This window comes from Ips typographus, unplaced genomic scaffold (assembly GCF_016097725.1).
Source record: "Ips typographus isolate SLU unplaced genomic scaffold, UJ_Ityp_2.0 IpsContig94, whole genome shotgun sequence".
Classification (NCBI taxonomy): Eukaryota; Metazoa; Arthropoda; class Insecta; order Coleoptera; family Curculionidae; genus Ips; species Ips typographus.
Genome location: NW_028098584.1, coordinates 188970 through 261058, shown reverse-complemented (window position 1 = coordinate 261058; position 72089 = coordinate 188970). Strand labels below are relative to the sequence as shown.

Genomic DNA, 72089 nt, shown 5'->3' with positions numbered 1-72089 from the left:
ATTTAAATCCTCACTATGACTTGTATATTGAATTCCCAAATTGATGGTTGAAACTAAATAACGCAAAATTCTTTTCATATTTCCTACGTCACGTTCTGAGGGTTTATCTAATTTCCTACTACAATATCCTACCGCATAAGATATGTCTGGCCTAGTTTTGTTTGAAACATATAGTAATGTACCTACTAATTCTCTGTAAGGAAAAACTTTGTTCAAACAAGTATCATCAGTGCTTGGATTATAAATCATAGGAGTACTAACTGGTTTCATGTTTTCCAAACCAAAATCATCCAAGATTTCTGATATGTACTTACTTTGAGAAAGTTTAATAGAATCTTTGCCTTTGCAAATCTCAATACCTAAAAAGGAAGTTGGATTTTTACAGGACACTATCTCAAAATTAGTTGTTAATTTCTGAATCAAAATATTAATCTGTTCCTCATCATTTAGTAAAATTAGACCATCATCTACGTAAATCGCTAGAAATAAGGTGGAGGATTCATTTTTGAATATACATTGTTCACTTTTAAGATGTATCAAACCAATTGATTTTAAAACAGAAGTAAAATGTTCATTCCACCTCATTGGACTTTGTTTAAGCCCATACAATGCTTTTTTTAACAAACAGATTTTATTTTCACAATTTACTTTCGAATAACCCTCTGGAATTTCCATAAAAATTTCATCTTTTAATTCGCTATACAAAAAGGCCGTTTTGACATCGAATTTCCTAATTATTAAACTATTTTTAGCAGCTAAAGCAATCAAAATTCTTAACGGAGCTGTACTTATGACTGGACTAAACGTTTCCGTATAATCTATTCCCTGTTCTTGCTCAAATCCCCTAATTACTAGTCTAGCTTTATATTTATTATTTTCTTTAATTCGAAAAACCCATTTACTACTTAAAATCTTCTTACTTTTAGCCGCCTCTCTGTCCACATACATCCAAGTTTGATTTTTCTCTAATGACTCCTTCTCTTCATTTATTGCTTCAACCCATTTGTGCTTTTCAACCCCATTTATAGCTTCGCTGTATGACAGCATTACGTACTCATTTAATCGTTGAGGCTTCTTGATGATTCTTCCACTTCTTGTTTGAACATTATTTTCGATTTCTTCTTGGACATCAGAAACTTCTTCATTAGGTACATTTTCATTGCAGATTTCATCCATGACATTTTCAGGTAAATTTACATCTGAAGCAGGTTCCAAATGTTCAATCTCTTCATTTAGGTTATCTTCCAGAAACACGGTTTTTTTAGTTGTGTTAAATTCTGGTCTAACCACTGGTTCTTTAAAGATAACATCTCTGGAAGTTACGATTTTTCTATTTTTATTGTCCCACAGGCGATAACTTCCTAAAGAGTATCCAACAAAAATGTACTCATCACAACGGTAATCAAGCTTCTTCGTTGGTCCCAGTCTTTTCGCATAAGCTATGCATCCAAAGATTTGTAAATTTGTTAAATCAGGTTTTTTTCCATTCCACATTTCAATAGGAGTTTTATCCATAGTACTTGAAGGACTTCTATTTAACAAATAAGTTGCAGTGTATACAGCTTCACCCCAGAAAGCCTTGTCCAAGTTTGCCTCAAATATAAGAGCTCTAGCCTTTTCCATTATGGTTCGATTTAGCCTCTCAGATCGACCATTTTGCTGAGGAGAGTAGGACACTGTATAGTCTACAACTATACCTCTAGCTTTGCACCAATCCATGAAGTTTCGATTTTTATATTCTCCTCCATTATCGCACCGTATTTTTGATACTTTTAAATTTTGACAAGCTTCCACTTCGTGTATGTAGTTTTTAAGATTTTCAGCTGATTCACTCTTATGTCTCATTAGATAAACTTGAGTGTAATGAGTGAAATCATCCATTATTGTCAAGAAATACCTATTGCCATCCCAGGTTTCTGGTTCAATTGGACCACACACATCACTATGTATCAGTTCTAATGGTCTTGTGGCTCTGGTCCTAGTGCTGTTAAAGGGTTTACGAGTTTGCTTAGACTGTAAGCAAACTACACAATCCTTTATTTTTTGGTCACATTCTACAGTATTTAAAATCATGCCCTTTGAAAAATCTTGTAGTTTTTTCATACTGCTAGCACTAAGATGGCCTAATTTTTTATGCCACAAAACATTTTGATCCCTTCTTTCTGTTATTAAACATTTTTCTTCAGTTGACAACTTAATACAATAAAGTCCACTATTGTCCTTTTGACCTTGCAACACTGGTAGTTTATTTTTAGAAACGACCACTTTGTTTCTTGTAAATATTACCTCACCACCATTTTCAGTAATTTTATTGACCGATAATAAGTTTTTGCTTAACTCCGGAACATACAGCACATTTTCAAGAACACATTGATCTGTTTCAATGAATCCTTTACCCTCTGAAGTTATAGATGAATTCTTCTTGGCTACTAAAACATCTGAACAATCTGCTTGTAATGAAGTGAACAGATTTTTATTGCTTGTCATATGCGATGAAGCTCCAGAGTCAATGAAGAAAGTTGCTGTATTTGATTTTAAATCCATATCTTCACATAGAAAAGCTATTTTGCTATGAGTTTCCTGTCGACCTTGATCTTGGCTCTGTCTGTTTCGGAAGATTGCTTTCTACATGATTTGTTTTTTTACATATTCTACATGACCTTTTGTCACAATAACGAGCAATATGTCCCTCCTTGCCACATTTAAAACATTTTCCTCCAAATCTTGTTTTATTCTTATTTACTTGTTGTTGTAGCTGAGCTTTAAAAACCATACCTTCGGGTTCGCATTGTTTCTTCTGTCTTTCTTCTTCTCCAATTAGTCTGTTTGAGAGATTTTGAAGGGTTTTATCACCTTGTGAAGTGGATTCCCAAGACGTAGCAAAATTTCTAAACTGATCAGGTAATGTTGCAAGTATTTTAGATGCCAACATACTGTCTGGGATATCTTGTCCAAGTACTCTTAGCCTACATGCCAAGTTTTCAATTTTGCTAATGTGCATTAAAATGTCAGTTCCTTTGCTGTACGAAAAATTAAAAAATTGTTGCATCAAATAACATTTTTCGTCTTCTGTTTGTTTCTCATATATGTTTTTAAGCTTGTCGTACATTTCTTTAGAACTTTTACAATTAAAAATATGCATTAGTTGCTTCTTATCTATGGTTGTTATTATTACATTCTGAGCTCGGGCGTCTTTCCTTTCAAAATCTGCTTTTTCCTTATCATCTGCCAGATCTTCCATTTTCTTTTTCCTGACACAATTTCCCATAATCCATGTGCCTTAAACAGGATTGTGACTTGAAATTTCCAAATTTGATATGTTTCACTATTTGTTAATCTCTCAATCTGAGAAACGTCTTCCTCCGTCATTTTAGTTTTTAATTTTATGCCTTTATGACCACGACCAAACACCAGGTCCAAATTTTATTTTTACTGAAGACCTCTGTAACACTATCTTCAAAATCACTTCCGCAGCATAACGAACTCTGGGCCCATAACCTGTTGGGTTGTAATTAGCAACAGAGTAATAACTTTGAACGTTTTATTTAAGATAAGAAAATTAAATTAGACAGCCCGAAAAAATTTCGCAACACCAACTTCAAAAACTAACTTGTACCATATTACAAAAAGGTAATTTTACCTTTTTACAAACTAAACATAATTTTTAACTCGTCTTATTTAAGATTAGTTATAACAAATTCTAACAAATAAAACAAAAAAGTAAATAGATATCGTTTTAACTATTTTTTATCAAATTTATACAAAATGGGAAATTAAATATTATTTGGTTTTGAAAATAATATCGGGCAAATGACGCCCGTCATTGTCAATACACTGAGTTAATCGATTTACAAAGTTCTGATATACTTTTTCTAACATAGCGACGGGTATGCCAGCTATTGTTCGACGAATATTTTCCTTTAATTGGGGTATGGTCCTTGGACGATCAGTGTAGACAATGCTTTTCAGATAGCCCCATAAAAAGAAGTCACAGGGGGTTAAATCAGGCGAGCGTGCTGGCCACGTCAGATCGCCTCTTAAGGAGATCAGACGGCCTGGGAAGTTTTCTCGTAAAACACGCATTGCATTCCGCGCTGTGTGTGCTGTAGCTCCATCTTGCTGAAACCATATTCTAATGTCAATTTCTCCCAGAGTAGGCAGAAAAAAGTTCTCTATCATATTGACATATCGCTCAGAATTCACAGTAACCGCACGCTCGTTCTCCTCAAAGAAATAAGGACCAATGATCCTTTCTCGCGACAAGGCGCACCACACAGAAACACGTTCACTATGAAGAGGTTTCTCGTGAAGTTCTCTCGGATTCTTATTATTCCAATAGCGCATATTTTGTTTATTCACGCACCCAGACAAATGAAAATGTGCCTCATTACTGAAGAACACAAGTGCATCGGAAGGTAAGTTTTCATTCAACGCTTCACAAGCATTTCGTCGAGCAAGAAAATCTCGTACGAAAAGTTTTTGCACTACAGCCAATTTGTATGGATGAAAATGGAGGTCATCATGCAGAATTCGCCTTACCGAACGATCCGAAAGTCGAAGAGCAGCTGCATGCTTATTTGCCGAGCGCCGAGGAGATCGTAAAACTGACTGTCTTACTGCCTCGATGTTCTGTGGTGTTCTTACCGGCCTTGGTAACCCTATTCTTTTTTTCTGAACATTGCCAGTTCTCCTGAAGGTGCTGACCCACGAAATAATCGATTCTCGTCCAGGAACGACACCTCGGGGGGGAATATTGAAGTGTGCCCGAAATGCACGCTGCGCGGCGATGATCGAGTGACCGTTGGAGAAGTAGGCCTCTACGACAAACGCACGTTGCTCCTTCGGCCAATGCATTTTCGCTACTGAAGCTAATATCAAAAAAACTTCCCAACCGACACCTGCTTGTAAGCCTATCCCCACCCATGTCTTACACCCACTCCCTCCATGGCGCCCTGTTCAAATCAGCAAGTTTGGTTGCCGTACCCTGTATTAACTTTTGGAAGTTTTTTATCAATAACATTAATACAATCAGTTAAAAAATTTAAAATACTTGTTTCATCATTATTATATTGAAAATACAGAAGTTCATTTAAAACTTGTACTGAATCTTCAATAGATTAATAATAATCATCTGTATTACCATGAAAAGCTGCATACAATGGAGTTTTGTTACTTATCCACTCATAAATATCATTTATACTTTTTTCAACCAACTCAGAATTAAATAAATCCATAGCAACTTGTATTGAAGCGTGAACATTTGCAGTACCCGCTTACCCAGGAACAAACCGGAGGATGTGGACAAGGTCAGTGTGGAAGATCCACCAGAATAAACCACCGTTATATTTTGTTCCCATTGTTGCTTTAAGCATTGCTGCAGATTCGGTTCTAGTGACGTTTGGCAAAATGTCGTGAAGTAGTCGTGCTCCTTTAAGAGATCTACGAACTTCGGAAATGAAATTGTGTATTCGTTGAATTTGTTGCTCCCCGCTAGTTTGATTTGCTTCTTTATTTTCTGGAGTGGTAGTAAAAAGTTCTTTAATGAGCGTTTGCCAGCTAAGTTGTTTTCGTTCTGCATGATTACTTGCGTTAATTCTAACCATTGTAATATCAGGTAAAAAGGAAGTTGCTCCACTTGAATGGGCCAAAGAAGTTCCAGCAAATTCAGAAGACAGGAAATCTCGCATGGTGCCATCATTGAATTGGTTAGTTGAGGTGGTGAAAGGTCTTCGCAATCGCTATAAAATATTTAATCTTCACGTGCGCTCCATAACTTTACAATTTCTCGACGCTTACTAATTTCTCCCCAATAACATATTAAAGAATTATCATTATTGCACGTATCTACAGCACAAATATCGCAATTTAAGTGGCCTTTAGTATGTTCGTGAACCAACATTAAACTTACATCTTTAACATTGTATGCCACTTTTTCCCAAAACGTATTACTTAATGTACGGTAACACTTTGCACAAAGAATCATTATAGTTCCATTTGATTCTATCATAGCTGAATAGTAATAATTGCAAAATGATAACATGGTATGGTGTTGTGTTGGACGATTCCACAACCACCAATTTTCTTGTGCTTCAGTAATTTTTCCAGTTCCATTTTGTTAAAAAAGAGTTAAAAAAGAACGTCCAGTTCTTAAAATTGCTTTGTTACACTTCAACCACTTCAAAGGGCATTGGTTTAACTCTAGCTGATTTGAATAATTCAATCCAATCTTCCGGTACTTCAGCTCGGCTCTTTTGATTAATCAAACCAAAGTCTTTGTCGCACTCCAAATAGGAATGCCCTCTTATTGGAAAAGTAAGTTTTATCGATTGTAGCCTTTTTTCAACGTGGACTATATAGTGAAGAAGTCGGAACACAGTATAGTTCTTATTTTGCCCCCCACACGAGTCGCAAAATATTTCTAAATGTTGAACTTCTTCGTTGAGATAGTTGAATACAAAGTGATGAAGCAAGGAACTGACCGAATCACTTCCCTTATTTCCAACAGTTTCTGGAAATGTATAAAATATTGCTTGAGAAGTCGAAAGTAGTAGCCATGTTTTCATCTGATTTTCTGGCTCACTAATATACCAAACCATGTATAAATAAATAAATAAAAAATGCCTTTATTTCAACAACAATAAGTTAACAGAAATGTGTTGAAATACGTCAAATGGTTGCGTCAAAACGTCAAAACTGACACAAAGAGCATTACAGTACAATTATTACTTAAAATAAACTTAGATAGATGCAGAATAATGAAAACAAATACATATAAAATTAACACAAGACAGACAGCATAAGCGTGCACTGCTAGACCGAAAGTACCTCTTTCATTTTTATTATTATTTTTTATTTTCTAAATTATTTTCCATCAGAGTCCAGAAACTCCTGCAGTGAATACGGTTCAACATCACATAGGTACTTCTTTAAAGAGTTTTTGAAAGCCTGAATCGAGTTAATCTCCTTTATCCTTGCAGGCAGTTTATTGTATATGCTTATCATTGAGTACATGCAGTTGGTTTCAGTCAATGTTAATCGATGTTTAGGACAATTGTACAAGCGGTATTTATTGCGAGTACCATGTTCATGTGTGATGGCTGATAAAGAAAAACATCTAGGATGTTTCTTGAGGAACATTAGGCACTCGAGCACATATATGGCTGGAACAGTCAAAAACCCGTTCTGTCGAAAAACCCCCCTACATGATTGTTTAAATGCCAGATTTAAAATTATTCTCAACGCTTTCTTTTGGATAACAAAAGGTTGCTCCAAGTTGCTGGCATTACCCCAAAACACAATTCCATATCGAAGCATCGAAATGAAATTGCCATAGTCGGGTATCGATCCCGGTACCTCTCGCACTGGTTTTTCCTGATCATTTCAGCAACAGCTAGAGCTGCCGACACATTAGACGCTGCGGACTGTTCAATCATCCAAGTAACTGGACCGGCGTCAACTCCCTTAAAGATAGTATAGTAAGTTGACAACACTTTGTACACGTAATCGGCTGTGAGATTTGTAGTCGGAAACATCTTAGCATAAGCGGTTATGATCTCAGAATTGATGTGAAGGTTAAGATTTGCAGCCTGGAATTCCGTCGCAAGCTGGTCAATTCGTCTGTCTAGGTATCTTTCAGTCACATTCCCACTCTTGGTGATGTTAAGTAAGCTTACAATTAAGTAAGCAGTCATCCTAACAAAAATGTCTTCAACCTCAATCTCTCCGAGGATATGATAAAATTGAGTCACATTGTCTTCATCAAGTCTAGCCCACACATTGGAAACTTCATTCTCAGGCACAATGTTAATCTCTAGGTCCTGTGCAATAATAACTGGGACATCATTGATCTCTCTCATACTCCTGAAAATCTCCTTAGTATTGTCATCTACAAGGAGATCTATAGAAGCACAATTGGCGCCCATTTCTAATGCACGAAATTTCTGGGGATGGACTTCTGGAGCAAGTGGAATATCAAAGAAGTGATCATTTTCCACATGCAATCTTTGCCTGCATTCACCTTCTGTCATGGAGTAAGCTGCGTTTTGTTCTTGGCGTAAATTAACAATCATGTAGTTAAAGTATGCCTGAATTCGATTCCTAGAGGGCGGATGGCGGCGTAAAATGGTCATCACCTTCTGCATTGCTACTTCCTGGTCAAGCAACGTGGTTTGCTCGGATGCCATCCATAATGCAGTCAGTTGACCTGCTTGAGCAGCGTTGACGCTGGCCACTGTGAGGTTTTGATTGGCTCTCTGTCTGGTGACTATTTCCTCTGCTATCTTGACAGCAGTTTTTTTTTTATTTATTTTTTATTTTTTTTTTTAGCTTAAATTTTATACAAACTTTTACTAAATAGAAATGCTAAAAGCACCCATTTTGCTTTGAATATTGTAATCCACAAAATTCGTATACTGGGAATGTTACATTTTTTAATTCGACTTGGTCAGCTGTGTCTCTATTTTGGTGTGAAGTTTTATGAGTTGATTTAAACATCGCAACGTTTCTTCGATAATCAATATTATCGATTTCATTTATGTTACTTGTCTGTAAATTAGGATGTAACATTTTCGATTGAACAGGAAAATCGGACTGAAACTTATTAGCAGTTTTTGATTTGCGTTTTTCTGAAATGCATAACATTGAATCCTTTGTCGTATTTGTATTGATTGATTCATTAACGTCGAATTTACCTATAACAGAATGCTTTAAAATAGGAACTGTTCTAAATCCCTTATTGACAATTTTAATGTATAAATTGTGTCCATTTTGCAAAAATGGTGTGCCTACACACAGATTTCTTGGACATAAATAACTGTCTCTTTTAATAAAAATGCATTTCGTTAAATCAGGTACATTATTCGCTGTTTTCAATCTTAACGTTATTTGCGTATTTGGTTTTACAATATACTTTCGAGCAACTTTTAATTTTATTACAGGTTTTACTGTGTTTTTGACGTCAGAAATTTCTACACCCATTAGATACTCTTTCTGAACTTGGTTTTTAGATGTAACATCTAAATCAGGTCGATTGAGATTAACTGTTACTTTATCGTTGTTGTTGGTTGAAAAACTCAAAATATTGTTATTGTAATCAATCATTGCGTTAAAATTCGATAAAAAATTATGTCCCAAAATTAGAGGTTTAGAAAGATTTTTCACTACTAATGCTTCAATATCCAACTTTATGTTGTTAATTTTTAGAGTTACTTTCGAAGTACCAACTGGGTTAAAAGTATAACCTCCTACCGAAGTGTAATTGGATTTTCTCTGATGATAAAGACATGTTAGTTATAAGATTTAAATCAATTAAATTTGGTTCACATCCTGTGTCTAAATTACATCAAACAATTGTCTTCGTTATTTATTGAAGCTTTGATTGACAATAAATTGCTATTTTACTGTTTGTCGAGTTTAGAGCAACTTCATCAACACTTAACATTGAGTTTTCACATTTACTAGGATTCTGATGTGTAGAAACATTCTTATTTTGTCCAAAATTGTAAAACTTGTTGCTACCTCGATTAAAAGTTTTACATTTTGATGAATAATTATTTCTGGTATTACTATTTCTTATACCCTCGATTTTGATCAAGCCTAGAATAATTTTGCTTTTCTTGTGACACATTTTGATAGTAGAAATCATTTTTCTTTAACTTGGTCCGAACCAATTTGTGAATCAATTTCCGTTATTTCCACAATTGGTGTTGGTGATAAACCACTAACCACTTTCATACCTAAAATTTTAGGCCATATTTCAGCGGTATAAACTCCGCCAAACTGTCTTTAATGGGTGTCGTCATCCGACTAGGCAAAAACACCACGCTGTCAGACAACTCGGCCCGAACCACATCACCAAATTTTGAATTGACCACTTTTAGGTTGTGCAAGGGATACAATTGGTTTAATTCAAGTTGTTGAAACTTTAGTAGAGGGTTTTCAACCAAACTGCCGGATTCGTTAATTTTGGTTAGGTTCATGATTGTTTTGTTTAAGGTAGATAGGTACGTTTGTGCGTAGACTAATGTTTTCAACTCTTGTTGACTGGTTTTATATGCATTTGGGGGAGGGGGGTGGTCTACCACATTTCCGCCTCGCTTACCACATTTCCAATGCATGTGATAAAGGAATAAAATATATGAAGTCATTCCTATGCAAATGTTTATATTATTAATTTACTTGACTCGCGTGAAAGCCAAGATTTTACATATGAACTGCATTACCCACGCATGAACTGCATCACCCACGCAAGTGATTATGCATTGTGATGAGGTTACAGTAAAAATTCTATTTTAGTTTAGACAGAGAAAAAAAAAATGACGGTGTTTGAAATGGATCAGGTGTCGAGTAAAACCGTTTTGGATGCAGAAAATTGCTGTTGTTTTAAAGAATTGTTATTGCTAATACCACCCCTTCCGTTTGAAGAGCTGTTACTCGCGCCACACGAAAACGAGGAGGAGGAGGCGAAGGGGCAGGTGGACTTTCTCAATTCCCTACGATGTTCTGAAATAATGGATTTTTATTTTTGTGAGCATTGTAATCATGTAGTTAGATTACATGAAATAGGCGTGCTTTGTGGGGGCTGTAATAAACCTGCTAATTATGTACTTTATACAATGTTTTTTTTTATTTATTTACAACCTTTGTTATATGAGTAAGTAGTATTTTAAGTTGTTCATACAAGAACAAATTTGGACAGGGAATGTCAAAGATGCTTAAACTTAATTGATCAGATTTTTTAAAGCATTTGAAAATTCATCATATTCAAAATAGCGCTGATTTTGGAAAAAATACAACAACCCATTGGTATAACGGAAAGCTCCATTTATAGCTGGAGGAATTCCGTTAAAGTCTTTCGAAATATACCCATAGTTTTCTACAGTGAAGGAACATTCATTGATTATACAGTAATAATTATCGCTAAAAAAAATATATGGTTTTCCCGCTATAGGTGTTGATTGCCCCAATCAAATCGTTTTCAAAGGGAATCTGTAGATCTGATAAATAAAGTTTTCTACTTAGCTTAAAATTTTTATCGTTTATAACATAGATTTCCTTATTTACAATTAAAACTAATTCATTATTAGGTCTTTGATAAGCAGCCGTAATTTTTTCTATTTTAGGTAAAAAAGGAAATACAGAGTAGATAGAAATACTCTTTTTAGACATTTTCTTAAACTGTAAATCCATAATCCATATTTGATCTGAATGTAGGATATATAAGTTGTAATGCCTTATTAAGAAAAACAAATCACTTGGATTTACATCACTACTGGTGTGTGCATGGTACTAGTCAGAGTAGGTTTATAGACGGTGCGAGATGGCTCAATAGTAGTAGTAGTAGTAGTAGTAGTAGTAGTAGTAGTTTTAAATCCATATAAACTTTGAATAGCCAAAATATCGTCCGAGTGTAAGCGTGAATTATCGTTGTAGTATGCATACATGATGGCTTTGGGAACAGCTGAATGTCCTAGTCCGAGCGCATGACCAATCTCATGCGTTAAAACATCTATGAAGCTGTGCTCATTTGAAGGTGCTTTATCTGTACCTAGATACCATTTTTCTGAAGAATCTAAGTGAATCTCGAGACAAGTACTTCCATTGCGTCCATTTGGTCCAAACGCATGGCCTAATACACCACCTACCCCATCAAAATTATAAGGGCAGTTTTTCTTTAAGCATCTAACCTGGTTAGAATGGTTATAGCTAACAAATGAAATTATCAAATCCGGGTCTCTAATGTCTCTTATAAATTCTAAATTAGTAACATTGCTCCACACACTAAAAGCTTGCGAGGCTAGTTGCACTAGTTTTGCATGTGGTAACGGAGTGGTAGGGTGAGCAATATGCCAAACTAATTTCTGTTTACCCCATTTTCCCTGAAGTGAAAATGCATTGTCACTCACACCACATCTAGCTTTTTTCATAAATTCTAATGTTTGATCATCAAGAATTCCATTTACATTTAAGCTGTAGTACTCTTGAAATGCCATTAAGGCATCCGTTAGATCTGTTTGAGCGTTTTCATTTGCACTTGAAATATTAAGATAACCATATTTAGTTAAATAATCTGTAGCACTAAAATTAGCATCACAACAACAACTGCTAACTAAAACCAAAAACACAATTAAGCACTTCATTACTGCAAGGAAGTTGGGAGTAATATGATTAAGAAAGTGATATACAATTAATTTTAAACTGGTTTATTTGTCATAGGTTAGGGTTCCAGTGAAATACTTCAATCACGTTTTCATGGTTTTTTATTGTTTTGCAAATCTTGTATAAGCTGTTTTTTGTTATTAGCTAAACACTCCCTTATACAATATGTTTCTACATGAGAATTAATATTACAAAACACGCGTACAAGAGCTTCAATTTTATCTACAGAAACATGATGAACAGTTATATAGTCGTGAAATACATTTACAAAATTATAATAATATTTGGCAAAATCCAATATTTTTAACTCACTAATTTTAGTGTCTATAAAAAAACCAATCAATAATGCACAAATCGCATACATTACTTTCCGTTAAGTACAATGTGGCGTCCTGATTGGTTAACGCAAGAACTTTAGTGTTATCATTCATTAGGTGTGTCGTAATTAAGCCGTTGCAGGATGAAACTTGCATGCTGACGTCATTGTTATTCTTAAAGTAATTGTTTTGAAACCACTGAAGATTGATAATGAGGTGTTTCCACTCACTTTCGGTAAAACAAAATGTACCGTTTGCCACTGGAATCCTTATAGTTGGTTGAAAATCCATTGACATATTAAGACCAATACAACTGTCAAATCCGCTACTGGGGCATGCAAAAGTGGTGTTCAGCAGATAACACTGTTGTTCTGGTTGACTGCCCCCCATTAAATGCAATGTTTTTATGCGTAGCTTTCTCATACATATTTAAAAGCTCAGTAACATCCTGATCTAATACTTCACTACACATGTTGCTTTAATGAAAATTGAAGCACTACTAATTTTAGAGTGATAAGCTGTGTGTGTGTTATTTTATTAGTTTAACGCATGTGCATTATGATTTATTACTAATATACAACTATTGTCATAGGAGGCAGTCATTTTTTCAATTTTGTTGGGTTCTCAAAGATGCTTAAACTTAATTGATCAGATTTTTAAGCATTTGAAAATTATAATTTATTACTAATATCTATCCAACTATTGTGAGATTTGTCGAAACCAAGCCACTTTACAAACACCTTTTGACCCTTCTTTCGCAATATTTTTTCAAACCAAGAACACCTCCGGTTGTTGGGTTTTTTGTAATTCTTGACGGTAAAAAGCCCCTTTTATGGGTCTACCCTGCTGATCTTCCAATAAATAGCTTACAGGATTTGTAAGTTTAATCTGACTAATTTTAAAGAGTTCAGTAGTCCAATTAGGTAAAAATCCTTTCTCAAAAACATGTTTTGCTTTGCTAATACGTACTAAGTCGCCCACCTTAAATTTGTTTGTTAAATCAACCATTTTAATATTATTATATGCTGTAGACAACAATTTTTTTTAATTTTTCTTATTAACATCAACGGGCTTCATTTTTGTAGTTGAGTGTATGGTTTCATTGTAGTTTTTAACAATGTCTGCTAATATACCAATCCATTTGTGACTTCCGTTTAAACTAAAAAATTTATAAAGAGTTTCCTTAAGCGTTCTGATACAGCGTTCCGCTATAGCGGCCTTGGTGTGACTGAAGGTACTATAATGATTAATATTCCATTTTTGCATGAGATTTTGAAACCTGTGGTTATAGAATTCTTTTCCATGATCCGTATGAAGATTTTTCGGTCCAGTCTTAGCACGTTGTAGTATCTTAGCAAATGCGGCAGTTACTTCTTCACCCGATTTTGTCTTCAAAGGTTCAGTCCAAACGTACTTTGAGAAACAATCAATGACAACAAGGAAATATTTGAATTGTTTATTTTCTCTAACATGCATATCCATTTGAGCAAGGTCAGCTTGCCACAGATCATTCAAACCCTTAATAATAGTACGTCGTCTAGGAAACTTTTTTCGAATGGGTTTATGTAACTCGTTAATAAGCTGAATTTTTTCTTTAGACATCACCGGGGGATATCTGGGAGAACTACACAGGTTTCATTTCTATAGCACCAGAGCTTGTACTGTTTTTGAAGATCTTTTAAGATAGTTTCCTGTTGCTTAAGTAGATCATGCGCCTTATCAACATCATTTTTTATATCTCTTATTATTATATTCTTATCTATATAAATTGCAATTAAATTATTTACATATTCCTTACTCATTTTACTTTTGTATCTTTTATATTTGACAATAAATTATTTACATATTCCTTAGTAGTTGCATCATTTTCGTCTATAGGTGGTTTTAAATTACAAATTCTCAAATTTTCTGCATCAATATCTCCTTCAGGTGTATGGGGTAACACTGATTTGGAGTAACTTGTTGCAGCTTGTTTTCTGGAGTGACGTCCGAACTTATCAAGACTCATTTTCATACTGAGACCTAATAAATAATATTTGCTTCTTTAAGTTCCTCAATTATTGATGCGATTTCATTATCATGGGAAGTATTGCCGGCCCCTTTCGATGCATATAACAGTCGTAATCGGTCAACTAGTTCATTGACATCATTCCACCATACATAGTCAACTGGATTTGTATTATAAATCATTTTCACTTCACCACCTTTTTTCTGAGGTGTGGGAGCAGGTAATAGATAATTACGAACAAGATTCTTATATTTAGCAGATGAACTCCCCTTTATTTTCCCAGCAGGTAGAAAGTCTGTTCTGTATAAATTAGTCAGATTTACAATTTTTTTATAATTCTCATGGTCGCTGGTTGCAAAATCACTTGGATCTTTGTAAAACAACAAATTGTAAAGCCCCCTAGTTCCTTTAAATCGTGTACCGTTTATTATTATATCACCATTATCTTTAAAACTGAGATCTGACTTTCCTAAAGTCCATTTATCGGCAGCTTTATTAAATGCAGGTCCAAATGTTATATCTATTTTTGGCGATGCCTTGAGGTATTCTGTGATGTACGTTTGTGCAATCTTAGAGTAGTCAGAATCAGAAGATTCATAATAGTCATCACTTGTGTCATCACTATTCTGCTCTATTTTGGTTTCATTATTTATATCCTCATCGTCCCCCTCAACCTCCTCCTCCTCCTCCTCCTCCGCCTCAAACAATTTCTTAGGTTTTAGTTCTTGATGAGGTTGAACTAGTTGTTGTTGTTGTTGTTGTTGCGTTAGAATTAAAGCAAGTGGTTTTGTAACTGGTTTGAACAATTCGTTCAACGTTTTGTCCTCTTCAGATCGGCCTAGCTTAAGAGATTGATATTTTTTCCGAACATTTTGACTCAATTCGGCAATTCTTCTTTTACGCTCTGCATCTGCTTTACTAAGGAGTTTCATAACGGAAATAAAGTATACAAACAGTTACAACACTTTATATACTTGTCAAAACCCTTACGGTACCGCCCACTATCTAAATCAAAATCTTTAGCAATAATTAAAACTCCAAACTTATCATTCCAGCATTCAGAACACAATTTTTTAAAAACATCATAAGTCATGTCTGGTGACACGTGTTCATCAAAAGCATGTCTCAAATTCACATCATCTTGTTTAAACAAAACTATTATATTGCAATTATCTCTGATTAATTGTTTGGGTATTTTTCGAATACGTTTGACAAATGTAAACAACATCAATGTCATTATGTCGACCCATTGAAAAATATGAACGTATTTTATCCTGTTTTTCACATGCAATATCATCAAATATAAATATGGAATTCTTTTTAGCATTTTGATAGACAATTAGCTCATCATTATCTGTAAAGGGAAAATACCCCACACCTTTAACATTTTTAACACTTCCTCCAATAGCGCATATTTAGGTTGAAAAAGAGATTTTGAATACACATACACATTTTCAAATCGTAATCCATTCACATTAAACAATAACGATAAAAACAGATTTGTCTTTCCACAACCACTTCGCCCACAAATTATGGCGCGAAAACAGTTTGGCAATAATTTGCTATGTTTTACATCTTCAGTTGTTTTAAAGTCTAAATTCTCTATTGGAAGATCTATGTCTTGCAGCACTACCTCCATTTTCATAGAGAAAAATGGTTCTTGTGTTAGGTGAACAACCTATTTATATAGCTGTTTTACAGATGGTAACTTCAGTAGTATGTTAATAATCCAAGAGCACACAGGTGCTGGTATTGTCAACTCCCTAATTAACAAATTACCCTTTGAACTACATCTACCTTCCTATCAGTGGTGTGGACCCGGAACTCGTGTGAAAGAACGCTTAGCTAGAGGAGACACTGGAATTAATCCTTTAGATAGTGCCTGCAAAGAGCACGATCTTGCATACAGCAAAAATAAATCGTTACAAGACCGACATAAAGCTGATGCAATATTAGAAAATCAAGCTTGGGACCGTGTTAAGGCGAAAAATTCAAGTTTTGGTGAAAAAAGTGCTGCGTGGCTAATTACAAACAGTATGAAAGTAAAAAGAAAATTGGGAATGGGCATGAAAAAGAAAGCAAAGAAAACCCTATCATTCAACACCATTTTAAGACCTACTGCCAAGTCGTTGACTGAACTACTTAAAAATAAGAATGATTTGTTAAATGGTAAGAATGGTAAATTGTTAAGGAAATCATCGTTACATGCGCTTCGTGCAGCGCGTGTTGCTATAAAGAAAGCTGGAGGTAAAAGAAAAATTCGAATTCCCCGAAGCATCCCTTTTGATGATAAAAAATTGGGGGGAATATTACCACTTTTACCAATTCTCTCGGCGTTAGGAGCGCTTGGAGCACTGGCTGGGGGTGCATCAACTGTCGCCAAGAATGTCATAGATATTACAAATGCAAAAAATAAACTAACAGGAGATAAAAAGAAAACTGAGGAAATTGGAGTGAAAGGCTCGGGACTTTATCTGAAAAAAACGCAACGGGGATTTGGGTTATATTTAAAAAAAAAAAAAACTTCCAATAGCCCTTCCCAAACATGCCTTGAGCAATTATGAAATTTTAAATTATATAAAACAATTGCAAATACCTCATTTTAGAGGGGTCTTTATGCGAGATACGCTTCCCAAAACTATTAAATACAGGGAATGTGGTATAGTCAACTTGGACTCTTCAGTTCATAAAGGTACTCACTGGGTGGCATACAAAAAACATGGCAACACTGTAAATTATTTTGATAGTTTCGGCCAATTAAAACCACCACAAGAACTAGTTCGTTACTTTGGTTCTAATGTTAAAATATTATACAATAAGGATCGTTATCAGAAATTCAACACATATAATTGCGGCCATCTTTGTATTGAATTTTTATATAATGTAATTGAATAAAATTTTATGTTTTTTAGTAACATTTGTCTATAAAATACCCCACAATCCCACTACTGTCAGTCAGTATGTCCTTAATCTTCACTTTAAAAGGACGTCAATCAACTTTATCTATAGACCTCCCCATACCCATCAATTTGAACCCAAGTTTCCAATATAGTCTTGCTTTAATTGGATTTCATTCGTATAATACAATACCCAACATCGAAACAAACAACAGTATATTTCATTATATAGATAATACCGAATCCGCAAAATCTATCAACATTTCTCCCGGAGCTTATGAAATAACCGATATATACAATTATTTAAAAAGCTTCTTTCAACAAGGGTCAAACAATATAGTTAAAGAAGGAGAGCCAACGTTTTTCTTGCGACCAAATAATAATACCTTAAAGTGTGAAATATTTCACCCCACTTTCGACATAGACTTTAGGCCTGAGAGTTCATTAGCCGGACTTTTGGGTTTTTCACATCGGCTGTTAAAAGCTGGTGAAGTACATAAATCCGATCTACCTGTAAACATTGTAAAAGTACGAACCATTCATATTGATAGTAACATAACACAAGGAGCTTACTACAACGATCGACCTTCACACACCATCTACGAATTTCCGATAAACAGCGACCCCGGATTTGCAATTGACGAAGTGCCGCGAAATTTAATATATTTACCGATCGATCGTACTGATATCAGTAACATTACTCTACAAGTTCTTGATCAGAATTCTAATTTAGTAAATTTTCGTGGCGAAGAAATTATTATTCGATTGGAATTAAAAAAATGGTCTTAGTGATCACACCCTATAAAAATCAAGTGCATGGTACACCGTCAGTTCCCTTGCGGCACAGCAGGAGTAAAAACCTAAGCGGAACGTTATCTACCGTCAACAGTTTATTCTTATCTTCAATCGGCTATGTTGCCAAGCCAAATTTTAGACCTCTACCAACTGCCTACAAGCGACAATTCCATTAATCACATCGAATTTCGAACATATTTACCATACATAAAATCCTTTCAAAACAATGATATTATTGAGATAACTGTAAACCGCAATGATGCTTGGGTTCTATTATGCGATGCAGCTTTGTCTATTAAAGGAAAACTATCAAAAATAGCGGGAACGGGTGATGTGAAATTAGTGAATAATGCAGCAGGATTTTTCTTTGATTCCATGACCTATGAACTAAACGGTGTTGAAGTTGAACATGTTAAAAATCCCGGAATTGTCAGCCTAATTCGTGGCTATCTGTGTTACAATACAAGTGATAAAAATCATTTAAAAACAGCCAGCTGGAGTTACCCAGAGAATGTGTCAGTAAATACGGATGGTACTTTTTACATGAGGATACCCTTAAAACACTTTTTTGGCATTTTCCAAGATTATCAAGTAATTATGAGTGGAAGACACACTTTTAGATTCGTTCGTTCACGAACTGACACTAATTGTGTTCTCGTATCCAAGGATGATACAACATTCACCTTAACTATTAATAATATTGAATTAAAAGTCAAACATGTGGCACCCAATGATCAAACTAAACTTGAGCTGCTAAAATCATTACGTAACGATAAACCCATTCTAATTCCATTCCGAAAATGGGAACTACATGAATTACCTAGCCTTAATGCAGGTTCTACAAAAGAGATTTGGAGTGTGAAAACAACTACAGATGTAGATTGCCCTCGTTACATCATCGTTGGATTTCAAACAAACAGAATTAATCAAGCTTTGAAGGACATAACTCAGTTTGATAATTTGAATATATCTGATATCAGACTATTTCTCAACGGTGAATATTATCCTTATGAGCGATTGAATTTAAATTTTACCAATAATGATTATGCTGACGCCCACTACAACTATGTACAATTTGCATCGAGTTTCTTTAATTCAGCGGAAAGGAGGGAAACACTTTTGGATTATGATGCTTTTAAAACCCACAGTATTTTTGTTATTGACTGTTCTCGGCGTGATGATAGCCTAAAATCATCTGCTATTGATGTTAAAATAGAAATTGAAACAAGAGTGGGTATACCCGCAGCTACTAAAGCTTATTGTGTAATAATTCAGGATTGTATTATGGAGCAATTACCACTTAGTGAAATTGTTCGCAAAGTAAATTAAATAAACAAGTTTTATTTTTTTGTTTTTCAAGTGGGGGTACTAATAAAAACAATGTTGCTGCTGCTGCTGCTGCTGCTGCTGTAAGAGAGTTTTTGTGTGGAAAAATAAAGAACCAAAAAGTATAAAAAACACATTTTATTCTTCTTCTTCTTCTCGTGCTCCCCATAATTTTACCATTTCTAAACGTTTTTGTATTTTGTTGCCCCAAACACATGAAAAATTGAAATTATAGGCGCTTGTTTTACAACACACATCACAATTCATATGAAAATAGTTATGCTCATGCACTAGCAAAAAAGACACACCCTTGTAGTGATAAGCCACTTTCTTGTAAAACTCATCGTCAAAATCTTCATGGCATTCGGGGCAAATATTCATAATTAAATTTATAGATCTTATCTCGAGAACATAATGGAAATTGCAAAAAACTATTGAATCATGGTGCTGTACAGCACGATTCCACAACCACCAATCCTTGTCTCGTTGATTCACATCTCCAGTAATGCTGTGGATGCGCTTGTCAACCTGGGCCTCATAAAAATCATTCACTTCCCTTATTCGTAATCTCACGTCAATATTCGGATTGTACGTACAGCAGCTATAGGTATCACTTACGACATCTTCACCATCATTATTTTGGTTTTCTTCTTCTTCAATCACTTCGTCGGGCCGGATTTGTGGTGGTGTAACAATGTTGCACAACTCGATGAGGGTTTCAGCACAATCACTAATGGCAGGTGACTTAGGCATTGTTCTTTGTTGTATCTTAGCTGCTGCAAACTGACTTGGAAGAAAAGATCTGTTTATTTTTACTACTGCGTTCGCTGCTTTTATATGCAGTTGTGACCAAAGAAAGGGGAGATAGGACATTACCAAAAACATATTTTTGTCACTTTTGAATATATTTTTGTGGTCAGATTTATGAAAAATAAGCGAAAAACAACAATTATGTATTGATAGTAGGCCCGATAGGACATTAACAAACCCCATATTTGTTGTTTTTAAATATATTTTGTGGGTAGATACATGAAAAATAAGCGTACATCAACAACAATTATGTGTCAATGGTGGGAAAAGTGCAGCACCAAATATGGGCTGATAGGACATTAACAAAAAGCATAATTTGTTGTTTTTGAATATATTTGCAATCAAATACCTAATTACTTGAAAAATAAGCGTAAAAATTACTACGTAGTGACCCTGGTCAGACCATGTATGAAATTAAAAATCACTTTTTGATCATTTTTCAGTAGGTGTCCGACTGTTGACCTAAAAAGTTGAGCTCTCTCTGAAAAAAATGAAAGTGTTTGCTGTTGATATTCAAGGTTTTACCTTAAACGGGGTGCAAGGTTCAGAATTTATTGCTAAAGAAGTTACCATTTCAATGGGTCAAGTATTATTGATATGTCATTGGATTGGTCCGCACCGCCAACTCAACCGAGTTACCCAAAATGCATGGAGCATTTAGCAGATAAACCATATGTTTGTAGTTTTCGCAATTGTATTGAAATACATGATTGGGTGTCTAATACACTTCCGCAATAAAAAAAAACATTAAGTACTTAGTATTTTTTTATTTTCCACTAGTGGTTGTTTTGGGTTCGGGTTAGGGGTTGGGGTTGGGGTGTAGGGGTTGGGGTTAGGGGTTGGGGGTTGGGGGTTAGGGGTTGGGGGTTAGGGGTTGGGGGTTAGGGGTTGGGGTTGGGGTGGGGGTGACCTTCACCGAACCTGTTTTGACAAGTGACACGCAGGCACCGGGACGCGCCCACCAAAATGGTGACAGGTGACGTATGACAAGTGACAGGGGGGCCCCACGTGTGACGTATGACAAGTGACAGGGGGCCCCACGTCACGAGGGGGCCCCCACGGGGCTACGGGGCTACGGGGGCAACACGCTACGCCTCGCGCCTTCACCATTTCATCAAAATGGTCCAGTATCCCCATTGCTCTACTACTCACCTGACATTAGATCGTCCACATAGAAGTCCTGTAAGCTGATTTTTGATGCTGTTGGATACGACATTTTCTCGTCTTCCGCTAACCTTTGAATTGTTTTTACAGCCAAGTATGGTGCTGCAGCCGTTCCATACGTTACGGTCAATAACTTGAATTCTTGAATTGGGTCGTTTGTCGAGAATCTCCATAAGATTCTGTGATAGTCCTGATCTTCTTCGGAAATTCGAATTTGTCTATACATCTTCTCTATGTCGGCTGTAAATCCTATTCTGTGACTTCTCCAACGTAATAAAATATCTATAAGGTCATCTTGAATTTTAGGACCTACGTGCATGATGTCATTTAAACTTTTTCCATTTGTCGTTTTTGATGATGCGTCAAACACTACTCTCAACTTTGTAGTCGTACTGGTTTCTTTGATAACTGGTTGATGAGGTATGTAATATTTTCCTTGGATTTGGTTACTCCACTGCACCTGTTTCATGTGACCTAGCTTAATGTATTCACTCATAAATTTTTTATATTCCAAATTCAACTTGTAATCATTAGATAATCGTTTCTCCAAGGACAGTAAACGTGCCAACGCTCTTGGCCTTGACTCACCTAATTGCGATGACTCAATTTCGTTTTTAAACGGAATTTGAACAGTGTACGTACCGCTCGAATTACGCAATGTTGTTTTATCGTAAAATGCCTCGCATGCATTTTCATCGCTTGTTAATTGTCGTTTTTCCGAAATTTCCTCTAATTCCAACCGTGATAATTCTTTCTCTTCAGACTGTGTTATCATGCTTACTACTGCAATGTTGGTTTGTTTTAAGGATTGATGAATGCTTCCCCAAATGATCCTGCCTAACTCTGTATTTTGCGCTACAAGGCCGTCGTTTGACTTGTCCATTCCTTCTAACAAAATTTCGTGAAATTCTTGGGCTCCAAGAATCACATCAATTGGACCCGGCTTTCCGAAGCCTGGGTCAGCAAGAATTTTATTTTGCCATAATTCGGTGTTTACTTCAATTGGGTGTTCTGGCATATCTTTTGCTAATTTTTGTAAAATCAGCAGTTCAGTATTTAACGTAAATTTGCTAGTAATGCGTGGTTTGCATTGTACAGATATTTTGTATTTGCAGCTCTCATTGGTTGATCCCCCTATACCAGAAATTTCGGCATGAATTTTCTGTTTGGGTAATTGTAGTAAATTGGCAGCTTCCATAGTGATAAACGATGCTTGCGAAGCTGAATCGATCAAGGCTCTCAAATTTTCGTTTTTTTCCATCTGAATCTTGAATTCTAATGATTGCTGTCGCTAATAATGTTTTACCTCCTTCATGCGCGACATGTGTTCCTACCCTGTTTGATTGATTGAAATATGGTTTTGATTTCTGCTCGTTTGGCGTTTTCGTTTTGTTGTGGTTGTTTTCTTTGTGGATGAGCGTATGATGATTTTGAAAACAAATTCTGCATTTTTGAAATGACAGGCATTTTGTAGTTAAATCGTGGTTTAAGCAATTTAAACATAACCGTTTTTCTTTAGCAGCATTAAACCGTTGATAAGCTGTTAATGCTTTGAATTTTAAACATTGATAAATGGTATGGTTAGATAAATTGCAGTACTTACAGCTTTGACTTTGCTGTTTTCTCTGATGTGGTTGATAACTGCCCATGCTGCTATTGTTTTCGCGTCCGTCATGTCGATCGGTAGATATGGATTCGATGGCTCGAAACCGCTTAAGGATGAAGTTCAACATCTCGTCGAGTTCTCGCACTTGTAGTGGATTGATCAAACTAGCTTCAAATAGCTCTTGTGTTCTCTTATCGATTTTCCGCAGTAGAACGCAACCGATGATCGGGTCCCATTGAGATGTATTCATGTTCAGAGCTTCAATGGCTTTCAAGCATTCTTTTGTTGTGTTGTAAATTTCTTTTAGCTGCTCTGATGATTCTTGTTTGCTGTCAGGTAAATCCAGTATTTTGTTAATAAGCTTGTTGGTGATTAGGCGTTCGTTACTGTATCTCTCTTTGAGATGACCCCATGCAATATGGTAGTTCGCTGAACTGATTTGAAAATGTTGAATTGCTCTGCCAGCTTCCCCTGTGACATGAGCTTTTAGATAGTTCATTTTTTCGATTTCGCTGAGTGCCTCGTTGTTATGGATCACATTCTTGAACATGTCTTCAAATGGCGTCCACTCTTCGTAGTTTCCAGTAAATATTGGTATCTTTATTTGAGGTAGGCTGATGTTATTGGTTCTATTCACTGACGTTTGTGGTTGTTGGTTTTCTACCTCGCTTTTCAGAGGTGATGATTTGCTGTTAGATTGTCCTTGAATTTTGGCAATCAAGGTACGAAGTTGCTTGAATTTGTTTTCCTCAAAATATTTTGAGACTTTATCAACGTCCAATTTTGAAATTTCCTAGTGTAAGGATGTTACGATGTTCCAGTCTTTCAAAATTGTTGAAAAAAGTCCACTTTTTACCTCGGGATCAAATGTTGCAGTGAATTCTTCAACCAGTTCATCCAAATCGCTCATTCGCAAGGTTTGTTCCTGCGTGAGTTGATTTAGAGTGGCACTTTTTTTCTGCTTATCTTGTTGCTTTCATTCTTGTTTTCTCTCTTCGTCTAGTAGTTTTTCCTTGCAGTTGTTTAACTCTTGTAGAGCATCGTTATAAATGGTTCTGATTTGTTCAAAGTAATTGCTAGCAAAGTACGTAGCGTGTTGCGTTTCTAATGTTGTCAGCTCTTTGAGCTGGGTGTCATTTACTTTAACTTCGTTCCATAGCTTCTGAACTTGAGTTCTCCTTTCTTCAACGTATTGTCACGAATGGAAAATCCGTTAATTGAAAAGATGGACTGATTAACTTAAAAAACATAAAAGTATTCCAGGATTGCGAAATATTAAGCGCACGAGGCAAGGTCGCACCGTGATGCACCGAGTGTGTCATGCACCGAGTGCACCGTATCGGTGATGTGTCACCACCACCTGCTTTACAGAAATGTGAAAAACAAGCGACAATAACAAACTGCGTCAGCCGATCAATCGGGTATAAAATACGCCGATTTTAGCAGTATAGAAAAAGTGTGAACCGATCAACGGTAGTGCGACCAGCTGACCCGAGAAGTCGAAATGTCGACTCTCCTCGGGAAAAGATCAAGTTAATTAGTCCGTTCTCCAAAGTTGTTCAAACGCGAAGTGACCAAGCCAGCCGCCAGAAATGCTAAGTCCTTAGCTTGTGACTATGTAAGTACATATTGTAGAATTGTCAATTTTTAGTATTTATAACCGTATTGTGCGGACACGTTTGTGTATATCATATTTAATAGATTTAAGTGTTATATGAGAAAAACTCAGTGTTTGATTCCATCCCTAAAACTGAGATCCCGGCACGACGTTTATTGTCGTGAGTCAGTTTAATTGGTGAACCCAGAAGGGCTCATAGATTAAACGTGACATTTGGTGGAGGTGCCGGTCTGTTTTGAGATGGATGAAAAACAATAGTTGAGTTGTTTATTTTTATTTTTTGGGGTATGATACCGATTGAGGAAAATAATGTGTGGACTATAAAAGAAGTTTTAGGTATTATTATCTTTTGGCTAGGGATAGTAACGTTGATTTATTCAGTGATTTTTTGGGGATTACCTTTGCTATTAAAGCGCTTATTTGACAAAATTTTGGTTTAATATGGGTGGTACATCTTCAAAAGAGGAAGAAATTATTATTTCCCAAGCAGGGAACAGTGGAGGTGTATCAAATAATTCAGAAAAAGATAATTCATGGTCGGCAAAGGAAATTTTAATTATTATTTTTCTGTGCATGGGGGTATTAATGCTTGTGTATTTTAGCGTCAAAAAAATTATTAGTTTGATGAACAAGCAAATTCGCAAAGAAATTGCTAGGAATAATCAAATTGTTTAAAAAAAAAATCGTTTAAATTTTGACCGAAAACTTGGAAAATCGAAATAATTAAAAATACTGCCAAACATTTCGTATTAGATTTTACATGAGTGAACCAAGTGACAAATCACGAGTACGAACTCGCAGTAGAGCTCAAAGTGTATCAGACAAAGAAAAATTTGTTTTGCAACAAGCACTAGCTCAAGGAAAAAACCCCGAAAAAGTCTTAAAGGAGTTGAGAGAATTTAAACCCGCGCATCATAGCTCAACTGTCGGTTCCTCTGCTTCTGCAGGTGCCCCAGAAGTTGACAAAACAACTTCTATTGTCAGTTTAACAAGTAGTGAGGACGAGAGCCCTTTCGAAAGAACTGTCGTAAGTGCTCAAATTGAAACCCCGCGAATTCAAACAACCAAAGCTTCGACTTCCCGAGTTCAGAAAGCTAAAGATTCCAAAGCAAGATCACGATCCCCAGAACAGTTTTTTAAGCCAAGAGCCTCATTGAGTAGGACTCCGCCTAAATCGCGAGAATCAGAAGAGTTCTGGCAAGAAAGTCCCTTAGAAGTGGTAGTGCCAGAGCCTACCTTATTCTATCTAGTTCAAGAGAGAAACAGTGTAATACGTCCTAACAATACTGCAGCAATGGCTAACATGACTTTGCAGGTAGCTTTGGCTGAGCCAAAAACTCCAGCTACACCAAAGTTTACATGCCCACCTACATTTAACCCATCGATTGACTCTCCTATTATTTTTGTAAATAAATATGAAAAAGCAGCGATTGCAAACAGCTGGTCGGAAAACCACAAAATTTCCTACTTAGCAAATTTCTTGGAAGGCCCGGCTCAGACTTGGTTTGATGGTTATATTAACGAACCGGCAAACCAGGCAAAAACATGGACAAATATAAAAACGGACTTTTTAAAAGAATTTTCTGGTGAACAGCCACTAAGAAAGTTAAAGTTTCGACTAAATACACGAAAACATCAAGACAATGAGGATGTTAAAAAATATTATTTTGATTTACTTGCGTTGGCAACAGAAATTGACCCGACAATGTCTTTTGACACGTTTAGGGACCATTTTAAAAATGGTTTACACCCATCCTACTATGAAATGTATTACTTGCTGAGTTCAAGTAATCAAAATTTTAATGACTTAAAACAGCTAGTGTTAAAGCTAAGTGACATTAAAGAGAGAACCCTGGTGAATCAGATGACACGTGATACGGCGGCACTGCTTTCCGTGTCCGATGCGTTGAATAACGAGAATCAAATGATCAGGAGCGGACCGGGAAATACAACAAATTTTCCACGCAGAGATGGCAATCAAAATAGAAATCGAGTCTATTATAATAGTAATAGCACAGGGAGAAATTTCGTGGATAACAGGAATGTCGCCAGTAACGGTCCGAACAGGAATTTTGTCAATTATCGTGGAAATTTTACAAGAAATATGCCACCAAGGAACAATACCGTTAATAGTGGTTCAAATAATGGCGGTCAACGGCCATATTACCAAAATCGGAATGTGCAATGGAATAGAAATAATGAGTAAAAATTATGGTCCAAATTATGGAAACAGAGCACCTTACCGAAATCAAGGTAATAGCTATTTACCTAGTACAAGAACACACGATGGACGCATTAGATGCATTAATTGCAAAAGAATAGGGCATGCATCATGCAACTGGAATGCAAACAGTTCCAGAAATAATCCAGATAACCGTCGAAATGATCGGGTATATCAAAACCCAAACGAAAGAGGACAATTTCGTCAATAGGAAGCCCTAACGAGATTGTCCACCTGTCATCAAAGGGCGTCAAAGGAGGGTTATTGTATGTGCATTTAAAAGTAAATAATCAAGAAAATGTAAATGTCGTTCTAGACACTGGAGCGTGTAAAAATATTGTGGATTTAAATTATATTAATAACATGTATCCTTTGGAAAATGATGTTGAATTAATTACTGCAGGCAGTTACCCTCTTACACCTATTGGAAATTCACAAGTGACGATTGAAGTTAATAATAAAGAGATACGCGTTGAAGCATTAGTGGTAAAAAATTTGTCTAAAGCTCTAATTTTGGGACATAACTTTTTGAAGACGACAAAGTCAGTCATTGACTATAATAACAATAAAGTGACATTGCAGCATGGTTCGGACAAATTGATCATAAATTTTGGGGATTATGATTCAGCTGAAGAATGCGATCCACAGCAAGATTTGTTCGTAAACATAGCAAACGAGCCAACAGTAAATTCCCTGAAAATTACCGTCGCCGGCGATTACGTGTTGAAACCTGGGAATGATATAGTTACCCGATTGAACTTGAACCTACAACCATCTGACTTAGCGGAATATTGTTTTATTGAGAAAGATAGTTTTTTACGACCGAGAGGTCTTATTTGCGTAGGATTACCGTTTTTGCAGAATGGACATTTTTATATTAAGCTTAAAAATGTCGGTCATCGTAGACTTTTTGTAATAAAGAATTCCACGATTGGTAATCTCGAGAAAACGATTAAAACGGACATGACAAAAATTCCAGTTTGTTTTATTAATGAAACCGAAAATGATGAAGAAATAATTACAATGAATGACCATAATCTAAGTAATATAGCAAACTTAGGATTACAGAATAAATTGCGAACCCTACTTGCGGAGTATAGAGACGTTTTTTCAAAAACACCAAAATATATGGGGAGAACGGATGTAATTGAACACGAAATTGACGTAGGAAATGTTAAACCTATAAAACAAAAACCTTACAGAGTAGCACAAAAAGAAAGAGAAATAATAGATACGCAAATAAGGGAAATGGAACAGTACGATATAATAAGACGAAGTAACTCGCCCTGGGCAAGTCCCGTCGTATTAGTAAAGAAAAAGTCTGGAGAGACGCGGTTTTGTGTTGATTATCGCAAGTTAAACAATGTAACAGTGAAAAATTCGTGGTCAGGAATTAATATTGAGGATATTTTGACTTACTTAGGAAACGCCCAGTATTTCTCATCGTTAGACATGTATTCAGGTTATTGGCAGGTCAAAGTAAAAGAAGAAAGTAAGCCACTTACTGCCTTTACGGCGCCAGGTCACGGGTTATGGGAATTTAATGTAATGCCTTTTGGGTTGTGCAATGCCCCGGCAACATTCCAACAGTTAGGGGATGTAGTGTTTAGAGATTTAAAATGGAAAGAAGTTTTAATTTACATGGACGACATTATAATTTTTTCTGAAACAATAGATGAACATTTGGAAAAATTACGTAAAGTTTTCGATAGACTTCGAAGTGCAGGCCTAACGTTAAAACCTAAAAAATGTGAATATCTAAAAGGAAAAATTGATATTCTTGGTTATACAATTTCAACAGATGGAATTTTTCCTGATAAATCAAAATTAATTTCAATTGAAAATTTTCCAAGGCCAAAAAATGTAAAAGGTGTACAAAGCTTTTTAGGACTTTGTAACTATTACCGGAAGTTTATAGAAAATGTTGCAAAAATTGCACGCCCCTTGCATGATCTGACAAAGAAGCAGAATAAATTTGATTGGCAGGACATACATGACATAGCGTTTAAAACACTAAAACAGAAATTGATTAGTGAACCAGTGTTGGCACATTTTCAGCCAAACCAAGGGTGTGAATTAAGGGTAGATGCATGTAAAGATGGACTAGGAGCTATATTGTTGCAGGAAGACACAGAACATAAGTTACACCCTATTGCTTACGCAAGCAGAAGTCTTAGCAAAGCGGAGAAAAATTATTCCATAACTGAATTAGAAGGATTGGCGGTTATATGGGCACTTTCATACTTCAGACACTTTATTTATGGTAAACCTGTAAAAATCATAACTGATCATCATGCTTTGTGTTGGCTAAAGACATTGAAAGATGCCACAGGTCGTTTAGCCAGGTGGTCATTAAAACTGTCAGAATTTGATTACACGGTGTGCCATAAATCAGGGATTGCGCACAAAGACGCTGACTGTGTAAGTAGATATCCGGTACTGCAACCAGATACGGACAAACACGATGTTGAAGAAATACCAACATTTATTTTGGATACTCGTAATATTGAGGAGTTACAGAAGAAAGATGAAAAAATTTTCCAAATAATAATGACAATCAAAAACCCGGAAGATGCTACAATTGGTTTACGTAAGCAGGCAAAAAACTTCAGGATTGAATCAGGAATTTTATACCGAGTAAATCCGAATGATTTAGGTCGAGATAAGCTATTAGTAATACCGCAACAGTTAGTGGGAGAAATTTTGTATTCTCACCATTCGGAACCGCTGAGTGGTCATTTAGGAATAGCAAAAACACTATCAAAAATTAAGCAACGGTATTATTGGCAAGGGTTGCAAAAAGATGTTGAGAAATTTGTTAAGGGTTGTCAAGATTGTCAAGCTAGGAAAGGTCAGCAAAATCAAAAGCCGATAGGATTTTTACACCCAATTCCTGTCGGAACACCATTTGAAAAGGTGGGAATTGACCTTTTAGGCCCTTTCCGCCGAAGTAGCAATGGTAAAACCATGATAGTGGTAGCAACAGACTATGCAACACGTTGGGCAGAAACTGAGGCGTTACCGAGTGGAAAAGCAGGGCCCGTAGCAAAATTTATTTTGGAAAAAATAATTACGAGACATGGAGCGCCTAAGGAGTTATTAAGTGACAGAGGAAAAGTGTTTCAATCAGAATTGGTGACAAATCTATTGAAAGAAATGGGCACTACAAGTCAATTTACAACGGCATATCACCCAGCAACAAATGGTCTTACGGAGCGATTTAATAAGACTCTTGCAAATATGTTGGCAATGTACACCAACACAAATCAGTCAAATTGGGACCAATACTTACCACATGTAACTTTTGCCTATAATTCAGCGAAGCAAGACAGCACGCAGTTCTCGCCCTTTATGTTAGTATATGGACGAGAACCTGTTTTACCAACTGAAGCGAACATTATGCCGCATACTGAATCTCTTGATAGCAATCAAATTAGGGAAACTAGTCTGGCAATACGTAATTTTGCTGCTGAAAACATAAAAAGACGACAAAACATAGATAAACTTCGTTATGATTGTAAACATCGGCATATGGAATTTAATGAGGGTGACCAAGTGAAAGTTTTCACCCCGATAAGGAAAGTTGGGAAAAGTGAAAAATTACTGCTTAGGTGGTTCGGACCTTATTATATAAGACGAAAGAAGTCAGACGTGGACTATGAGATACAGAAGGGCAGATCAGATAAAGCAAAAAGAGAAGTTGTGCACGTAAGCAGAATATTACCCTATTATGATCCCTGGACCCCAGAATGCACGCCTTTATAAGAGGACAAGATGGGAAAGACACACGAAAGAGACAACTTTGAACAACTAAAGAATATATTAAAATATATATATATATATAAAAAAAAAAAAACTTAATAATAATTGAAATTAATGGTGCAATTGGCACCACTAATTATGATGATGGCTCCATGCCTAGGGGCAGGAACCTCCCTATCAGCGGGCTGCGGCGGGGCAGTCCCGTTCCCCGTAGCAGGCTCATCGGCTTTGGCCGGGGGTGTCGCTGGTCTGGACGGGTCAGGGGACCCCCACGGGTTGCTGAGTTGAGATTCCCGTCCTGTCATACGAGCTGCAACGGCAGCCCAAGACACGTAGGGCGGCGATACGCCACCCACGCGCGCACTGTCCGGTGTTGGGGTGAAGCGTGGAGGTGAATTGTCTATGAAATAGGAAAAAAAAAACGTGAGGTTACATACCCTACGAGTAATGAGCTAAAGAGCACAGATCAACTTACCGCCCATGACTATTTAAACACAAACTGGAAAAACAAAGGGAAAAACGAAAATTTCGCTGTAGTGGAAACAACTTCGGTCACTCACGCTCACAGAGAAAGTGACTGGAGACGAAAAAATAAAGGACCGCTTCGTCCATAAAATGACAAAACTGCTGTGAATGCAGTGCTGTATAAGTGAAATAAATAAACGATAATAAGGCACCGTCTATCCCTAACTGACATAAAGATTGTAACACTTTGTATACAAAGTAATAATTTTGTTGAAGTGAAAATATTACGTTTGTTGGGTACAAACTTCACATACCGAGTTGTACCTAAATTTGAAGTTACTGAGCTCAGGGATTTTTATTCTCTTATCCGCGTCTGAATTTAATGGCCAATTGAAAGATTCACGAACGGATATTAGTCTAATTTTCCGCAGTTACGCCAAAAGTGTGTAAAATGATTATCTAAGCGCGCGTGTTACAAGTTATTTGCCTACAATGAGCAAAATGATATAATTAAAATGGCATACTTAAAGAAAAAATACGAGGGACGTTAAATATATCGGGAAATGCCGTAGGTGCCGAACAAGTAAATACTTGAATAAATATAAATGTCAGGGGTATGTGATAATGGGGGGATAGACAGATTAAAATAACGAGTTTTCGTTTTATTTAAGTGTTGGATATTTTTGAATACCAGCATAATGTATTAGGTCGAAACAAATGCATCAATAATATGCGACCGCACGCTGATACAAGCGTTACCCTGACCTACGTCAAAACCGCTGCCAAGACGAAATGAACCGAGTAAAGGTTGCTTACACCACTTAGGTGCATGGTGTAGGGTTTTTCTGTTTAATGGGTCTTTCTTTATATTGGTGTGAATGCGTTTGATCTCTTGTCCTAATACCTCTTGAGCTTTGCTTAATTTGTTAACGGTTTCCATTTTTGTGTTGAGATTAAACTCTTCACTTGCACTGAATGAATCACTTCACTTTACTTGTTATCTGCACTTGTATACGCGATCTGCACTGAGTTATCGATTTGTATACGCGACTCGCGGCCGAATATTACTTGATTAGATTTTTTGTTCTGTGGCTAACATAGGTTACTGATTAAATATTTTAGACTCGAAGGACCATGTTTAATATTGAGGAGGTTGAAGGTTTAGATTGGGTGGGTAGAGTTATTGAGAGTCTTGAGTGCCATTTCAATACTGATTTAATCCTACGCATGTAACTAACAATCTTACTAAACTATTAAACATACCAGTGGCTCAGAAACAATTAAACTCTATGGTTTTGACATGGTTGTTACAGTCATCATTTGTAAACAATTTATAAACAGTTTGGTGGCTGCTGAACTATAATTATTGCAACCACTGTTAAATAATATAGAACGCTATGTTACGCTGTTTTGAATATAGTTAAACAATTATCGTTTTGCTTACTAATTGTAATTATGAAATGTTAAAAGATCTATAAACTATGATTGTCCTTAATTACCCTGATTATTTATATAACATTAAGATATATGTTTAGCTGAAGACTAAACAAACTAAGACTACTAATAATAATATTCTAACATGTTAAAACAATTTATTAATGTGGGACACAACAACAGGTATTATTTTACCCGTTTAAATAATTTTTTATGCCAGGAGCTATATTGCATATTTCCGCAATTATGTCTTGCACTGTGGTTTTTGCTAAGGTTTCCTTTTCCATGTTTAACAATATTAACGATTCTAAATTGTCCTGTTTCATAGTACTTCTTAATCTCGTTGTTGTAATGTAATGTTCTTTCGCATTGTACTTGCGTTGTTGACAACGTCAGCACAAAGGCGTATGCCATAAAAAATTGCTGTAGGCGCTACTATATAAATTGAACTTCGTTAGCAATTTGTAAACACAACGTACGCAATTTCTACAAAAGTCGCAGTTGGGTTTGGCGGATTTAGAATGTCTAAATAAAGTCTCACTGCTTGCTTCTGGTTCTGAGTCAGAATCTTCTTCTACGTGTTTTTGGTCGTCTACAGAATTTTTAAGTGTCTCCCATTTGCTGACTAAATCCTTAAATTCTTCTCGAAGATCCTGAATATCTATCTGTGCATAGTGGCTTAATAATTCCCCTAAATAATCAAACGAGTTGGGTGACAATGGCTTTGAAAAGTTTTTAGGGTCGAGGATAGATATTTCTTCATACAATTTCATATGCTCTTTGAATCTAGATTCAAGAGAAGAGATTGTAGTGTCCATTATTGCATTGTACACCGAAACTTCAAACTGTTTCGTAGGACAAGAAAAGCTGTAATCAGAACAATTTTCGTCATTCATTTTCCTTATTTTCCGAATTCTTGCAGCAGGTAGTTCATCTTCTATAATTAAGTCGCAATTGGCATTTTCTAAGGAGTTGTTGCATTCAAGTACAAAAGCTTTTGACGAGTCTAAGATCGAATTGAATTGTCGAGAAATTGATTTTAACGAGCTTGTTGCCTGCAAAATCATGTTAAACGCAAGGAGGTAATCTAACCCTGAACTTTGGAGATATTTGGTTACCGGTTCTGTATAACGAAATATTTTTAAATGTATATGGGCAGTCAAAATAATTTTGAAAGAAAGCATTTTATCCAGAATAGATTTTGCTTTTTGTCGTACTGATGCATTAAATTTATCAGAAGAGACAATAGTGTTTAAAGCAAGAATTACTTCTACATACAAACAATTACTTCTATCATCAAAAGTTCCAAATATTTGTTTGGAACGTACGAAGGGCAGCGTACTTTGAACTCCATCTAGTATCCCCTATAAGATGAAGTTTTCTAAATTTAGTTTTTTCGTTAATCAATCTCCAAACGTCCATTCGCTGATAGGATTCCTTGAAAAACTTTCCACACTCGTGAATTAAGGAAAACATAGAAAATCCTTCTAGAACGGTTGTGGTAGAATCAACTAGCACTAAGTTGAGAGCATGAGCGTAACACCATACATGGATTTGTTTGGGTGATTTTTCGCTTAACCATTTTGTAAATCCATTGTATATACCACGCATGTTAGCAGCGCCATCTGTTGAATTACCAATACATTTCTTAATATCTACGTGTATACCTTCTAAGAAATTTGTAATTAAATTACACATTCCTAGTCCTGTGGAGTCTGTACAGGACAAAAGTCCTAGTACTCTTTCATATATGTTATCCCTGTATATGTATCTAATAATTACTGAACACTGATCCATTTGATTTATATCTGTGGTTGTATCAATTTGAAGAGAAAAAAAATTTGTTTCACAAATCTCCGCTAAAATCATTCGTCTCATAACAGTCTTAATACTTCGTATAACATAATCTATCGTGGTTTTAGATAGCAATGTTACGGTACTTCCTTTACGTTGGCAATCTGCATACTTCGTTATAACACTAAGATGTCTTTGAAGAACTGGTTCATACTTCGAAAGAAGTAAGATAGTCTCCAAAAAATTTCCGTGATCGAGAGTCACGTCTTTTAAGCTGTTGGCATTTTCATTTCGGTGACTTCTAAATGCTATACCCCTTTTCCCTATAAATTTTACAACGTCAATAACTATTTCTAAAATTCTTCTGCGGTCATTTGCATTTTTCTGGCGTAGAGTCGATTTTTCAGCCCACAAAGTACTATAAATGTCTGCGTTTTACGTTGATTATATGGGCTTCTGTACATTTATTATGTATCCTACTATTTTCATGTTCGTTTATGCGTTGTATTGTATTGCGCCAGTCACTCATTCCTCCAGTCACAAACGGGCTCTGATTAGTACTGTCGGAATACAATAAGCAAATAAAACAAAATAAACCATTTTTCTCTTTGCAGAAGCTTAACCATTTCCTACTAGACCCATTCGGGCGAGTAAAGACTTGATGGGGCAGAAATGATAAATCTTTGGATACTGGTGGTTGGCAAGGATGTTTACTAATAAAGTCTTGTTGGTCATTTAAGCTCGGTCGCAGAAAGTAAGAATCCGGTAAATAAGTGAAGTCACTCGATTGTAAAATGTTTTCTGATGATTCTGACTTTGTTGAATTTTTACTCTCGTCGGAGGTGCAAATGTTTGTAATTTCTGATGGTGTGGATGTTGAGGCTTCTGACGTACAATTCGCAATAGTCGTAGCTTCATCTGGAGTCGATGAAATATCATGAACTGGTTTGACGGCGTTGGGTTTTGAAATGTTATTGTAGATATCGGTAATTTTTGAGCAGTGTTTTGCTGATTCCTGCATCAGCTTTTGCTTTTTTTCCCGTATTTTCTGGGCACCTCCCTTAAGCAGTTTACGTTTATCCATCCTAAGTATAAAAAAAAATCCAAAAATAGGTACACTAGAATATTCTAACATCATTTTAATTACCTGCATAAAAACTTTTGAACGTAGGTCTTTTAATTTTCAAACCATATAGCACTGTTACGAGTAGGTAATTATGTCACGACTCACGACGACTCGGGACGACTTATAAAGAACTACTGAAAACACTAAAAACAAAACCCCTTTTTATCCTCTAAAATCACACAGTTATTTTTGGCTTCAGAGTAAGTATTGTGCTCGCATTTGACTATTTGATAATGCCGCGCGTGCCGGCACCTTTTACGCCGCTTTTTGTCGGCGTCTTTTATAAGTTCTGTAATATTGCGAATTTCGGCGTTTTTTTAACAGCGCCGGCGGTACGCTCCAAATAGTCCCAATAGAAACGATGCGACTTTAATCAGTTTAGCCCTTTTATTTATCCCAGCGAGAGATTTCTCCACTTCTAAGAGTTTAATTTTTGTACATACGGATTAAAGTTTTTTTTGCGTTTTTGGGCTACCATTGCAGAACAAAGTTCAAATCGTTGATCGGCCCATTCGAGTCAAATTGTGGCCGGCCCACCGGGCAAATGCCCGGTGTCCCGGTGGCCGTATCCGCCACTGGTTCCATTTGATTCTATCATAGCTGAATAGTAATAATTGCAAAATGATAACATGGTATGGTGTTGTGTTGGACGATTCCACAACCACCAATTTTCTTGTGCTTCAGTAATTTTTCCAGTTCCATTTTGTACACGCATATCTTCTGGTGCTTCATAGAAATTATTTATTTCTTTGATTTTCTTTAAAATTTCATTACTGGGGTAAAATTCGCAGCAACGATATCTATCACTTACGACATCTTCACCAGTTTCTAAGTCTGCTTCTGTTTCACTATTTATCGGCACTTCTGGTGATGTAACAACGTTGCACAATTCTTCTAAAGCTTCTGCACAATCACTAACTGCTGGTGAAGTAGACATGGTTTAACGTGTTGGACCAATCTGCTTTTTAAACTGTTTGGAAGAAACTATAAACTCAAAATTATCAAAGTCGTGTAAATCATAAGGTAATTCCAAATTTGATACTAATTTTAATTTTGTCAACTCATACCTTAAGTGCGTGCCTTGGGGTAATTATGTTTGGATGCAATATATTTTGCTTTGAAAATAAGATTGATGCTATCATTACATCAAATTCTTCGTTTAGTTCATTGCATAATTGACTAATTAAGCTGAGATGATCAGTAACCGTTTGATTGTAAGTTAAGGAGTTGATTCTTTTTACAGTATTTTTAGAAAAATTATTGAACTTTAACATATTTTTGTCGTTTAATTGACGCTCTTGCCCCTGTAGCGCCACTGGCGGGTCCTCCTGGGTTGCCCCAGGATTCGTCAGGTTCGATGCCCTGAGAGTATCTTCAAGCCCCAGGACATTCCAGTCTAATACGTCTGGCTCGGATATTTCCATGTCTTCCAACATTAAAAAAAAGTGAGAGGGATGCCAGTCGGTTTTTCTGCTTTTTAACTTTTTAATTTTAGATACCGACAAACTAACAAAATGAAATATATATACCCAGAGCTTTCTGATTCTCCTCAAGCCTCCAAGGATTGAAAGAATAAGCCCCCAAGTTTCGAGTTTAAACGTTTAATCAGAGAAACTAAATTATTACCCTAACTAATAACCTAACTTAAACTAAAACAAGGTTGGGAAATCGTCAAACCTAACACTTAACCTAACTCAACAACCTTAGCTACTAAACTCCCGCCCTTAACAAAAGTGCCAACAGGACAGGGCTAGAAGATTTTTACATAAAAACTTAACCTAAAACTTACTAGGTAAAACTGCTTTTGGAGTCCGACGCGGTTGTTCACCAAAACGGTTTTATTTTTAAAACAACGTCCCGACCGGATCACAACTTGTCGACACCAACGAAAATTGCCAGCTCCGAAACACACGGTTAAAAGTCGTCCTTGGAAGGCTATCGGAACGAGAACGACGAAATTTAACTTTTGCTCACCCTGAACAAGCTGCAACTTGTTCAAGTTTCAGACAAGAATTACACGCTTGTCTATGGCAAAATGGAAAAATATCAATACACGGCTACAACCGTTATTGAATCCAAAAAGAAGGCGACGACCACTTTTTATTTTGCCCACCTCTTTTTCCGCTATTTTTCCTAACCCGACTGACTCGCTAAGAACCCCGCATGTCACGCCATCGCTCGGTTGCCGACCGCCGCACCGCCGCGTATCGGGCCAATCAGATTGCCGGGATTTTCTGTCTCTAGGACGTGGTGACCTCGGAGAGAGTGCGTTCCACGACAATTTTCATTAAGTCTTTGTTCGTTAATTGGAGAGTAGATGCAGTTTTATTATAATCACTAATGGCGTCAGACATTACGTGAGCTTGTTGTTTCATCAATAACTGCATGTCGTGATTTTGTTGAGCGACGGCTTTAATGGTTTCTGTGTAAAATATTGCATCATCGGCATCAGGAATTCCAAAAAGCCATTTGATAGCATATGAAACACCGTCGAATAATTCGCGTCTAAACCTTTTGACGTCATCGTGACCAGTAAGGTGGCAAATCGAATCAAATTTATCATTTAATTTATCAATATAATGTTCTATAAGTTCTAATGATTATTTACAAGCGAATTTTAGATTACTGCTTTGGTCTTTAGTTTTATTACTTCTTTTACTATCAATTTTCGAAACACACGTATACATCAGGATTCTTTTTAGGTTGATACACGTATAGAACATTGTTGATTATTGCAGTGAGAATTAAAAAAGTTGGATGTAACAGAGCCATGTTACTAGAACGAATTGGAAATGTAATTAACATCGCACTATTTATATGTTTATACACTATATTTATCAAATATTTCAGAGACACATTAGCGTTAAATTCATGTGACGATAAAAGGTTTTGTGGAAAATAAAGAACCAAAAGTATAAAAAACACATTTATTCTTCTCGTGCTCCCCATAATTTTATCATTTCTAAACGTTTATGTATATTGTTGCCCCAATTACAAGAAAAATTTAAATTATAAGCGTTTGTAGCTTTACAACACACATCGCAATTCATACGAAAAAAGTCATGTTCATGCACTAACAAAAAAGACACTCCCTTGTAGTGATAAGCAACTTTTTTGTAAAACTCATCAACAAAACCTTCATGGCATTCAATGCAAATATTCATAATTAAATTTATAGATCTTATCTCAAGAACATAATGGAAATTACAAAACACTATTGATTCATGGTGTAGTACAGCACGATTCCATAACCACCAATCCTTATCGCGTTAATTAACAACTCCAGTAATATTTTGGACACGCTTGTCAACTGGAGCTTCATAGAAATCATTCACATCCTTTATTTTTAATGTCACGTCAATATTTGGATTATAAGTGCAACAGCTATACGTCTCACTTACGACATCTTCTCCTATTTCGTCTTCTAAGGCGCTGTCGTTATTATTTTGGTTTTCTTCTCCCAATAACAAGAAAAATTTAAATTATAAGCGTTTGTAGCTTTACAACACACATCGCAATTCATATGAAAAAAGTCATGTTTATGCACTAGCAAAAAAGACACTCCCTTGTAGTGATAAGCAACTTTTTTGTAAAACTCATCAACAAAACCTTCATGACATTCAATGCAAGTATTCAAAATTAAATTTATAGATCTTATCTCAAGAACATAATGGAAATTACAAAACACTATTGATTCATGGTGTCGTACAGCACGATTCCATAACCACCAGAGTCGGGCAAGCTACTGAAATTAAGTAGCTAGCCTCAGCTACAAGCTACATTGTTATTCTATTATTCAAGCTACAATTTGGATAGCTACTTTCTGAAAAAAACTAGTTAAACTAAAAAGTAACTGAAGCTACTGGTTAGTTTAATCTAGTTACTTTTTAAGTTACTTCTTACAAATTTTTATATAATACGTGACTCAGGGGTGCGTAATTGGTTCATAACTCTTTTTCTAGTCATTCTATCGATTTGCGGATTTGACTAACCACTGGGTCACCCTGTATGTATAACAAAGCTTTTAATCAACTTAATAGTCGTGTGAATTGTAACTTTTAAAATAGTTCGTCTTATTAGTCTTATTGTGCTGGAGGCTGGAGAGGACAAAAAAATAATTAGCAAAGTAAAACAGGGATAAATAAAATAAAGAAAAACAATACGTAAATATATATTTCAAACATTTATGTTTTCAGATTAAAATATGGATATAGATAGCATATCTTGCTTCTGCATAAATATAACATTAGTAGCCTGTATAACGGTAAATTAAAACAAAAACTAAACATGCATCATTCATGACATAAAATTTTAAATTAAATCAATTTTTCATTCAGAATATTCAGACACTTTTTTAACAAAAAATGCAAACTAAAGCAACACATATGAGAAACGTTAAAGATATATACACTTAACACCCTATACCTATTATTTATTATTTATTGTATTTGCTTTTAGCAAAACGAGTTTTTCGAACAGTTTATCAGATAGCCCATGCCTCCTTGGAGAATTAACTAAGTTGCAAATGAGAATAATCGTTCTACGGGAGCTGAGGACGTTAAGGATGTATTAAATTTTTTGAAGATCTCTTTTATATACGGATAGTCATCAAGCATTCTAAGATCTTGTCGGTTATCACCAAAATACTAATAATTGAAGTTCAATTTTATTTTTGAGAGCAGTACGACTTTCAAGGATATTGTGCTCGCTCCATGTTGAAGCTGTAACGGTAGAAGATGCTGCTGGTGCTGATAAATTAACTCTTGGAAAAGTAGACTCAGGTGCTGTAGATATTGTTGGCTCAGGTTCATTAAAATCGAAAAAGTCGGAAAAACTTGTGTCCTTGTGTTCGTTCGTTGTCAGGACTAAGACTTGCATCTATATCCAAATGAGGTAAAATATGCAGGACAGTGTTGATAATAAGTTCCTGTATACATTTTTTGTCTGTGTTGAGTGAATCGCTTTCGTTAAATATTGTGAGCCATCGAAGTTTGATCGAAGGCAGTGTTGCCGCTGCACCTTCGGAATCATGGTTTCTAAAAAAATATTTCTCAAACCTTTTAGCAAGTGCTAACTGAAGTTTCTCCACTACTGTAACTAATGATTTTACCTTCAAATTAGTTTGAAGTTTAGTGAGTTTCACTTTTAAAGATAATATGCTAGGCATGAAGTAACCGTAAAATGTATTGTTTTCTCCCTGTAAGAAGTCCAGAGTTTCAGCAATGGGTTTCAATATAATACAGTATTCTTCTAAATACTGCAATTCAGTATCTCTGAAACAATCCTTACTTAAATCTAATTTATCAAACAAATCTTTTAGTTGACTTTTGCATTTCAAGATTTGAGACATGGAGTTATAAAAAGAATTCCATCTCGTAATGCAAGGATACGATAACGTGTGCCCCAACATTTCTTGGATTATTTCTGCACTTTTTGGTTTTCTAGCCTTTTTCAAATTATCAAAGTCGTGTAAATCATAAGGTACAGTGCACTCGGGTATTTGTGACACCGGCTTCGTCAAGTCCCGTTTAATACGCATTTGAGCATACGTTTTGTTGTGTTTTTGCTGTTGTATTGGATTATCCCATTAATAGGGGATCTGCGCTGCCCCCTAACTGAAAATTTCAGTTCTGTTCATTAAAAAATTAATGTAACATGTGTTTTTTAAAAATCATTTGGAGTGTCACATTTAACGTCCAAAAGTTTAATTGTGACATCCTAATGGTTTAATTGTGACACCTCCGCAGACCATCTCCTTTACTTAAATTGAAGCTAGTTGTGACTATATTTCAGTCACAATTAGCCACATTATGTTTTAGGATGGGTTTAGAAACATTTCTAAAGAATGTCACAATTAGACTACGTCGCAAACATATACTGAAAAAATATACATTTCCACAAAAAACAAACCAAATAACATCCATTCATTATTAAACGTAGGAAATTAACGCAAAACATATTGTAAAACATCTTATTGAACATTGAGGCCACTAAATTGTATTGGAAACCTTATTTCTCCTCTTCGACCAGTGGTAGGTGTAGGAAGGACTTGGTATATTTGGTCCGCTGTTTTGGTATCAATATCTTCTACTTCCGGCCAAATGAAATAATCTTTCTTTCGTCTGGCAAATTTTATTTCAAGGGAATCGTCTTGGTTGATCTTGAGTATTTGACCAACATAGCGCTTGACAACTTTTTTAGTGGCATATGTTGCTAGTACCCATGCACCTGGTGTCATATGAAAAATGTCTTCTGGTTCGTCGATCATTGCACTTGTTGATTCTAGCTCAACTAAGTCTTGAAGGGTCTCCACTTCTTGGTACTCATCGCCCTCAGAGTGAATGGAGATATCTGAAGAACTGCTACTGGAATCGTCTTGACGCTTCACATTTTTCTTGGCTTTCTTGTCACATTTCTGTTTTGTTTTATTTAAGTTTTCGAGGTAATCTTCTCTGGTTAAAACGTCTCCAAAATTTGAATTTCCGATTTTCTTTCTTTTGTTCGGGGTTTTCTTTGAGCATGATATTTTCTGTAAAAGTAGAGTCTCAAATGATGTTCTTTCATGTTTGGGGGGTTCGCTATCTTTCTCTACTGCTGTTGGCACATTAAGTCCCGAAGTGGATGGAAGATCTACATCATCGAGCGTAGTTGGTGAAATTTCAACGGCAGGTATGTGGTCTTTTTCCAAATTTTTTTCTTCCTCGTTTTCAGGATTTGGCTGGATTTGCTTGCTGCCCTTGTACGCTGCTAATTCTTGAGCATTAAATATATCCTCTTTCATGGCAGCTCTATTTATTTTATGGTTTGTTCTATCGTCGTAGAGTCCAGTGATTTGAAAGGCCCGTTTTATTAAAGCTGTCGGAAAATTAGCCCATATTTCTCCAATCGTAACAGCAAATTTTGCTTTGCTTAAGGACGTTCCGTAATTTTCTCTTTGCCATATTGTAAGCTTCTCATCCCATGTTTTCTTTAAAATTCCAAATGGCAGGGCATCCAAGGGCTGCAAAATATGAGTCGTATGTGCAGGTAACTTTAACAGCGATACATTTTCTGGTAAAGCTAGCCTAATTAACTTATCTGAAATATGAGACACATGTCCATCAAAAATTAAAAGCAAAGGTCTTTCATTTGGGCAATTATTCAAAAAGCTATTCTTGAACCAAGAATAAAAAGAATCGGCTGTCATCCACCCGCTTGCTGTTGCCGCATATCCTGTATTAGGAAATGCATTTTCTGGCATCCATATATCCCATAAATGCTTCGCCTTATATAGAATGAAGGGGGGCAGTTTGTCCCCATTTGCAGACACAACAAACAGTATTGATGTGTTTGTTCGTCCTGTACCTTGAGTATGCCTAAAGACAGCTTTGTTCTTTTCGGCAACTACTTTAGTATTACTGGGGTCATGACAGAGGGACGTCTCATCCAGATTAAATATTTGGGATGGTTTATCACGGAGACCCAAATCATCTACAGTTTTTTCATACAAATCAAAAAAACCATAAATCACTTCTGGTTTGGTTTGCTCTGTTCTAATGCTTTGTCTTTTTATGGGTTTTTTGCACGATAAGTTATGCCTCTTACAGAAGGCGGTAAATATATGGTATTATTCTTCTTCTTCTTCTTCTTTAGCCTATGTCCATCCACTCCTGAATGTAGGCCTCTTCCAATGATTTCCATGTCCGTCTATCCAGGGCAGTTTGAAACCAGGATCTTCCTGCTATCTTCTGGATGTCATCCCGCCATCGCTTTGGGGGTCTCCCTGCATTTCTTTTTGTGGCTCTTGGGCGCCACTGCATTATTTTATTAGTCCATCTAGATGGATCCTGCCTTGCAACATGACCCGCCCATCGCCACTTTAGTTCGGCTGCTCTTCTGATAACATCGGTTACCCTTGTTCTTTTTCGGATCTCTTCGTTTCTTATTCGATCTCTGAGGCTGATTCCCAGCATGGCGCGCTCCATGGCTCTTTGAGTTGTTCTGAGCCTCTCTGCACTTCTCTCTGTAAGTGTCATAGTCTCCAGTCCGTATGTTGTTACGGGTAAAATGCAGGCCTCATAGACTTTCCGCTTAAGGTTGATTGGGATACTTTGGGATTTCAGAATGTAGCCTAGCCTACCGAATGCTGCCCAGCTGAGTCTTGTTCTCCGGGATATTTCGTTTGTTTGGTTTTGTTTTCCCAGTCTGATAGCGTGGCCCAGGTATATGTATTCCTCAACGTGTTCTAGAGTGCAGCCTTCTATGGTTATTGCCGTCTCTTCGCTGGTCATTATTTTGGTTTTATTTAAATTCATCTTGAGCCCGATTTGTTTTGATGTTTCCTGCAGTTCTTCCAACATATCTTTCAGCTGATTGATGTCGTTACTGATGACAACAATATCGTCAGCAAAACGTAGATGATTCAGTCGGGTTCCATCTACATTGATACCTTTGTTTTCCCAGGCCAAGTTTTTAAAGGCGCTTTCCAATGCCAATGTGAATAGTTTAGGGGATATGGTATCCCCTTGACGGACTCCTTTTTCTATTTTAATCTTATCCGTTGATGTATCTTCGTCAATGGCTACTTGCAATGTAGCATTTTCGTAGATGTGTTTTATAAGATTGGAGTATCTTGTGTCTATTCTTGCCTCGTTCATTGCGTTCAGAACCGCCCAGGTCTCAACCGAGTCAAAGGCCTTTTCGTAGTCGACGAACGCCAGATGTAGGGGTACGTTGTACTCGGTGCATTTCTCTATTAGAGTGCGAACGGTTTGTAGGTGATCATTTGTACCATATTTTTTTCTGAATCCTGCTTGCTCGACTGGCTGGTAAAAATCGAGCTTATTTGTCAGTCGGTTGGTCAGAATTTTTGTGAGGAGCTTGTACAGGTGTGAAAGAAGGCTGATCGGTCGGTAGTTTGCAATATTGGTATTGTCGCCCTTTTTGAAGATTAAAATAACTTCAGCGTTTTGCCAAGGTTTTGGTATTTTCTCTTCGCTAATACATTTGTTTAGAAGGACACAAAGGGCATGTTCAAGCGTTATTCCTCCCATCTTCAGCATTTCGGCGGTGATACGGTCTTCTCCCGGTGCTTTTTTGTTTTTCATCTGTTTAAGGGCCTTTCTTAGTTCGCTCCTGTTTACTTCTGGTATATCCTCCGATCCCACATTTAGAATTTCTTGCTTAACGCTGTCTGGTTTAGGCAGAGTTGATGTATACAAGTCCTTGTAGAAGCCTTGGATGATATTTATTACACCCTTTTTGTCTGTAACAATTTCCCCGTTCCTATCCTTTATTTTAAAAAGTTTTTGCCTGGCTCTCGGGGGAGCCTGTAACCCCTAGAGGGCGCGTCCCCAGGTGGCGGATAGGGGAATGCCTCCCAGATATGGGTGGTAGGAGGGAAATCAAATACCTCCCGCGGACCAACAGGTAACGCAGCGTCTGATCCAGAGTGGGCGGCTGCGAGTGGGTGTCTGACTCCAGAGGGGCGACCCACAACAGCGTCTGACCCAGAGTGGGCGGCTGAAACTAGAACTGGCCAACACGCTCGGCAAGCGTGGCCTTTTAATGCCAAACCCTTCCAAAACCAAACCATGTTGAGTTCTAAAACAGAAACTGTACCCCAGGCGAGTAGAGTGAAAAACTCAGAATCTCGCACTGATAAACCAGTCTGCCTCGTGGATTCTGGGGGAGGCAAAAACTCAATAAACCCAAACTACAACTTTGTCCCGAAGGGAGAAATCAGAATAGCCACTTACAATATCCGTACTATGAGATCGAGGGAACAACTTGAGCTGCTGGAAAACGAATTAGAACACATCAACTGGGATATACTTGGCCTAAGCGAAACTAGACTTCAAGGAGAGGATGCGACCACTCTCAGGTCTGGACATCTATTTTATCAAAAGAACGCCGACACGAACTCACATATCGGGGGAGTGGCGCTCATGGTAAATAGAAGACTGAAACACCTAGTCACAAAAATGGAAGCCATTTCAAACAGAGTAATCTATATTATACTGAAGATCAATAAAAGACATTCCATGCAAGTAATCCAAGTATACGCTCCAACAAGCTCCTCTCCGGACCAAGAAGCCGAACAATTCTACGAAGACATCGAGAAGGCCCAAAGGGCGGGAAATGCTAGGTTTCAGATTATTATAGGGGACTTTAACGCCAAAATTGGCCAGAAAAGTATAGGCGACCCACCAAACATTGGATCGTATGGGCTAGGAAGCAGAAACGACAGAGGAGGAATGCTGCTGGAGTACCTCCAACACCAAAATCTATATTGCTTGAACACCTTTTACAAGAAACCCCCCCAAAGGAAATGGACTTGGAGAAACCCGAACGGGCAAATAAAAAACGAAATAGACTACATAATCTCTAACAGACGAGACATATGCCAGGACGTGTCTGTTCTGAACCATTTTGATACAGGCAGCGATCACCGACTAGTTCGAGCAAAGATGATTATTAACACCAAAGTCGAAAGGAAAAGGATGGTTCAAAAAGGGAATTATCCAACTACAGAAACCCTGACGTCAAGAGCAGAAGAATACCAAACTATTCTAAACACAAAGCTGCACAACTTGAACTGCCTGAGGAAGATGGAACTAGAGGAATTTTCGGCAACAATAGCCAGCAGTATCCAGGTGGCAACAAAGAAAGTATGCTCTAAGCACAAAACAGAAAAAACACCGAAATTAAGCTTAAACACACTGAAGCTGATGGAGCAAAGGAAAATAACGAGCAGAGATTCAAATGAATACAAGGAGTTATGTAAAACAATAAACAAAGAAAGCCGAAAAGACCTGAGATCCTACAATAGTCAGCTGATAAAAGAAACTATTGAAAACAACTCAAACATGAAAGTACTTAGGTCACACATGTCTAGAGGAAGGCAAAAAAAAAAATGGTATTATTATGATTATTATTTTATTGTAATTCCAAATTTGATACTAATTTTAATTTTGTCAACTCATACCTTAAGTGCCTTGGGGTAATTATGTTTGGATGCAATATAAAGGGTGATTTTTTAAGAGGTATAGGATTTGATTATCAAAAAAAACACAAAATTTTTTAAAAAATTGATGAAATCTTTATTGGAATCCATAGAACGATCAATATAATTTAATGTTTGAAGATGATTTCATGTAAATGTTGGCCGCGGCTCCGCTTTAGATAGCCCATGCGCAAGGTCCAATTCTGGCACACTCTCTCCAACATATCGGGCGGTATTTCATGAATAAATGCTTCAATATTGGCTTCCAGTGCGTCAATCGTTGCTGGTTTATCCCTGCAGACATGAGCCTTAACATGGCCCCATAAGAAATAGTCCAAAGTCGTTAAATCGCACGATCTAGGCGGCCAATTGACGGGCCCGAAACGTGAGATAAACTGTTCACCGAAGGCGGCTCTCAATTTGGCCATTGATTCGCGTGCCGTGTGGCATGTGGCACCGCCTTGTTGAAACCACATGTCAGGCATGTCCAATTCTTCCATTTTGGGCATAAAAAAAATTGTCAATCATCACACGGTAGCGCTCGCCATTCACAGTAATGTTCCGGCCATCGTCGCCTTTGAAGAAGTACGGCCCGATGATGCCACCGGCCCATAATCCACACCAAACAGTGACTTTTTTGGGATGCATTGGTAGCTCTCGGTAGCTAATGCAATGCTTCTGGCTGGTCTTCACTCCAGATGCGGCAATTTTGCTTGTTGACGTATTCATTCAACCAGAAATGAGCTTCGTCGCTGAACACAATTTTTCGATAAAAAAATGGATCTTCCTCCAACTTTGCCAGCGCCCATTCACCAAATGTTAGACGTTGTGGGAGGTCGTGTGGCTTCAATTCTTGCAGCAGCTGCATCTTATAAGGTTTTACACCCAAATCCTCTCGCAAAATTTTCCACGTAGTGGAGTAACAGAGTGTAAAGGTAGTAAATGATACTCCGGCAAGTTCCCTGTATTCAATATATATTTGCTGAATAAATCAATTATATTTATTGTACTCTATTATGCCTACTCATACAATATAATATAGGTTGCTGTGTATACATAAAATACTTATAATAGCGCACCGATTGATGCAATACGATTAATAATAATACTTAGCTATGCATGTCAATGAACTGTTACAACTTCAACTAACTATGTTACACCTCCTTTTCCTAGAGAATGACCTTTGCTATGGCCACTTTCAAAGGGCACTTTACTAAAAAAAAAAGGTTACTGATGCCAAGTTAATTAAAACTGTTTTAAGTTAATTTAATTACAAATTTGCAATCTTTAGTACTTAAAGCTATACACTCTCAAAATATAGTTACTTTTACGACAAAATTTTCTCTGTACCTACTACTTTTCCGACTATAGCAATAACATAAAGTATAGTCAGTGGTACTTTAACTTAACCTAACCTAAATATATTTCTATCCCAATTTGCGTATAATTCATGTGTTTTAAACAGTAAACTGCTTGTTAAATAAATTTATATGTATAATGGAGAATATGCATCAGCACTTCCATAAATTGTTAACGTAACCCCCGAATGTAAATTTTAGGATTGAATAACCCTAAACCTAAATCTATATACTAATTTTACTGATACAAGAGCTAACAATAATACCAACGATGCACATCAAGATTCTGTCCACAATAAAAAACAGTAGGAACACTAATAACTGAACACTTCCCACGTTGAACACTACCGGCACGATGAATGCTAAGAATAGTATAATATATAAATTAAATGTACGTACAGTATTTAGGGTATTTACACTGTGTACTTTCGATATTTATAATAGTTACGATATTTACAGACAGGCCTGTTTATCTAACTTAGAACTAAACTTAATTATCAAGACACATTATATTTCTTAATTCTATTTTTATGAACCTTAATCTGCTTGTTGTTATTGTCTTTAACAATGCAATTTGGACCTTCAATTAATATGACTTCAAACGGACCATCAAACCAAGAATCTAGTTTTTGACGATCTTCGTTGGTTATAAGCACAAAATCTCCCGCGCTTATTTGTAGTCGACTAGTTTGCTGATCATAATACAACTTACGCTTTTGTTTGGTTTTTTCAAGTCTCGAGCTTTATTTTGCGCTAACTGCAACCGAAATCGAAATTCTTGATCATACGATTCTAAATTGTATAAAGGATCAACACGAGAACCATTAAATATTTCAGGTAGGTCTGCTCTTTTACCAAATACTAGCTCGAAAGGTGTGTAGTTATGATAAGTAGTAGGAGTCGTATTATAACAAAAAGTGTAGTAATTTGTCCATATATCTCAATCTGTATGAGCTTGATCAATGTACATTCGCATAAATTCATTAAGAACTCTATGGTTTCTCTCGCATCCACCTATGGACTGACTGTGATACGCAGTGCTAGTTTTATGCGGGGGTATTTAACATTTTTGCTAAACTTTCAAAAATTTTATTCTTGTATTCTGTTCCTAAATCAGTTCTTACTTCTTCTATAGGTCCATATACTAAGATAAATTTTTCAAAGATAGCTCGTGCTGCTGTGGAAGCTTCTTTATTGGGTATTGGAAGTATTACGATGTATTTAGTTAGTTCACATTGAAGAGTCACTGCATAACAGTTATTGTGATTTGATTTTTGAAGTGGTCCTATTGTATCTATACAGACAATGTCAAAAGCTTTTTGAGGAGTTGGAGTCAAAGTTAAAGGTTCTATGTGTTTAACGGCGGCTTTATTTACCTGACACTTATGACACTGCCTAACATATTTAGCGATGTCACGTGACATATTTTTCCAGAGATAAAATGACCTTAATTTTTTCAATAATCTTTTCTGGCCACAATGTCCACCTAACATGGATCATCATGAAATTGTTTGATTAAATTAAGTTTCTCGTCATTGTCTATGATTAATTTTCTTTCTTTACATAAAACAGTTTTAACTTTTGAAAGTATTTTATGCCCTACTTCCTTTAATTCATTTACGGTGCACCGTGTGAAAATCTTGTCATCTAAATTCAATCGCAAATGTGTAAGCTTACTATCACCAGCCATGTTATTCAGCTTAGACAATAGTTTCGGTAATGAAAAATTGCCATTAGTAATTGAAAGCCAACAACGAGCGCTCTTTTTGCGATAATTTATAATAATGTGAATGCATTCTTTATCAATTTCAAATCTTAAGGAAGGAAATTTCAATACATTATAATTATTAAGGGCTTCATAAATCTGAGGTTCTTCAGTACGTGATAATTGTTTATCCCCAGTAGTAGTGTGTTTATTAAAATTTTGGTTTGTCTTAGTCATTAATCTGGTAATTGCTAATATTTGAGCCGTGTTTCTGATTTCCTGCAAATCCGAAATATTTATTTGAGATAAGGCGTCTGCGCCTACATTATCTGTTCCTTTTATATATTCTATATCAAAGTCAAAGTCTTCTAAATCCAATCGTATTCTGGTTAATTTGGACGACGGGTCTTTCATAGAGAATAAGTAAACAAGAGGTCTATGGTCTGTTTTTACTAAAAATGTTTGTCAATATAAATAACAACGAAAGTACTTTATTGCCCAGTGAATAGCTGTGAGTTCTTTAAGAATAGTTGGTTTGTGAGACTCGCCTTTTGTAAACATACGAGATGCATAAGCTATAGGTAGTTCCTGACCATTAAAATTTTGTGAAAGAACTGCACCACAAGCAAGTTGGGATGCGTCAGTAACTAAAATAAACTGTTTTGAGAAATCCGGATATTGCAAAATGCGAGGACTAATTAGTGCTTGCTTTAAACGGTTAAATGAACTTTCGCATTCGCTTGACCATACAAACTCAGCATTTTTCTTAGTTAGCGAATTTAAAGGTAATGTGATAGTTGCAAAATTTGGTATAAACCTTCGATAATAGTTGCAAAAGGCAACGAACCTTTTTACCTCATCAGCAGCTCGCGGCGTCGGATATTTGTTTATAATATCGTACTTAGTTTCATCGGGCAAAATACCTTTGTCTGTTATTTTATGACCTAGAAAAGTGACCTCTTTTCTAAAAAAATTGCATTTCTTGGGATTTAATTTCAAATTGTACTTTCTGCAAGTTTCAAAAACACTTTTTAGATTATTCAAATGATGTTTTTCTGAACAGCCTATTACTATTAAATCGTCCAAATATAAAAAAGCTTTTTCTGGAGTTATTCCGGCAAAAGCAATAGACATCATTCTTTGAAAACTGTTGGGACTGACTGAAAGTCCAAATGGCAATCTGGTAAATCGATATGAACCATAATCGATGCTAAATGAAGTCAAATCTCGCGATTCTTCATCTAAAGGTATCTGATGGAATCCTGATAACAAATCGACTACTGAGAACCACTTTGCTCTACCAAGTTGATCTAAAATATCGTCTATGCGATTAATCGGAAACTTGTCTCCTATAAGTACCTTATTTACAGCCCTAATGTCAATACATAATCTCCACGCTTTCTGATCATTTTGCGATTTTTTAGGAACCAATAGAACCGGACTATTGTATGCTGAGCAAGATGGTTCGATTATATTATTATGTAACAATTTTTCGACTTGTCGATTTGTTTCATCTTTAAGTGCTCTGGGAGCTCTATAATTTTTAATATAAGTAGGTTTTTTGTCAATTACTTTTAATTTTTGTGTGTAAAAGTTGTTAAATGTTAATTTATCTGTTTCTAATCCAAAAACGTCTGAATAATCTTCGCAAAGTTGTAGCAGATCTTTTTTAACAAAGTCTGGGACATCTTGATTAAGTTCTTTTAAGAGTTGAACATGTCTATCTTGATTTTCTGTTTCTATGTTGTAAATGTTAAATTTATCGAGACTGATAGTTTCAAGATTAGATATGTCTACAGTTACATTTTCAAATGTTGTGTTTAAGATTTTTACAAGCGGATGTTTTTGAGATACTATACTACGAGCTAAGTATACACCAGGCTTTAATTCTTTATTTAACACCACAGCGTCGTGTGTCAAATGTTTCAAAACGTCAATCTCTCTAATAACTTCTCATCTAGAAGGAATATGGAACACATTCTTTTCAGGACTGCTTAAAATTGGAATTGTTCACTTTTTGTGTTTTAAGTGTACCGTCATATTCCAGTTAGAATAATCTATTATTGATTGGTAAGCAACTAAAAAATATCTACCCAATATTCCGTCACATGGTATTGGAACATTAGAATCAACTATATGAAATTTGTGAGTTAACGTACACCCTTGGATAAAAATATTTGTGTTTGCAACACCTAATGAATTAGTTAGGTCTTCTGTGATACCTTTGATGCTAGTGGCTCGAGAAAAATCAACTATTTGATCAGGATTTACTGATAAACGTTTAAAAATTGATATGTCAGGTCCGGTGTCTACTAGTAGCGTACTAACTGAACCAGTCATTTCTAACTCAACTTTCACAAAATTTAAAAATGTCAGACTAAAACTATATATGGTTACATATCGCCCAACCGAGCCGCTTCTTGGCTCGATTGGTGCTCCAATCCGTTTCCCGACTCCGAAAAGCCAACAAAATTAGGACTAGAGCCTCTATAGTACCTAGCAGATGTGTTACTACGATTAAAACCTCTATTAAATGCACCTCTGCTTCTATTACTGCCTCTAAATTGTTCTCTATAATTATTAATATTGTTTCCAAAATTATTAGAATTTCTATTGTAACTGTTAGAATATCTATTGAAACTCCTATAGAAATGCTGGTTATAATTGTTATTACGTGGACCTGTGCCCCTATAGTGACGTCGCGCATTATGAAAGTTGTTTTGCCTAAACTGAAAAATATTTGCCGAAGACGGTGCCAACGAACTAACATTCACAAACTTAGTAATAGTTTCCTGTACCGAAGAAAACGTGCCAGCCTCCATTATTAATCGAACTCTTTCACTACTGACATTTTGGCTACATGCTCGCACAGTATTTTCAACCGTGTACCGTTGGGCAACTTCCGCTGGTACGCCCTCTGTAATATAGGCTGATTGTAATTTTTGCGCTAATGCGTCCACTTCAGAAGCATATTTTGCGGCTTCTTTATCGTTTTGTTTCAGATGTAAAATTTTTGCAGTCAATAATTGTGAAGTTTCGCCTTTAATCGAATTTTGAAGTTTAAAAATTATGTCGTCAATTGTATTTTCATTCGTAATAAGACTTCGCGCTTTTCCAGTCAAACGAGTTTTCACGAAAGCTACAGCGTTAGCAAGTTGATTTTCGCAATTGTTTTTAAGTAAAGTTAATGCATCTAAAAATGACTGTAAATTTTCGGAGTTACCATCGAATTGACTTGGGACTAATTTACTAGCCAAACTAAAAAAATCTACGGTGTTTGTCGACATTTTTGATATTTCAAGGATACTTTTTAAACGTTCTAGCAGTGTTTGCCTGGAATTAAAATTTAGTTTTTCAGTTTCTTTTATATAGGGCGCTGCTGCTGCCAATAATTCCTCTGGGCTCTGACTCTCTTTTAAAACTTGAGTTTTAAAGTTGCTTAACTCTTTTTCGATTAAACCTATCTGTACAAGTAATTTATTTACTCTGTCTAAATTTCCGCGTCTCTCGGTAGATTCTTTATTGATATTACTTAAAAAGCTTTTTGCAGTTTCGTAAATTTTCTTAACTTCTGTTAATCCTTTACTAGTCATTTATCAAACATAATAATTATGATCCAAATACTGCAGTTTAAAGAAAGTAACTACAGAATAGTCATATAGACAATAATACCTATAATAAAATTTTTAAACGCCTGAATTGAAATCAACTTAAAAGTTCCATTATAAAACCCAGTTTAATAAACTATTTAGTACGACTAATTATTGCTTACTTTTCTTTTGCACAGTTACACATAAGAACTTAACACATCACTATCACTGTACATACGCGCACGTCGCGCACACGCTTACCGGAACAGCTCTTACGTTTACTTACTCAACATTACGTTTCTCTTATAGATGCTAAAGAGACTGCTGCCATGTCGCGGCGGATCTGCTTCTTCATATTTTTCTTGACAGCCCGAATAATTCTCCACAATAAGAGCATTGCCAACATAGCGAAAATAAGATACAGAACCACTTTGACGTCTTTAGTGATGTTGTACTCAGCTTCTTGTACTATAAAATTGGAGTTAACTACGCCATTTTCCGTTACTTCTTGCTTGGTATTTTTTGACTTGGTTTGCTCCATCTTAGCTCACATTTATACCACGCTCAGCTCCTAAGCAGCTTTGTCGGCATCGGATACATTACGAAATTAACGAGACTGCGGCAAAATGGATCAAACTATAGATCACCAATGTACTACGCACCATCACTGTAAAACTCACTATCACTTTTCTTTTAACTTTTACTTTTTACTATTTAATTAGAAGTCCAGGAAAAATTAGCAAGGTCGCCATGTAAAGGTAGTAAATGATACTCCGGCAAGTTCCCTGTATTCAATATATATTTGCTGAATAAATCAATTATATTTATCGTACTCTATTATGCCTACTCATACAATATAATATAGGTTGCTGTGTATACATAAAATACTTATAATAGCGAACCGATTGATGCAATACGATTAATAATAATACTTAGCTATGCATGTCAATGAACTGTTACAACTTCAACTAACTATGTTACAAGAGGCCCAATTGCTGCGAACGGCGGCGAATCGACATTTCACGGTCATCAATAACACTGGCGGATACAGCCGCAATATTTTCTTCGGTCTTCACTCTACGTATGCGTGTTAGTGGTTTAATGTTCAATAGTGTAAACTGGGTTCGAAATTTAGTCACAAGCTTCCGAATAGCTCCCTCAGTAGGCCGACCAAACTGCCTATAAATTGGAAGAAAAATTTGAAAGAATTTTGATAGTAAAATTCAATAATTTGCAAGCGTTGTTACGCTAAGGCAAGGGCCAGAAGGGCAACCGGAATATCTCACCCTCACCTTGGTGCGTCAAAAAGACACAGGGATAACAGAAAATATAGAGGAAAGTCAGAACGAGAACGAAAGGTCAGAAAACGAGAATAACACAACGATAAGGGGAGAAACCCCACCCGCCCCAATTCAAGGGTACCCCGAAGGCACTAACAGGAAAAAAGAAGCAAGTATCAGTACCATGGCAAATATTACGATTTCATCGAACAGCGGTCGCAAACAATTGGAATGACGCCCTGAAAAATTAAATATTTTCATTCCTTTCTGCAAGGGGCGGCTAATATATGGTACTCAGAATACAAGCAGGCCCACCCAGACAGCAACTGGCACCTCATTGGCCGGGCCTTCAAAGCAGAGTTCTGCGACGACAATAGCAGCCTGAGACTACTTTCGAAGGTACGAGAAAGAACACAGAAACCCGCGGAACCAACGAAGAATTATTTTTACGACCTAAGGGTTCTGTATGAGGAATATAAGCAGGTAGTCGATCTGGTGGAATTTCAAGAAATTTTTCAAAGCGGGCTGAGATCCGACACAAGGGCCAGATATTACTGGCTCACACTTTCCCAACCAGCCTCCGAGATCCTTGGAAGAAGTCAAGCTACTATGCATCACGATGGACAACGCCCCTTCAGAACCATGCGCACAAGAACCACCCCCCAACACAGACATTCCGGCCGCAGCGCCAAGTAGACAGTGGCACAGGCTTCAGAGAATATACACGGTATGAAAGCCCTCGAAGAGATAACAAGACCCCATCCCCGCCCAGAAGGGTGTACGACGCAAGACGCACCCCCCCTCCGGGTAGACGAGACCCGCCCGCAAGAACACGAGACAACAGGCCAACGTGCTACTACTGCGGGAAAATTGGGCACTTTGCGGCAGTCCGCAGAAGCAGACAGCAGCACCCAAACTCCAGGGGGTGGCAAAAGTAGGCCCCGTCACCCTCTCCACTTGGGGCCCAACGTGCAATAAGGTCTTGACAATTAACGTAGTGCTAAACGGATACTATATACCGGCGATAATTGACACATGAGCGGAACTCAACATAGTAAGCAGCCGTCTAGTAGGAAACAGGGGGAAGGTCATAAAACACCCCACTCTGCTTCTTACAGCAGGAGGGCAAAGAATTCCGAGCCTAGGGGAAACGACAGACATCACTAAAGATACTAGGAAATTATGTGGGAAAATGGGAAATACGGGCAACGATACTAACAGACCTTCCCCCCAGCCCCTCATCTTGGGCATGGAATTTTTGGAGGACACAGAAGCAACGATTAGCCTGGCACAAAGGACAATAACCCTAGGGAAAGACTTATCCATCACATTCAGTCATCAAGCGAAAAGCATTAACCAGTCTAACCCGCGAAAAAGCAATGCGAAACAAGCAGAAAGCAGTAACCAGCCACACCCAAGAATAAAAACCCCAGCAAACAAAGCGAAGCAGGTACAAACACACAAACCAGCCATACACGTGGTGTCTAAATCGATATTTTCCTTTTCTAGCAACACGGCATGGGCATTCACAGTGTCAACAACACCTAGCAGGGACAAAGGAATAGCTAGGGTTATCAGAGGCCACGTTGGGATAAAAGACGATCACGAGTCGCACCTAGGGAAATTAGACTTTTTCTCAAAAAACGACCGCCAAATAGTACAAACGACGGCCAAAAAGGATAGCTCCAGCCCGGTCGCTAACGACCCTTTCAGGAAATGCTGTACAGGGTGCTGCATTTTCGATGGTTTTACGGGGTACAGAGAAAACGGTAATAGATAGAAAAAAAGTAGCATTCGTGTCCCGATCTCTTTTTCCGAGCTGAGATGACTGGCGAAGAGTGGGCTGCGCAAACTTCTTGTGTTTCAAAGATACGGGGGGTTTTTGAAAATTGGTCATTTTGGAACATCCTCTGTATTTCATTTGCTATTAAAGTTATCAAAAAAGGAAAAACGGTTTCCGGTAGAAGTTTTGACGTAGAATCCAATGGCGTAGTCAGTTTTTTTCTATTACGTTTAGTTTCTGACATATGACACTAAGTTATATTTTTTTAAATGGAACACTCTATATATTTTTAGTTCATTTAATTCTGTTTATTTTTACCTTTTCAACGGTGTATTACAACATATAAGTTTGTAGAGGTTAATCTTGTTATTTTAAAAAAAGGACCTTTGCTAAGCTAAAAAAAGGCCAATATCTAAAATACCAAACAAAATCGGAAATCATATAAGCTAACACATCAGAAAATTAAATATTTTTAATAAATCTTATTAAAAATCTAAGTTACAAACAGTTCTATCGTCACTTTAATAAGAAAAGTGGCCATTTCTATTTTCTTCTATTTTTAAGGTAGAAGTTAAAAAAACTGTTTATAAACGACATGTAACATGTTAATATGAATATAGCCAAATTTGGTTTCGACTGTGGGTATTTTTATACATATTATTTAGCACTTTTTTATTAAGAAAACGCTTTTTTTCGAATTACGAAGATTAACGTTTACAAACTTATATGTTTTAATACACTGTTGAAATAGTAAAAATCAACAGAATTAAATGACCTAAAAATATATAGGGTGTTCCATTAAAAAAAATATAACTTAGTGTCATATGTCAGAAACTAAACGTAATAGAAAAAAACTGACTACGCCATTGGATTCTACGTCAAAACTTCTACCGGAGACCGTTTTTCCTTTTTTGATAACTTTAATAGCAAATGAAATACAGAGGAGGTTCCAAAATGACCAATTTTCAAAAACCCCCCGTATCTTTGAAACAAAAGAAGTTTGCGCAGCCCACTCTTCGCCAGTCATCTCAGCTCAGAAAATGAGATCGAAACACGTATGCTACTTTTTTTCTATCTATTACCGTTTTCTCTGTACCCCGTAAAACCATCGAAAATGCAGCACCCTGTACAGCATTAAAAAATTGGGCAAGTCAAAGAAATATCAGGAGCATCGCGTTGCCAAGGATAAGCCCGCGTAACGACATCGCAGGCTGGTCGACGAATGGAAAATCCATTAATTCAAAAGATGGACTTATTGACTTAAAAACATAAGAATATTCGAGGATTGCAAAATATTAAGCGCACGAGGCAAGGTCGCACCAAGATGCACCGAGTGCACCATATCAGTGATGAGTCACCACCACCTGCTTTGCGGGAATATGAAAAATAGGCGACGAACAATAACAAACTACGTCAGCCGATCAATCGGGTATAAAACACGCCATTTCAGCAGTATAGGATAAGTGTGAACCGATCGACGGTAGTGCGATCAGCTGACCTGAGAAGTCGAAATGTCGACTCTCCTCGGGAAAAGATCAAGTTAAGTAGTCCGTTCTCCAAAGTTGTTCAAACACAAAAGTGACTAAGCCAACCGCCAGAAAATGCTAAGTCCTTAGCTTATGAGTCTAGGTAAGTACAATTGTTAGATTGTCAACTTTTAGTGTGTTTATGACCGTATTGTGCAGACCCGTTTGTGTATACTATATTTAAATAGATTTAAGTGTTTGATAGAAAACTCAGTGTTTGATTCCATCCTTAAAACTGAGATCCCGGCACGACGTTTAACGTCGTGAGTCAGTTTAATTAATGAATACGAAAGGGCTCATAAATTAAACGTGACATTTGGTGGAGGCGCCGCACAGAGGGGCCATTTATTAATAAGGTGGCAGAAAGTCGAGTTTACGAACTTTCAGTAATTCTTTTTCTAACTATTTATTATAATAATACATTTATCATAGTACTAGAAATGACCTACAGTGGGAGTTGTAATGCAACTATTCCGCTGTTGACATGGTAAATACTTTTATGTTGTAGAACCACATGATACGACTTTAATTTAACGGGTCAATTTCTAGTCTCAACTACAACTTTTTTGTTACTTTTATCAATATGAAATCTAAAAAAAATGTTAAATTATACCTTTAAATATATAAATATAGGAAAAATGTATTGAGATTTGAATAATATTAAACCACTTTGTCACTTTCTTGTTTCGCTTCCTAGTCTGTCGCGGCTAATTTTCATCACCTGAACTTGCAGCGAGTGCGAGAACCGTAAAGTCATTTGACAGTGTATCACGTGACATTGGTTTGTTCTGGCAATAAATTGATGAAATGACGTCACGGTGCTTGCAACTATAGTATTTCTGAACGTTCCCTTAATGTAATTTATACACATATTAGTCAAGAAAGCGGTGACCCCGAATATTTGACACGCGCTTGCGGACGGCCGGCGGCCATGTTGAACTCCACTAGATATGTCAAATAGTTGAACTTAGTTTCGGTACTATTATTTGTCGATAGTATTTAAAGTTGAATCGATAAATTCATAGTTCGAATTATAGTAATTCTATAATTTTTATCACCATGGAGCCAAAACCAAGTGGTAAGTTAATTGAATTGTTTATTTTAATATTTTAAATTACAAAAGCATGGAAAGGCATGTAAATGGCGGCATAGGGTTGATTTTAGGAATTTTATAAGCCGCCCCATTAATTTAAGGAAAATAAGCCGTAATTGGGAATAAATATTATATAATTATTAATTATCCTTTTCAGGTTCTAAAAGTTTAGATAAAAATGGTAGTATCCAATTATCTAAAAGAAAACTTTTTGACGTATTAATGTCTTACCCGACATTAAATATTGATGACAGGACTCAACGAGTAATCTTATATGTGAAAAATATTACCAGTTGTCCTCAGACATTACTTAACGTAATAAAGCAAAAGACTTCTCGTTTCATGTCAGAATTTAAGGCAAAGATAAAAGCTGCTCAGTATAAAAAGGATCGATTTATTACTGAAAATTCAAAATGGCTGGAAGGTACTATAACATTTCCTATGTTCTTACAATCCTCCAACAAATGCAAGCCAAGAATTGGTAGACCTACAAACGATTTTTGACACAGTAGCGAGAGAACCAAAAGAAACAAAACTAAATTAATTCGTTCAACAATGAGTTCAGGTGAACTGACGCTGCAGCCATAGTAAAAGACGTAAAGTTTAGTACACCTACTCGAGCGTCGAAATATAGACAAGGATTCAAAAGACGAGAAGGGGAATCACTGTGTAACCGCCTTTACGTACCGGTCCTGGTACGGTTTTTGCCACACCTAGGGGTAGGTGCTTTGAAACTCGGGCGCCACCTTAGTTTTATTTGGAGAAGCGTAACTAAGGAACTCGCTTTGTATACCTGGGGAGCTTTTACACAGTCGAAGACAGAGTTCACGTTTATCTGTAACTGGATGAAAGGAGTGGGACAAAAATAAGGAAACACAGGGTTGTTAGCAAAACTAAACAAGTCGTGTTAACCAGGAAAAATAACAGTTAACAATCATTCATATCCTTACTTAAAAACTCTAGCACAAATGAACAAACAGAGAACAACACAGCGTCGTGTTCAAATTAATAAACGGTACAGTCGGACCTGGAGATCCTAACTAAATTAATACGGTAACTTTGAAACGGAAAACAAACGGACAACACAACCTAGTGTTCAGAACGGGGAACGGTTCGGAGAACTAAGACGGCTTCGAAACGGTTTTCCCAGCCAGGGTAAACAGACGGTTACGGTATGAATGACGGATTCGGACGGTATGAAAACTGCTCTAGGGGCTCAGAAGGGGTCAAAGAATCGGCCGGAGCTGACAGTCCGAAGAAATCAGTTCGGAATGACCTGGGTGAGATCAGGTTTGGTTACAGGATTTCGGAGCCGTGGCCTTCGGCAACCGGCAGTGTTATAACATCCAGTACCGGCGGTCCGAAGGAAACGGTTCGGAAATACCTAGGTGATAGTGAGATTGTAGCCTCCGGAGTTGACCAGCAGTGTTATAACATCCGGTACTGGCAGTCCAGAGGAAACAACTCAAATCACCGAGTGGTTTTCGGAGTCGTGGCCCTCGGAGTTAACCAGCAGTGTTATAACATCCTGTACTGGCGGTCCGAAGGAAACGATTCCGAAATACCTTCCCCTTCAAAGCTTGCCCCCAGGAACAATAAAATTTACCGTTCAGCTGGCTGAAGCGTCGGTCGGTATTCACTACTCGATGGTCCGGGATGAACTGTCTAACTGCAGCGCGCGGCGCATTACCTGGTTACCAGCTCGCGAGTCGCGACGGCGCGATGTTGCTTCGTTTACGCTACCGCGGCTGCGCGCTGATCCTTTATCGATCGCGGCGGTGCGTTCACCATTCTGTCGCGAAGACGCATTGTAACTTAAGCGTGTGAGGCTGCGCATTGTTTTCTTAAATCTAATACTACATATTAACAAAAAAGTTAGTAACTTCGTTACAACTGTATCTGTCTGAAGATAAAGCTTTATCCGTATTAATAGAAGCTAAATTGACTAGACATCAATACAATATTATTAGAAAAGCAGATAAAAAGAAATTTCCGTCTTACAAGAAAATTCAGGAGGCTAAAAAACGTTGTTATCCGTCAAAAGAGCATATGCAAATAAACGGCAAAGTGGCCGAGGTAAAGCTACAGGCACTTCTCGATCATACTGTGAAACGCATTGTTGAAGTTCAGCAAGAGGTATTGCATTCAGTTACTGAAAATGACGACATTCGATTAACATTGATTTCTAAGTGGGGAAGTGACGGAACTTCTGGTCAATACCAATATAAACAAAAATATAACTACGATGAAGAGTTTGATGATGCCTCTATATTTATAACATCCTTTGTACCTCTTCGATTAATATATGAAACCCCTGAAAAACATATAGTTATTTGGCAGAACCCAAGAACCAGCTCACCACGATTTTGCCGGCCAATTAGAATACAATTTATCCACGAAACTCCTGTCATCATCGTTAGAGAAAAAACATATATAGAAAATCAGATAAAAGAGCTTCAGGCTACAAATATAAACTTAGGAGGAAAGCTTCTCAATATATCTCATAGTTTATTATTTACCATGATTGACGGAAAAATTTGCAATGCGGCATCGTCGACAACGTCTACACAAAAATGTTATATTTGTGGAGCAACATCAACATCTTTTAACAACATTGATCTAGTTCTGAAAAGAGAAATTAAGCCATCAACTTTGTCATTCGGTCTTTCTAGTTTGCATGCCTGGATTCGGTTTTTTGAGTATTTGCTACATTTGTCCTATAAAATGCCAATTAAAAAATGGCAAGCAAGAGGTGTGGACCATAAGAAGGTAGTTGCTGAAACCAAAAGAAAAATTCAGGAGCAGTTTAAAACGCGAATGGGTTTGATTGTTGATCGCCCAAAACCTGGATTCGGTAGCTCAAACGATGGAAATACTGCCGGGCGATTTTTTGAAAATGTATTTATATCCTCTGAAATTACTGGTATTGATGCAGATATTATCACAAGACTAAAAATTATTCTGCAGACCATTTCATCTGGCTTTAAAATAAATATAGATAGGTTTAAAACATTTAGCCTGCAAACAGCTAGATTATTAGTCGAAAGATACCCATGGTACAACATGCCCACAACTCTCCACAAAATTCTTGTACATGGACCAGATATTATTAAGTCGTTTTGCCTCCCTATCGGACTATCTATCCGAGGAAGCCCAAGAGGCGCTAAATAAAAGCATCAAGCAATACAGGGAAGGTTATGCTCGTAAATGCTCTAGACAGCAAACACTTGAAGATGTGTTTAAAAGACTTTTGGTAACATCGGATCCGGCAATTTCTAGTATACGAAAATTACCCAAGAAGAAAAGCAAGTCATTTGAGAAGGAAGTTCTGGACTTACTTTCCCCAGAAGAAGATGAATCGGAATATGATCAAATGAACTCTAGTGATGAGGACAGTGCTTCTGATGTGGAACTGTGTTAAGTTTTGTTTTGAATAGGACTTTGTGATACATAAAAATGTCAACGTATTGTTTATGAAATGTTCACATTATTTCTCTACTGTTTTTGTTTTTATATAATTTAGTTACCTAAAAATTTTCCTATTTTCCTCTGTTAATCATTTTACTTGAAGAAACGAGGCGAGGCGAGGCCGAGGCCGAGGTTATTTCAGCAGCAGAGGTAATTTCACAATTTAAGGATGTGATCATGTATTGTTATGTATGTGTACCTCTAAAACAAGCAAAATAAACTATTATTATACTACTTCTCAAAATCGATTATGCTGCAAAAACTACCATAAGAAAGAATAAATATATTTTTTGAGTAGAAATTTAGTTGACCAATAAAAGAAATTCTAACTAATGCCGAATTTAAGAAAAAAAACTCTCTGAATCAAGATACTCAATAAAAATATAGGTATTTTCTTTAAAATCAAGCCCAGGAAACAAACTCACATTTGTTTTTTTTCTGAATATTTTAATGATGAAGAAAAAATTATAATAATCATAGAATTTTACCCAGTTTTATGTTATAATTATGTCAAATTTAATAAATTAAATATTATTTTTAATACCAAACCTTTAATTTATTAGAATTCTGGTAATAAACATTTCTGCCACAAATTTTGAATCTTGCCCCTCTGTGCGCCGGTCTGTTTTGAGATGGATGAAAAACAATAGTTGAGTTTTTTTTTTATTGTATCTTTTGGGGTATTATACAGATTGAGGAAAATAATGTGTGGGCTATAAAAGAAATTTTAGGTATTATTTTCTTTTGGCTAGGGATAGTAACGTTGATTTTGTTGGGCTTACTGCTGCCCAAAATAGCTATTAAGTGGACTGTATATTTATAATTTTAATAACACTCTTTCTTAACAAACTGAAACTATATTCAATTAAAAAACTTGGCGGGAAAGCTCCAGACCACCAACTGGCTTCTTCCTCGTACACTTATTCTTAAACAACTAGTCTTACATTCAAGATGGCCGCCCATGGCGCGTTGTACACGTGACATATTGGGGAGGGAGTAGTTGATACTGTTTATTTATTCTAACCGCAACATATACCGCCCCCCTTGAAAGGCATTGCATACTTTCAACGCTAATATTACTTAAAAGCAAAACAACAAACATTACTAAATCTAAAATAGCAAAACTATGCTAAATATCAAAATACCACAAAAAATTGGAGAAGCACTACTCAATTGGTAAAATTGAGATTTTTGTGATGGCTCTTTTAAAAACACCTTTAGATGTTAGCACTGACACTACTCTCACAACACCGTCTCAACCTGGAAACACATTTATCACTCGCCCCAATGTCCATTTTAAAGGCGCAACATTGTCTTCATGTAGTATTACTAAATCACTAACTCTAACAGACTTATTATTATCTATATGCCATTTAGAGCGACGATTCAAAGTATGTAAATATTCGTGGCTCCACCTAGCCCAAAAGGATTGAACTAACTGATTAAGATATTGATATCTGTTAAGACGACTACATTTAATGTCCATTACATTAGCTTCTGGTAAAGAAAGCATACTGTCACGAAGGATAATAAATCAAATTTATTACTTGAACGGAAACATTAAAAAATGTTTATATTACTTGAGCGGAAACATTAAAATTGTGGAATGCGGTCGGAGTGCAACTGCAATTAAGATGCATTTGCTGAATTGCGAAATAATGTGGAATGTTTTCCAAGTACCGATGGTCGAAGGTCGTCACGAGTTGTCGGCTAGACGAGGCCAGGTCTGGGAGTTTTGATTGGTGGAATCAGTGTCTGGAATGCTATAAAAAAGAGGTTGCACCCTAGAGAGGGGTTCAGTTCAGTTGAGTCCAGTTCTTTTGCATGCTTTGAGTCCGCAGTTTTAACCACAATTAAGTGGGCGTCTGTCTTTCGACCAAATCTTTGCTTCGCAAAATTTTCTCTATCTCGGCGTTTTGATCATTCTTCTGACCACATTTGACATAATGATGTCTTGCCGTAGAGAGATGGCTCTAAACCTGCTGGTACCAATACCATCAGGCAAGTTTCGCCGTATATTCCGATTATTGTACCAATCGTCAGGCATATTCCATCCTGCACCCATGATACAACTCCAGTTTGCAATCTTGGCTGCTCGTGTTTCTCCGGGTCCATCCTCTTTATATAACTGGAACCCAAACACATTTGCTGCCCCCATGACTGCGGTGGAGCTCGTTGCTGCTGAGAGTGCTTGTACGCTTCTTTCTCTCCAGCTTCCAGCCTCATTAGTGTCCATAGGCTGAGTCTTTATTACCTGCGTTTCTCCTCCGGAGAGGCTCAGGTTCTTCATTGTTACTTTCTCATTTCTGAAAGTTTCCATCTTTCCGAGTATATCTGAAATTGACCGCAAGTAACGAAGGTTAAAACGCGTTCCAGGAACATATTCAGTAAAGTGATTTACTGTTATTCCGAAACCCGCTAATCGCTGCTTGATTTCTGGTCTCCTCGGTCCAATTGGATAAAATCTTCCAATGAGATTGTTTGTGAACACGGTGCCAGCTGGTCTTCCTATTCGGAAGTTTGGTACGGGTTCAGCATCGTCCGATGCCAAAGCCATGACCATGTCTCCAGCAATTCCTAATGATGGTACTTCTTCAAATAGGGCGTGCGTGTCAGTGTTTATTTCTGCCGCGTGGTAACCTCCGAAGTTTTGCACGACCGTAGTTGGTAGTGGCGGCACTTCGAGTCTGGTCTCCTTGCCCATTTTGTCCGTGTACGTTCCTATTTCTTTTAAATAAGTAAATAGCGTCTGAGGGACATTGAATACATCATCGGAAGTAGCTTTCCGTAGATCTTTTTCCGCGCTAGTGAGGTGTTGGTCTCCCTGCTTTGCCTTTGTCTCAATGAGCTTTAGTTGCATTAACGCAGTAGCGTAGTACGAAACTTCTTCTCGAGCAATCACTCGATCAATTTGCTTCTCATCTACTCTCATGGCGTCATACGTTTCTGTTGCTATGTCGACTATTTTGGCATAATTTGCAGAAAACACCTGTCTTGGCGCTATTTCCGTCACCGTTACGTCAATACCGAAAATCGCTTCTGAGATTATCGAATCGTTTCGCTGTGGTGTCGGTGTTGCATTTAAATTGGAAGGTGGTGGCAGTGTAGTTTTCCGCTCCCCTTTTGGTTTTTGGACGAATCGTTTCTTTCCCTTGGCGGGATCAAAATTCTCCGGTTTTCCTTTATACCCGGGTGCGATTTTCTGAATTTCTTCAGTAGAATACACTTTCTTTTCACTCTCCATTATTTCAAATCACTTTGTAAAACTTACTGTGATAATTGACATGTCCTATATTGAGACATACTGTGATTGAGACATGTCCTATATTATTGCAGGAAGACACAAAAAATAAGTTACACCCTATCGCTTACGCAAGCAGAAGTCTTAGCAAAGCGGAGAAAAATTATTCTATAACTGAATTAGAAGGATTAGCAGTTATATGGGCACTTTCATACTTAAGACACTTTATTTATGGTAAACCTGTAAAAATCGTAACTGATCATCATGCTTTATGTTGGCTAAAGACATTAAAAGACACCACGGGTCGATTAGCTAGATGGTCATTAAAACTGTCGGAATTTGATTACACGGTGTGCCATAAATCAGGAATTGCGCACAAAGACGCTGACTGTGTAAGTAGATATCCGGTACCGCAACCAGATACGGATAAACACGACGTTGAAGAAATACCAACATTTATTTTGGATACTCGTAATATTGAGGAGTTACAGAAGAAAGATGAAAAAATTTCCCAAATAATAATGACAATCAAAAACCCGGAAAATGCTACAATTGGTTTACGTAAGCAGGCAAAAAACTTCAGGATTGAATCCGGAATTTTATACCGAGTAAATCCGAATGATTTAGGTCGAAATAAGCTATTGGTAATACCGCAACAGTTAGTGGGAGAAATTTTGTATTCTCACCATTCGGAACCGCTGAGTGGTCATTTGGGAATAGCGAAAACGCTATCAAAAATTAAGCAACGGTATTATTGGCAAGGGTTGCAAAAAGACGTTGAAAATTTTGTTAAGGGTTGTCCAGATTGTCAAGCTAGAAAAGGTCAGCAAAATCAAAAGCCGATAGGATTTTTACACCCAATTCCTGTGGGAACACCATTTGAAAAGGTGGGGATTGACCTTTTAGGCCCTTTTCGCCGAAGTAGCAATGGTAAAACCATGATAGTGGTAGCAACAGACTATGCAACACGTTGGGCAGAAACTGAGGCGTTACCAAGTGGAAAAGCAGGGCCGGTAGCAAAATTTATTTTGGAAAAAATAATTACAAGACATGTAGCGCCTAAGGAATTATTAAGTGACAGAGGAAAAGTGTTTCAATCAGAATTGGTGACGAAACTATTGAAAGAAATGGGCACTACAAGCCAATTTACAACGGCATATCATCCAGCGACAAATGGTCTTACGGAGCGATTTAATAAGACTCTTGCAAATATGTTGGCAATGTACACCAACACAAATCAGTCAAATTGGGACCAATACTTACCACATGTAACTTTTGCCTATAATTCAGGGAAACAAGACAGCACGCAGTTCTCGCCCTTTATGTTAGTATATGGACGAGAACCTATTTTACCAACTGAAGCGAACATTATGCCGCATACTGAATCTCTTAATAGCAATCAAATGAGGGAAACTAGTCTGGCAATACGTAATTTTGCTGCTGAAAACATAAAAAGACGACAAAACATAGATAAACTTCGCTATGATTGTAAACATAGACATGTGGAGTTTAATGAGGGTGACCAAGTGAAAGTTTTCACCCCGGTAAGGAAAGTTGGGAAAAGTGAAAAATTGCTGCTTAAATGGTTCGGACCTTATTATATAAGACGAAAAATGTCGGACGTGGACTATGAGATACAGAAAGGCAGATCAGACAAAGCAAAAAGAGAAGTTGTTCACGTAAGCAGAATATTACCCTATTATGATCCCTGGACCCCAGAATGCACGCCTTTATAAGGAAAAAAGATGGGAAAAACACACAAAAGAGACAACTTTGAATAACTAAAGAGTATATTACTACTAAAGAAAAAAAAAGGAAACAAACAAACGAAATAAGATAAATAATAATAATAAAAAAAAAGATAATAACAATAATAAGAGGGAAAAAAAATACAATTAAAATTACACATTTACAAAAAATACAATAAAATTGAAAAATAAAAGTAATGTGAAAAAAAAAAAAAAAAAATCAGTAATGGTGGTGGTGGAAGTAGATGCGGTGACCAGTATCATTTATGGTTACCTGGTCACCAGACCACCAAGTTGGAGAATTGCTGTCTCCTGAGGTTGTCTCCTCAATATTATTGTCCCCCGTTGGAGCAGGAATCCCGTTCGGAAGCCGCTCTTTGCGGACCGGGGGCGTCGATGGCCTTGTTGGTACTGGTGACCCCCACGCAGAGGTGTTAGATGAGGGTGACGGATAAGTAACACCCTGGTGGCGCCCAATGGACGGTGAAGCGGACCTGGCACCAATGTCCCTGTCATTATCAGACCAAACGTCGGCGAGCCCTTCACCAGGGCGGCGCATCGTTGAAAGTCTCCGGAAGTCCCGGAGACGGCAACCCCTACCAAACCCAGTTTGGTTGTCACTTGGGGGGCAAGATTGTGGATCTTTAGTTTTGAAAAGAACAACAAATTGGATTACTTTATAATGTGAATAACAAAGCCAACAAATTTACTTACGGTTCATGATGAAAACACGAAAAAAAAAAACACTACTACACTCAAATGGAGTAAAAAGAAAAAACGACTGCACTCGCAAAGGCACACAAAGAAAGTGACTGGAGAGGAAAAAAGTGAAGGACCGTTTCGTCCATAAAATGACAAAACTGCTGTGAATGCAGTGCTGTATAAGTAAAATAAATAAACGATAATAAGGCACCGTCTATCCCTAACTGACATAAAGATTGTAACACTTTGTATACAAAGTAATAATTTTGTTGAAATGAAAATATTACGTTTGTTGGGTACAAACTTCACATACCGAGTGGTACCTAAATTTGAAGTTACTGAGCTCAGGGATTTTTATTCTCTTATCCGCGTCTGAATTTAATGGCCAATTGAAAGATTCACGAACGGATATTAGTCTAATTTTCCGCAGTTACACCAAAGTGTGTAAAATGATTATCTAAGCGCGCGTGTTACAAGTTATTTGACTACAATGGAAAAAATGATATAATTAAAATGGCATACTTAGACAAAAAATACGAGGGACGTTAAATATATCGGGAAATGCCATAGGTGCCGAACAAGTAAATACTTGAATAAATATAAATGTCAGGGGTATGTGATAATGGGGGGATAGGCAGATTAAAATAACGAGTTTTCGTTTTATTTTAGTGTTGGATAATTTTGAATATCAGCATAATGTATTCGGTCGAAACAAATGCATCAAATGAATAATATGCGACCGCACTTGTCCCGTAAAAGTGCTGACATGAAATTAAGAGAATATAAATATTCCATCGCTGTGATTTGCATTTTAGTTAGCGAAGTACCGTGATAGTACCGCGAGTGCGTTTCCTTGAAAAAATACCGATCTAGAGTTTATAAAAAATGGAGTGGATTGTGATGTTTTCTATATTATGCCCGATGTGTTACGGACATAAATGTTAAGTTACATTTATATGACATGGCGTTATACCATTTATGGGAGTTACATCAAGAAATACAGCGACCAGGAATAGTGTATTTGGGAGTCACAAAGGCGTTACTAGCACTTTGGACCCAGATAATTCACATGGAATACCAGATGATACATATTGATTTATTGACGAGACAAGGAAGAAACCCTACGGAAAGATGTGGTTGTGCAATCTGCGCACCTCCGAGGGTGCCATTCTATCAACCAAGACAATTTTGGGAAATTTGGGGAAGTCTGTTTATGGATGGTTGCGCATGCAATGTTTGTTCGTTCAGAAGGAATTCACAATTCAGGCGGCGTGAACTACATGAACCTCCCCGACCCCATTTACCACCAAGAATGATGGGACATCCATTTAGGGTGCCATCAAGAGGTGAACCTACATTAGTTGAAGTGCCGAGGGTGACTTTGCGACAGAATTGGAATCCCGTTGAGCCACCACTAAATACAGCAAACATGACAAATTGGACTCGGCAGGTGGCTGCCACGCCTCTTCGAAGACAAATAAATCGTACACGTGTACGTGGTACGGCACCATATCAAGTGCCTATACGTGAGGAAAGAAATGAGGACCAGTTAAACACTGATCAGGCGAAACCCGGAGGGACCCAAACCGAACAAGACAAGTGAAACAATTATTGTTCAATATTTTATATCAATATTATATACTATATATTTAAAGTTTATCTATATAATAATGACTATTGTAGCACGAAGAAAATAAATGATATTTAACCATTTTTCTTGTTTAATTAAAGGTAAGATGGGTAAAGTTAATACAGGCGTAATAAGTTTTAAAAGGCGTCAAGTACGTCACTGTTATTAATATGATAATGATGACACAAGCGTTACCCTGACCTACCTCAAAACCGCTGACAAGACAAAATAAACCGAGTATAGGTTGTTTACACTACTTAGGTAGAGTGCATTTCAAACCATAGGGTCATTAGACAACCATAAATTTGTTTTGTGTTTACGTTTTAATAATTTACTTTCTTATTTTTGTTTACAGATAATCTAAGGAAGAAGCAATCAAACGTTATCGTCAATTTATTTTTTGTTTTGGGTAAATAAAATATTTCTCCGCACGGATTTGAAATGAAGTTAGAACGTTCAATGTTCCAGTTTTTAAAACAACTTAGTTGATATGGAAATTGGAACATTAGTTAAACATATGCAGAAGTTATTGCAATCGGTTTGAAGTATACCAGTGAATAAAATTCACTCGGTTGAAGGTTATTAATTTAATTGAAATATAAAGAAATATGCGTGTAATATATATTATTATATGTTATTATTAAGCCTTAAGTAACGCATATTAACCTTTGTTCTTATTTTCATTACATGTAAAAACCGCTTGAGGGAGCCATAAGAAGCCAATGTACTAAATGGCGCTGTGCAAAGCCAGTATTGGACGACCATTGAAGATGACATTTAACAGTATCACCAGAGTCAACCACATGATGAAAATAAAGCCTAAGCAGAAGAGACTATGGAGTATGGAATGGACATTGCTAGACTTCAGCTACTGGACTATTTGGTGACCAGTGGAAGACGATGTGTTAAGTCATAGTCAGGGCAATATATGATTGTGACAAACACTTTTGTGCGAACAATGGCGCAATAAAAAGTCGCAACATCAGAGCTACTTATATTGCAATATATGGTACATATTTAAGGGCTACCCAAGGTTTCAAATGTGTTATGTTAATTTAAGGGTTAGTTTAATGATTAGGATTATTATAATTTTTGGGTACGACGAAGCGATGACGGAAAATGGAGAAAGTAAGCATTTAGAAAATATATGATAAAAAGTAAAATTAAAAATTTTCGCTTACTCCATTTTTCAAATGATATTATAATAAGATGAATTTTATATAAGGCTAGCGATAACTTAGGTTGGTAATTAGAATTGTCAAATATAGGAATTACCTCTCTTGGTTTAAACTGGAGGGCCAGTTTCATGGAGAAGGGGCAAATGTCACGAAGGATAATAAATCAAAGTTATTTCACTTGAAAGGAAACATTAAAATATGGAATGTTTATATTACTTGAGCGGAAACATTAAATTGTGGAATGCGGTCGGAGTGCAACTGCAATTAAGATGCATTTGCTGAATTTGCGAAATAATGTGGAATGTTTTCCAAGTACCGATGGTCGAAGGTCGTCACGAGTTGTCGGCTAGACGATGCCAGGTCTGGGAGTTTTGATTGGTGGAACCAGTGTCTGGAATGCTATAAAAAGGAAGTTGTACCCTAAGAAGGTTCAGTTCAGTTCAGTCAGTTCAGTCCAGTTCTGTCCAGTCAGTCCAGTTTTGCTGTGCACCACGTTGGTGATCGAACCGCAAATGTCAATTAGACATGTCCGTAACGCTCAAGTAAAGTTAATCGCGAACCGCGCTCCAAGTGACAAGCCTCTCTCCAAGATTCTGTCTTCTATAGAGATGTAAGTATGTTTATCGTACTTCTATGTTGTGTATTAATTTACGCCTGGTTTATTATGATTTTATTGGGAGTTAGTAACGTTTTCGTTGGGTTAGGAAACCTGTTATTTTACTAGTCAGTAAGTTAGGAGTTGTTAGGTTTAAGTACGTATTCAATAGAACTTGATGGTAAAGTTAACTGTGTTTTATTTTCACGCTGAAACGAGATCTCAGGCAAATAAGTTGAATTAAATTCAACACGTCACGCTAGTCGTGACAATAGGAACACTAATAACTGGATAGTAACAAATTTAAGTTAATTACATACTATTTGAGACAGTTTTTTTTTGATTATGTATAATAATAATAGTTACATAGTATTATAGTTTACACTTGACAAATAGCATATTTTGGTGGTTTTGGTTTGGCGATAGTATTGATCTGAGTTTTGAACTGTAGTAACATAGACTATCTAAACTATCTGTTTTGTCAGAATGAGGTCAATCTCGGGTAAAATGAGATAGACACTCTAAACACACCAAAATTCTTCTTATGTGTATGTAAATGTAGGTACCTACTTATAATTGTTTTTAATTAAGTTTAGTTTTAGTTATCCTATTTTTGCTTAAAGGAGAGTTTACACATGCATAGATTTACTTGCGCCAATAAAAACTTGTGTCCAAGTAAATTAAATTTGCACGTATAAACATCGACTTA

General features: G+C 36.8%; 4 protein-coding genes and 1 long non-coding RNA gene across 5 annotated transcripts; 3 read left to right on the top strand and 2 right to left on the bottom strand.

The window, feature by feature from the left end:
• The first annotated feature begins 6724 nt into the window (after positions 1-6724).
• Positions 6725-9168, top strand: LOC145740018 (uncharacterized). Its single transcript, XR_014181331.1, has 2 exons — positions 6725-6918; positions 6978-9168. It is a non-coding gene; the product is annotated as an uncharacterized LOC145740018 (long non-coding RNA).
• A 2090-nt stretch (positions 9169-11258) lies between these two features.
• On the bottom strand, positions 11259-12063 carry LOC145740004 (collagenase 3-like). The gene has a single exon (XM_081995323.1). It carries the CDS (start codon positions 11988-11990, stop codon positions 11259-11261), a length of 732 nt encoding a protein of 243 aa, XP_081851449.1. The 5' UTR covers positions 11991-12063.
• Positions 12064-18271: 6208 nt separating this feature from the next.
• On the top strand, positions 18272-21085 carry LOC145740009 (uncharacterized). The gene has a single exon (XM_081995326.1). The coding sequence runs from the start codon at positions 18291-18293 to the stop codon at positions 19500-19502; it is 1212 nt and encodes a 403-aa protein (XP_081851452.1). The 5' UTR covers positions 18272-18290; the 3' UTR covers positions 19503-21085.
• Positions 21086-21162: 77 nt separating this feature from the next.
• Positions 21163-23989, bottom strand: LOC145740003 (uncharacterized). Its single transcript, XM_081995322.1, has 4 exons — positions 23936-23989; positions 23077-23872; positions 21462-22694; positions 21163-21230 (listed from the first exon to the last, which is right to left on the bottom strand). The coding sequence occupies exons 1-4, from the start codon at positions 23987-23989 to the stop codon at positions 21163-21165; spliced, it is 2151 nt and encodes a 716-aa protein (XP_081851448.1).
• A 21082-nt stretch (positions 23990-45071) lies between these two features.
• Positions 45072-46246, top strand: LOC145740002 (protein CFDP2-like). The gene is made up of 2 exons (XM_081995321.1): positions 45072-46148; positions 46190-46246. The coding sequence occupies exons 1-2, from the start codon at positions 45072-45074 to the stop codon at positions 46244-46246; spliced, it is 1134 nt and encodes a 377-aa protein (XP_081851447.1).
• The last annotated feature ends 25843 nt before the right edge of the window (positions 46247-72089 follow it).

Coding starts and splice junctions, on each gene's coding strand:
- LOC145740004 (XM_081995323.1), bottom strand. CDS start 11,990: ATGGCATTTCAAGAGTACTACAGCTTAAATGTAAATGGAATTCTTGAT.
- LOC145740009 (XM_081995326.1), top strand. CDS start 18,291: ATGTTGCCAAGCCAAATTTTAGACCTCTACCAACTGCCTACAAGCGAC.
- LOC145740003 (XM_081995322.1), bottom strand. CDS start 23,989: ATGAGCGATTTGGATGAACTGGTTGAAGAATTCACTGCAACATTTGAT. Junction 22,695..23,076: donor AAAACAGCAAAGTCAAAGCT/GTAAGTACTGCA, acceptor TGATCGATTCAG/CTTCGCAAGCATCGTTTATC. Junction 21,231..21,461: donor TGTGGACGATCTAATGTCAG/GTGAGTAGTAGA, acceptor TTGTCAAAACAG/GTTCGGTGAAGGTCACCCCC.
- LOC145740002 (XM_081995321.1), top strand. CDS start 45,072: ATGTTGAGTTCTAAAACAGAAACTGTACCCCAGGCGAGTAGAGTGAAA. Junction 46,149..46,189: donor TCCAGGTGGCAACAAAGAAA/GTATGCTCTAAG, acceptor ACCGAAATTAAG/CTTAAACACACTGAAGCTGA.